This window comes from Rhinoderma darwinii, unplaced genomic scaffold, assembly GCF_050947455.1.
Source record: "Rhinoderma darwinii isolate aRhiDar2 unplaced genomic scaffold, aRhiDar2.hap1 Scaffold_921, whole genome shotgun sequence".
Taxonomy (NCBI): Eukaryota; Metazoa; Chordata; class Amphibia; order Anura; family Rhinodermatidae; genus Rhinoderma; species Rhinoderma darwinii.
The window spans coordinates 40,870-110,576 of NW_027464494.1; the positions used below are offsets into that span (position 1 = coordinate 40,870).

The 69,707-nt window shown below is 42.2% G+C and overlaps 1 long non-coding RNA gene across 2 annotated transcripts; it reads left to right on the plus strand.

Annotated features, from left to right (window-relative positions):
• Positions 1–36,441: 36,441 nt before the first annotated feature.
• LOC142732864 (uncharacterized) lies at positions 36,442–58,743 on the plus strand. 2 transcript variants are annotated; one of them, XR_012879705.1, is made up of 3 exons: positions 36,442–36,559; positions 56,172–56,324; positions 58,549–58,743. It is a non-coding gene; the product is annotated as an uncharacterized LOC142732864 (long non-coding RNA). The 2 variants fall into 2 exon arrangements; XR_012879704.1 differs by lacking the exon at positions 36,442–36,559 and adding an exon at positions 47,846–47,977.
• The last annotated feature ends 10,964 nt before the right edge of the window (positions 58,744–69,707 follow it).

The window sequence follows — 69,707 nt, forward strand, 5'->3', positions numbered from 1 at the left end:
TATGTTTTAATATTGTGTGATTGAATTTGATATGCTTGACTGATGGTACTTGTATGATCAGAAGTAGTAGCTAGATGTTTAAATATCAGATTCAGATGAGTTTTAGTAAAGATACCTAGTTCAACAGATAGAGAGGTCCTATAGGGGAGTACCAAGTCAATGTGAGCTTGAAACTCTGAACAAAAAAATACCAGATCATGCAGATAAAAAGTAAATTTAGATAAAATGTTACTATTAAAATACAAACCAGACAGCTCCCCAAGGTAGAATTTGAGAAACGGCAAACTATACCCTCCTGCTACTTTGCTTAAATGGTAAGCAAATTGATTCTTTTTTGTTTTTTTCTACCTAAAATGGCAGAAAACACACCTATTTTGGAGATGGAAAGGACGGCTAGAGGGGAAATGGAGGAGACCGGTGTTATTTAATTACATTTTTTTCCTAGGTGTCTTTTATTCCATTTGCTAACAATTTAGGCAAAGTAGCCCCTAAAGTAAATGTTTTTATAAGACATGATTTTGTTAAGCATTGTAATAGGACATTTTGGCACACGTCTGCTTTGAGTAAAAAATGTTGCTTTTTAAAACTTTATGCTGTTTTCGCATCTTTTAAAATAGTAAGTCGGGCCCAGCGGGAGAGGGGATCTCCTGCATGACAGATTTAATATCATTTACGCCAGCGTGAATTATAGCGAAAATCTATGCTAGCTCGTAGATTTCAGACTGTAGAGCTCTGAAAGCTCAAGTTGCAAATTTATGCAGAGCCGTGAGCTTCTTGGGATCTGTTCAAATCACGTTTTTTCTTTTCGTCTGATATATACGTCGGGAGGAGTCCCGACGTATACCTCCAACATATGGCACTGACGTACCCTACTGTATAGGCATATATGGACAGTGAAGTTAGGGGCTTGGGAAAGCCCTTGATGTCACTGTAAATATATGAACTGGGATGTTAGGAGTTTTAAAACCCAGAAACCTTCACCAGAGCGTCGGCAACGCTTTGGCCGGGAATTCAAATTCTAGAGGGACTTACTGTCCATATATGGACAGTGATATCAAAGGCTTTAAACTTTTGAGTCCCTGCCCAGAGCATCGCAAGCGCTCTGGCCGGGAACTTCTGTCTTTGGAAAGCCCTCGACGTCACTGTCCATATCTGGACAGTGATGTTAGGAGCTTAAAAACCCATGAAACCACGGCCAGAGTGTCGGCAATGCTCTGGCCAGTGATTGCTCTCCTGGAAAGAGCCACTGACGTCACTGTCCATATATGGACAGTGACGTTAGGGGATTTGAGATGCTGGAATACCCGGCTAAAGTGTCGGGAACGCCCTAGCCAGGGATTCTGCTGCTAAAGGAACCCCTGACATTACTGTCCATGTATCGACAGTGGCGTTAGGGGTTCGTCATGCGAGTGTCGCAGACCAGAGCATTGGTAAAACTGTGGCCTGGATCCCGCTTCTAGAGGGAGCCTCTAACGTCACTCTCCATATAAGGATGGTAACGGCAGGGGCCCCTCTAGTACTGGAATCCCTGGCCAGAGTGCTTCCGATGCTTTAGGCTTGGGATCTGAATTTCTGAATGCCCTTGACATGAACCTATTTTAGCGGGCTACTGTTTAATATTAGCGTATAAAATAGCTAGTCTTACTAAATGCCACCCATTGGCTTCTTGTAGCAGCGAGAGGTAGGGTCCTGCTGCTCGACAGATGTACTATAAGTTACGCTAGGAATTGGAGTAAATTATAGCGGAAATCTATGCCAGATTGTATCTGGCATATCTTTCAGTTTGTGGAGCCTTGATATCTCAAGTTGTGTCAAATTTATTTAGAGCTGTGCGCTTCTTTTTAAACTTATCACAACTTACTACAGCAGGCTTCTGTTTAACACTGGTATATGAAATGCCAGGTTTAATAAATTCCCCTGTTTGTTTTAATGTAACATGCTTTAGGACTTAAAAGTCAATTATCACAACAACTGACTTTGTCCAATTGTTATGGTGATAGTCAGATATGATCTTTAACCCCTTAGTGACCACCAATACGCCTTTTAACGTTGGTCACTAAGGGGCCTTAGGGTAGGCTGACGCCTTTTCACGTTCGCCTAGTCTAAGTCCTGCACGGGTCTCCCGTGCAGGCTGGAGCCGGGGCTCAGTTGTCTGATGACAGCTGAGCTCCTGCTCCAACGCCCGCGATCAAAGTTTACTTCGATCGTGGCCGTTTAACCCGTTAAATACCGCCGTCAATAGCGACCGCGGCATTTAACTTTGTTTACAGAGGGAGTGTGCTCCCTCTGTCCCACATCGGCGGCCCGCGAATGCAATCGCGGGTCTCCGATGGGGTGTCATGGGGGCCTGGGGCTTGATAAAAGCCCCCAGGTCTGCCCTGGACATATGCCTGTTAGGACACACATCACATATGCCTGTTAGGACGCACATATGCCGGAGGCACGTCCTAACAGATTGCCTGTCAGATTTATACTGACAGGCAATAATGCTCTGGTATACGAAGTATACCAGAGCATTATATCAGCGATCTGAAGATCGCACAGTAAAGTCCCCTAGTGGGACTAATGAAATAAATAATAAATTTGAAATAAATATTAATAATAAAAGTTACAGTAAAAAAATAAATAAAACCATTTTTTTTCCATAAAAAGTGGTTTTATTTAGTAAAAGTGTAAAAAATAAATAAAAGTACACATATATGGTATCGCCGCGACCGTAATGACTCCATTAATAAAGTTAATATGTAATTTAAACCGCAAGGTGAACACCGTAAAAAAAAAACGCAAAAAACACTGGCGAAATTGCATTTTTTTTCCATTGCCCCCCAAAAAAGTCATAATAAAAATGAATCAATAAGTTCCATGCACCCCAAAACAGTACCAATCAAAACTACGTCTCGTCCCGCAGAGAACAAGCCCAAAAAATCACTACATTGATGGAAAAATAAAAAAGTTACGGCTCTTGGAAAGCAACGATGCAAAAACAAATAATTGTAGTTCAAAAGTGTTTTTATTGTGCAAAAGTCGTAAAACATAAAAAACCTCTACATATGTGGTATCGCCGTAATCGTACCGACCCATAGAATAAAGGTAGCATGTTATTTACGTCGCATAGTGAACGGCATCAATTTAAAAACGCATAGAACAATGGCGGAATTTCAGTTTTTTTTTTATAATCCCCACAAAAAAAGTTAATAAAAGTTAATAAAAATATTATATGTACCCAAAATTGGTGCTATTAAAAAGTACAACTAATCCCGCAAAAAACAAGTCCTCATACAGCTATGTAGACGAAAAAATAAAAAAGTTATATCTCTTTGAATGCGACTATAGAAAAACGAATAAAATAGCTTGGTCATTAGGGCCTAAAATGGGCTGGTCACTAAGGGGTTAATAAATTGAAACAAATTTTTAAAGCTTTAAAAGCAAGGTTTGACAACGATAAGTTCTTCCCATGTGTATCTAATGCTGATATGTGACCATCCTCCTTACTTATGTTTTAATATTGTGTGATTGAATTTGATATGCTTGACTGATGGTACTGTATGATCAGAAGTAGTAGCTAGAGATTTAAGCCTTGGCCACTGATTGCTCTCCTGGAAGGAGCCACTGACGTGACTGTCCATATAGGGACAGTGACGTTAGGGGATTTGAGATGCTGGAATACCCGGCTAAAGTGTCGGGAACGCCCTAGCCGGGAATTCTGCTGCTAAAGGAACCCCTGACATTACTGTCCATGTATCGACAGTGGCGTTAGGGGTTTGTCATGCGAGTGTCGCAGACCAGAGCGTTGGTAAAACTGTGGCCGGGATCCCGCTTCTAGATGGAGCCTCTAGTGTCACTCTCCATATAAGGACGTTAACGGCAGGGGCCCCTCTAGTACTGGAATCCCTGACCAGAATGCTACCGATGCTCTAGGCTTGGGATGTAAATGTCTGAATGCCCTTGACATCAACTTATTTCAGCGGACTACTGTTTAATATTAGCGTATAAAAAAGCCAGTCTTACTAAATTCCACCCATTGGTTTCATGCAACAGCGGGAGATAGGGTCCTGCTGCTGGACAGATTTACTATAAATTATGCCAGGAATTGGAGTAAATTATAGCGGAAATCTATGCCAGATTGTATCTGGCATAGCTTTCAGTTTGTGGAGCCTTGATATCCAAAGTTGTGTCAAATTTATTTAGAGCCGTGCACTTCTTTTTAAACTTATCACAACTTACTACTGCAGGCTTCTGTTTAACACTGGCATATGAAATGCCAGGTTTAATAAATTCCCCTACTTGTTTTAATGTAACATGCTTTAGGACATAAAAGTGAGATATCACAACAACTGACTTTGTTAATTGTTATGGTAGTAGTCGGATATGATCTTTAATAAATTGAAACAATTTTTTAAAGCTTTAAAAACAAGGTTTGACAACGATAAGTTCTTCCCATGTGTATCTAATGCTGATATGTAACCATCCTCCTTACTTATGTTTTAATATTGTGTGATTGAATTTGATATGCTTGACTGATAGTACTGTATGATCAGAAGTAGTAGCTAGATGTTTAAGCATCAGATTTAGATTACTTTTGGTAATGATACCTAGTTCAACAGATAGAGAGGTCCTATAGGGGAATACCAAGTCAATGTAAGCTTGAAACTCTGAACAAAAAAATACTAGGTCATGAGGAAAAAAAGTAAATTTAGATAAAATGTTACTATTAAAATACAAACCAGACAGCTCCCCAAGGTAGAATTTGAGAAACGGCATACTATACCCTCCTGCTACTTTGCTTAAATGGTAAGCAAATTGATTCTTTTTTGTTTTTTTCTACCTAAAATGGCAGAAAACACACCTATTTTGGAGATGGAAAGGACGGCTAGAGGGGAAATGGAGGAGGCTGGTGTTTTTTAATTCAATTTTTTTCCTAGGTGTCTTTTATTCCATTTGCTAACAATTTAGGCAAAGTAGCCCCTAAAGTAAATGTTTTTATAAGACATGATTTTGTTAAGCATTGTAATAGAACATTTTGGCACACGTCTGCTTTGAGTAAAAAATTTTGCTTTTAAAAACTTTATGCTGTTTTCGCATCTTTTAAAATAGTAAGTTGGGCCCAGCGGGAGAGTGGATTTCCTGTATGACAGATTTAATATAATTTACGCCAGCGTGAATTATAGCGAAAATCTATGCTAGCTCGTAGATTTCAGACTGGAGTTCTGAAAGCCCAAGTTGCACCAAATTTTTTCAGAGCTGTGAGCTTCTTCGGATCTGTTGAAATCACGTTTTTTCTTTTCGTCTGAGATATACGTCGGGAGGAGTCCCGACGTATACCTCCAACATATGGCACTGACGTACCCTACTGTATAGGCATATATGGACAGTGACGTTAGGGGCTTGGGAAAGCCCTTGATGTCACTGTAAATATATGAACTGGGATGTTAGGAGTTTAAAAACCCAGAAACCTTCGCCAGAGCGTCGGCAACACTGTTGCCGGGAATTCAAATTCTAGAGGGACTCACTGTCCATATATGGAGAGTTATATCAAAGGCTTTAAACTTTTGAGTCCCTGGCCAGAACATCGCAAGCGCTCTGGCCGGGAACTTCTGTCTTTGGAAAGCCCTCGACGTCACTGTCCATATCTGGACAGTGATGTAAGGAGCTGAAAATCCAGGAATCCACGGCCAGAATGTCGGCAATGCTCTGGCCAGTCATTGGTCTCCTGGAAGGAGCCACTGACGTCACTGTCCATATATGGACAGTGACGTTAGAGGATTTGAGATCCTGGAATACCCGGCTAAAGTGTCGGCAATGCCCTAGCCGGGGATTCTGCTGCTAAAGGAACCCCTGACATTACTGTCCATGTATCGACAGTGGTGTTAGGGGTTTGTCATGCGAGTGTTGCAGACCAGAGCCTTGGTAAAACTGTGGCCGGGATCCCGCTTCAAGAGGGAGCCTCTAACGTCACTCCCCGTATAAGGGCGGTAACGGCAGGGGGCCCTCTAGTACTGGATTCCCTGGCCAGAGTGCTACTGATGCTCTAGGCTTGGGAAGTAAATTACTGAATACCCTTGACATGAACCTATTTCAGCAGGCTACTGTTTAATATTAGCGTATAAAAAAGCTAGTCTTACTAAATTCCACCTATTGGTTTCATGTAACAGCGTGAGGTAGGGTTCTGCTGCTCAACAGATTTACTATAAATTACGCCAAGAATTGGAGTAAATTATACCGCTTTCTGTTTGTGGAGCCTTGATATCCCAAGTTGTGTCAAATTTATTTAGAGCCGTGCACTTCTTTTTAAACTTATCACAACTTACTACTGCAGGCTTATGTTTAACACTTGCATATGAAATGCCAGGTTTAATAAATTCCCCTATTTGATTTAATGTAACATGCTTTAGGACTTAAAAGTGAGATATCACAACAACTGACTTTGTCAATTGTTATGGTAGTAGTCAGATATGATCTTTAATAAATGGAAACAATTTTTTAAAGATTTAAAAACAAGGTTTGACAACGATAAGTTCTTCCCATGTGTATCTAATGCTTATATGTAACCATGCTCCTTACTTATGTTTTAATATTGTGTGATTGAATTTGATATGCTTGACTGATGGTACTTGTATGATCAGAAGTAGTAGCTAGATGTTTAAGTATCAGATTTAGATTAGTTTTAGTAATGATACCTTGTTCAACAGATAGAGATGTCCTATAGGGGAGTACCAAGTCAATGTGAGCTTGAAACTCTGAACAAAAAAATACCAGGTCATGCAGATAAAAAGTAAATTTAGATAAAATGTTACTATTAAAATACAAACCACACAGCTCCCCAAGGTAGAATTTGAGAAACGGCATACTATACCCTTCTGCTACTTTGCTTAAATGGTAAGCAAATTGTTTAGTTTTTGTTTTTTTCTACCTAAAATGGCAGAAAACACACCTATTTTGGAGATGGAAAGGACGGCTAGAGGGGAAATGGAGGAGGCCGGTGTTTTTTAATTACATTTTTTCTAGGTGTCTTTTATTCCATTTGCTAACAATTTAGGCAAAGTAGCCCCAAAAGTAAATGTTTTTATAATACATGATTTTTAAAGCATTGTAATAGGACATTTTGGCACACGTCTGTTTTGAGTAAAAAATTTTGCTTTTTAAAACTTTATGCTGTTTTCGCACCTTTTAAAATAGTAAGTTGGACCCAGCGGTAGAGGGGATCTCCTGCATGACAGATTTAATATAATTTACGCCAGCGTGAATTATAGCGAAAATATATGCTAGCTCGTAGATTTCAGTCTGTGGAGCTCTGAAAGCCCAAGTTGCACCAAATTTATTCAGAGCCGTGAGCTTCTTGGGATCTGCTCATATCACGTGTTTTTCTTTTCGTCTGAGATATACATCGTGAGGAGTCCTGACATATACCTCCAACATATGGCACTGACGTACCCTACTGTATAGGCATATATGGACAGTGACGTTAGGGGCTTGGCAAAGCCCTTGATGTCACTGTAAATATATGAACTGGGATGTTAGGAGTTTAAAAACCCAGAAACCTACGCCAGAGTGTCGGCAACGCTGTGGCCGGGGATTCAAATTCTAGAGGGACTCACTGTCCATATATGGACAGTGATATCAAAGGCTTTAAACTTTTGAGTCCCTGGCCAGAGCATCGCAAGCGCTCTGGCCGGGAACTTCTGTCTTTGGAAAGCTCTCAACGTCACTGTCCATATCTGGACAGTGATGTTAGGAGCTTAAAAGCCCATGAGTCCACGGCCAGAGTGTCGGCAGTGCTCAGGCTAGTGATTGCTCTCCTGGAAAGAGCCCCTGACGTCACTGTCCATATCTGGACAGTGATGTAAGGAGCTGAAAAACTCAGGAATCCACGGCCAGAATGTAGGCAACGCTCTGGCCAGTGATTGCTCTCCTGGAAGGAGCCACTGACGTCACTGTCCATATAAGGACAGTGACGTTAGGGGATTTGAGATGCTGGAATACCCGGCTAAAGTGTCGGGAACGCCCTAGCCGGGAATTCTTCTTCTAAAGGAACCCCTGACATTACTGTCCATGTATCGACTGTGGTGTTAGGGGTTTGTCATGCGAGTGTCGCAGACCAGAGCGTTGGTAAAACTGTGGCCGGGATCCCGCTTCTAGAAGGAGCCTCTAGTGTCACTTTCCATATAAGGACGGTAACGGCAGGGGCCCCTCTAGTACTGGAATCCCAGGCCAGAGTGCTACCGATGCTCTAGGCTTGGGATCTAAATGTCTGAATGCCCTTGACATCAACCTATTTCAGCGGGCTACTGTTTAATATTAGCGTATAAAAAAGCTAGTCTTACTAAATTCCACCTATTGGTTTCATGTAACAGCGGGAGGTAGGGTTCTGCTGCTCGACAGATTTACTATAAATTACGCCAAGAATTGGAGTAAATTATACCGGAAATCTATGCCAGATTGTATCTGGCATAGCTTTCAGTTTGTGGAGCCTTGATATCCCAAGTTGTGTCAAATTTATTTAGAGCCGTGCACTTCTTTTTAAACTTATAACAACTTACTACTTCAGGCTTCTGTTTTACACTTGCATATGAAATGTCTGGTTTAATAAATTCCCCTATTTGTTTCAATGTAACATTCTTTAGGACATAAAAGTGAGATATCACAACAACTGACTTTGTCAATTGTTATGGTAGTAGTCGGATATGATCTTTAATAAATTGAAACAATTTTTTAAAGATTTAAAAACAAGGTTTGACAACGATAAGTTCTTCCCATGTGTATCTAATGCTGATAAGTAACCATGCTCCTTACTTATGTTTTAATATTGTGTGATTGAATTTGATATGCTTGACTGATGGTACTTCTATGATCAGAAGTAGTAGCTAGATGTTTAAGTATCAGATTTAGATTAGTTTTATTAATGATACCTAGTTCAACAGATAGAGAGGTCCTATAGGGGAGTACCAAGTCAATGTGAGCTTGAAACTCTGAACAAAAAAATACCAGGTCATGCAGATAAAAAGTAAATTTAGAGAAAATGTTACTATTAAAATACAAACCACACAGCTCCCCAAGGTAGAATTTGAGAAACGGCATACTATACCCTTCTGCTACTTTGCTTAAATGGTAAGCAAATTGTTTATTTTTTGTTTTTTTCTACCTAAAATGGCAGAAAACACACCTATTTTGGAGATGGAAAGGACGGCTAGAGGGGAAATGGAGGAGGCCGGTGCTTTTTAATTACATTTTTTCTAGGTGTCTTTTATTCCATTTGCTAACAATTTAGGCAAAGTAGCCCCAAAAGTAAATGTTTTTATAATACATGATTTTTTAAGCATTGTAATAGGACATTTTGGCACACGTCTGTTTTGAGTAAAAAATTTTGCTTTTTAAAACTTTATGCTGTTTTCGCACCTTTTAAAATAGTAAGTTGGACCCAGCGGTAGAGGGGATCTCCTGCATGACAGATTTAATATAATTTACGCCAGCGTGAATTATAGCGAAAATATATGCTAGCTCGTAGATTTCAGTCTGTGGAGCTCTGAAAGCCCAAGTTGCACCAAATTTATTCAGAGCCGTGAGCTTCTTGGGATCTGCTCATATCACGTGTTTTTCTTTTCGTCTGAGATATACATCGTGAGGAGTCCTGACATATACCTCCAACATATGGCACTGACGTACCCTACTGTATAGGCATATATGGACAGTGACGTTAGGGGCTTGGCAAAGCCCTTGATGTCACTGTAAATATATGAACTGGGATGTTAGGAGTTTAAAAACCCAGAAACCTACGCCAGAGTGTCGGCAACGCTGTGGCCGGGGATTCAAATTCTAGAGGGACTCACTGTCCATATATGGACAGTGATATCAAAGGCTTTAAACTTTTGAGTCCCTGGCCAGAGCATCGCAAGCGCTCTGGCCGGGAACTTCTGTCTTTGGAAAGCTCTCAACGTCACTGTCCATATCTGGACAGTGATGTTAGGAGCTTAAAAGCCCATGAGTCCACGGCCAGAGTGTCGGCAGTGCTCAGGCTAGTGATTGCTCTCCTGGAAAGAGCCCCTGACGTCACTGTCCATATCTGGACAGTGATGTAAGGAGCTGAAAAACTCAGGAATCCACGGCCAGAATGTAGGCAACGCTCTGGCCAGTGATTGCTCTCCTGGAAGGAGCCACTGACGTCACTGTCCATATAAGGACAGTGACGTTAGGGGATTTGAGATGCTGGAATACCCGGCTAAAGTGTCGGGAACGCCCTAGCCGGGAATTCTTCTTCTAAAGGAACCCCTGACATTACTGTCCATGTATCGACTGTGGTGTTAGGGGTTTGTCATGCGAGTGTCGCAGACCAGAGCGTTGGTAAAACTGTGGCCGGGATACCGCTTCTAGAAGGAGCCTCTAGTGTCACTCTCCATATAAGGACGGTAACGGCAGGGGCCCCTCTAGTACTGGAATCCCAGGCCAGAGTGCTACCGATGCTCTAGGCTTGGGATCTAAATGTCTGAATGCCCTTGACATCAACCTATTTCAGCGGGCTACTGTTTAATATTAGCGTATAAAAAAGCTAGTCTTACTAAATTCCACCTATTGGTTTCATGTAACAGCGGGAGGTAGGGTTCTGCTGCTCGACAGATTTACTATAAATTACGCCAAGAATTGGAGTAAATTATACCGGAAATCTATGCCAGATTGTATCTGGCATAGCTTTCAGTTTGTGGAGCCTTGATATCCCAAGTTGTGTCAAATTTATTTAGAGCCGTGCACTTCTTTTTAAACTTATCACAACTTACTACTGCAGGCTTCTGTTTTACACTTGCATATGAAATGTCTGGTTTAATAAATTCCCCTATTTGTTTTAATGTAACATTCTTTAGGACATAAAAGTGAGATATCACAACAACTGACTTTGTCAATTGTTATGGTAGTAGTTGGATATGATCTTTAATAAATTGAAACAATTTTTTAAAGATTTAAAAACAAGGTTTGACAACGATAAGTTCTTCCCATGTGTATCTAATGCTGATATGTAACCATGCTCCTTACTTTTTTTTTAATATTGTGTGATTGAATTTGATATGCTTGACTGATGGTACTTCTATGATCAGAAGTAGTAGCTAGATGTTTAAGTATCAGATTTAGATTAGTTTTATTAATGATACCTAGTTCAACAGATAGAGAGGTCCTATAGGGGAGTACCAAGTCAATGTGAGCTTGAAACTCTGAACAAAAAAATACCAGGTCATGCAGATAAAAAGTAAATTTAGATAAAATGTTACTATTAAAATACAAACCACACAGCTCCCCAAGGTAGAATTTGAGAAACGGCATACTATACCCTTCTGCTACTTTGCTTAAATGGTAAGCAAATTGTTTAGTTTTTGTTTTTTTCTACCTAAAATGGCAGAAAACACACCTATTTTGGAGATGGAAAGGACGGCTAGAGGGGAAATGGAGGAGGCCGGTGTTTTTTAATTACATTTTTTCTAGGTGTCTTTTATTCCATTTGCTAACAATTTAGGCAAAGTAGCCCCAAAAGTAAATGTTTTTATAATACATGATTTTTTAAGCATTGTAATAGGACATTTTGGCACACGTCTGTTTTGAGTAAAAAATTTTGCTTTTTAAAACTTTATGCTGTTTTCGCACCTTTTAAAATAGTAAGTTGGACCCAGCGGTAGAGGGGATCTCCTGCATGACAGATTTAATATAATTTACGCCAGCGTGAATTATAGCGAAAATATATGCTAGCTCGTAGATTTCAGTCTGTGGAGCTCTGAAAGCCCAAGTTGCACCAAATTTATTCAGAGCCGTGAGCTTCTTGGGATCTGCTCATATCACGTGTTTTTCTTTTCGTCTGAGATATACATCGTGAGGAGTCCTGACATATACCTCCAACATATGGCACTGACGTACCCTACTGTATAGGCATATATGGACATTGACGTTAGGGGCTTGGCAAAGCCCTTGATGTCACTGTAAATATATGAACTGGGATGTTAGGAGTTTAAAAACCCAGAAACCTACGCCAGAGTGTCGGCAACGCTGTGGCCGGGGATTCAAATTCTAGAGGGACTCACTGTCCATATATGGACAGTGATATCAAAGGCTTTAAACTTTTGAGTCCCTGGCCAGAGCATCGCAAGCGCTCTGGCCGGGAACTTCTGTCTTTGGAAAGCTCTCAACGTCACTGTCCATATCTGGACAGTGATGTTAGGAGCTTAAAAGCCCATGAGTCCACGGCCAGAGTGTCGGCAGTGCTCAGGCTAGTGATTGCTCTCCTGGAAAGAGCCCCTGACGTCACTGTCCATATCTGGACAGTGATGTAAGGAGCTGAAAAACTCAGGAATCCACGGCCAGAATGTAGGCAACGCTCTGGCCAGCGATTGCTCTCCTGGGAGGAGCCACTGACGTCACTGTCCATATAGGGACAGTGACGTTAGGGGATTTGAGATGCTGGAATACACGGCTAAAGTGTCGGGAACGCCCTAGCCAGGAATTCTGCTGCTAAAGGAACCCCTGACATTACTGTCCATGTATCGACAGTGGCGCTAGGGGTTTGTCATGCGAGTGTCGCAGACCAGAGCGTTGGTAAAACTGTGGCCGGGATCCCGCTTCTAGAAGGAGCCTCTAGTGTCACTCTCCATATAAGGACGGTAACGGCAGGGGCCCCTCTAGTACTGGAATCCCAGGCCAGAGTGCTACCGATGCTCTAGGCTTGGGATCTAAATGTCTGAATGCCCTTGACATCAACCTATTTCAGCGGGCTACTGTTTAATATTAGTGTATGAAAAAGCTAGTCTTACTAAATTCCACCTATTGGTTTCATGTAACAGCGGGAGGTAGGGTTCTGCTGCTCGACAGATTTACTATAAATTACGCCAAGAATTGGAGTAAATTATACCGGAAATCTATGCCAGATTGTATCTGGCATAGCTTTCAGTTTGTGGAGCCTTGATATCCCAAGTTGTGTCAAATTTATTTAGAGCCGTGCACTTCTTTTTAAACTTATCACAACTTACTACTGCAGGCTTCTGTTTAACACTTGCATATGAAATGTCTGGTTTAAAAAATTCCCCTATTTGTTTTAATGTAACATTCTTTAGGACATAAAAGTGAGATATCACAACAACTGACTATCAATTGTTATGGTAGTAGTCAGATATGATCTTTAATAAATTGAAACAATTTTTTAAAGATTTAAAAACAAGGTTTGACAACGATAAGTTCTTCCCATGGGTATCTAATGCTGATATGTAACCATGCTCCTTACTTATGTTTTAATATTGTGTGATTGAATCTGATATGCTTGACTGATGGTACTTGTATGATCAGAAGTAGTAGCTAGATGTTTAAGTATCAGATTTATATTAGTTTTATTAATGATACCTAGTTCAACAGATAGAGAGGTCCTATAGGGGAGTACCAAGTCAATGTGAGCTTGAAACTCTGAACAAAAAAATACCAGGTCATGCAGATAAAAAGTAAATTTAGATAAAATGTTACTATTAAAATACAAACCACACAGCTCCCCAAGGTAGAATTTGAGAAACGGCATACTATACCCTTCTGCTACTTTGCTTAAATGGTAAGCAAATTGTTTATTTTTTGTTTTTTTCTACCTAAAATGGCAGAAAACACACCTATTTTGGAGATGGAAAGGACGGCTAGAGGGGAAATGGAGGAGGCCGGTGTTTTTTAATTACATTTTTTCTAGGTGTCTTTTATTCCATTTGCTAACAATTTAGGCAAAGTAGCCCCAAAAGTAAATGTTTTTATAATACATGATTTTTTAAGCATTGTAATAGGACATTTTGGCACACGTCTGTTTTGAGTAAAAAATGTTGCTTTTTAAAACTTTATGCTGTTTTCGCACCTTTTAAAATAGTAAGTCGGACCCAGCGGTAGAGGGGATCTCCTGCATGACAGATTTAATATAATTTACGCCAGCGTGAATTATAGCGAAAATCTATGCTAGCTCGTAGATTTCAGTCTGTGGAGCTCTGAAAGCCCAAGTTGCACCAAATTTATTCAGAGCCGTGAGCTTCTTGGGATCTGCTCATATCACGTGTTTTTCTTTTCGTCTGAGATATACATCGTGAGGAGTCCTGACATATACCTCCAACATATGGCACTGACGTACCCTACTGTATAGGCATATATGGACAGTGACGTTAGGGGCTTGGCAAAGCCATTGATGTCACTGTAAATATATGAACTGGGATGTTAGGAGTTTAAAAACCCAGAAACCTACGCCAGAGTGTCGGCAACGCTGTGGCCGGGGATTCAAATTCTAGAGGGACTCACTGTCCATATATGGACAGTGATATCAAAGGCTTTAAACTTTTGAGTCCCTGGCCAGAGCATCGCAAGCGCTCTGGCCGGGAACTTCTGTCTTTGGAAAGCTCTCAACGTCACTGTCCATATCTGGACAGTGATGTTAGGAGCTTAAAAGCCCATGAGTCCACGGTTAGAGTGTCGGCAGTGCTCTGGCTAGTGATTGCTCTCCTGGAAAGAGCCCCTGACGTCACTGTCCATATCTGGACAGTGATGTAAGGAGCTGAAAAACTCAGGAATCCACGGCCAGAATGTAGGCAACGCTCTGGCCAGTGATTGCTCTCCTGAAAGGAGCCACTGACGTCACTGTCCATATAGGGACAGTGACGTTAGGGGATTTGAGATGCTGGAATACCCGGCTAAAGTGTCGGGAACGCCCTAGCTGGGAATTCTGCTGCTAAAGGAACCCCTGACATTACTGTCCATGTATCGACAGTGGCGCTAGGGGTTTGTCATGCGAGTGTCGTAGACCAGAGCGTTGGTAAAACTGTGGCCGGGATCCCGCTTCTAGAAGTAGCCTCTAGTGTCACTCTCCATATAAGGACGGTAACGGCAGGGGCCCCTCTAGTACTGGAATCCCAGGCCAGAGTGCTACCGATGCTCTAGGCTTGGGATCTAAATGTCTGAATGCCCTTGACATCAACCTATTTCAGCGGGCTACTGTTTAATATTAGCGTATGAAAAAGCTAGTCTTACTAAATTCCACCTATTGGTTTCATGTAACAGCGGGAGGTAGGGTTCTGCTGCTCGACAGATTTACTATAAATTACGCCAAGAATTGGAGTAAATTATACCGGAAATCTATGCCAGATTGTATATGGCATAGCTTTCAGTTTGTGGAGCCTTGATATCCCAAGTTGTGTCAAATTTATTTAGAGCCGTGCACTTCTTTTTAAACTTATCACAACTTACTACTGCAGGCTTCAGTTTAAGGGTATGTGCACACACACTAATTACGTCCGTAATTGACGGACGTATTTCGGCCGCAAGTACCGGACCGAACACAGTGCAGGGAGCTGGGCTCCTAGCATCATACTTATGTACGATGCTAGGAGTCCCTGCTTCGCTGCAGGACAACTCTCTCGTACTGTAATCATGTTTTCAGTACGGGAGAGTTGTCCTGCAGCGAGGCAGGGACTCCTAGCATCGTACATAAGTATGATGCTAGGAGCCCGGCTCCCTGCACTGTGTTCGGTCCAGTACTTGCGGCAGAAATACGTCCGTCAATTACGGACGTAATTAGTGTGTGTGCACATACCCTAACACTTGCATATGAAATGTCTGGTTTAATAAATTCCCCTATTTGTTTTAATGTAACATTCTTTAGGACATAAAAGTGAGATATCACAACAACTGAATTTGTCAATTGTTATGGTAGTAGTCGGATATGATCTTTAATAAATTGAAACAATTTTTTAAAGATTTTAAAACAAGGTTTGACAACGATAAGTTCTTCCCATGTGTATCTAATGCTGATATGTAACCATGCTCCTTACTTATGTTTTAATATTGTGTGATTGAATTTGATATGCTTGACTGATGGTACTTGTATGATCAGAAGTAGTAGCTAGATGTTTAAGTATCAGATTTAGATTAGTTTTATTAATGATACCTAGTTCAACAGATAGAGAGGTCCTATAGGGGAGTACCAAGTCAATGTGAGCTTGAAACTCTGAACAAAAAAATACCAGGTCATGCAGATAAAAAGTAAATTTAGATAAAATGTTACTATTAAAATACAAACCACACAGCTCCCCAAGGTAGAATTTGAGAAACGGCATACTATACCCTTCTGCTACTTTGCTTAACCCCTTGCGTACCTTTGACGTAATAGTACGTCGCTGGCCACTTATTCCAGCGTACCTTCGACGTACTATTACGGCGCAGGAATAAACTGTCACTATGTGAAATCACATAGTGACAGAACAGCGGCGGCAGCTGTCATTGACAGCTAACCGTCTCTGCTACCGGCCTGGGGACCAATTAGCAGTCCCCAATGCCGGCGATTGCTGTGATTGGTCAGTCTCTGAAGACTGACCAATCACAGCCGTCTGTGACGTCGTCTACAGGAGAAAGCTCCTGTCACTTTCTCTGATCTCCTCACTTCTGTGAGATACATGTGGAGATCAGAGAAAGCGGTGTAAAAAAAAAACAACACTTTTTATTAACCCCTTCCCGAAAATGGGCGTATAGTAACGCCCTGAGGATGAAGCGGGCACAGGAGCTGTGCTCGCTCCATCTTCATCGGATGTCGGCTGTAATATACAGCCGACATCCCACTGCAACTACAGCGATCACTGTCCTCTCCGATCGCTGTAGTTTAACCCCTTAAATGCCGCTGTCAATAGCGACAGCGGCATTTAAGTGATTGATACAGAGGGAGGGGGCTCCCTCTGCACCCCATTGCCCCCCCGCGAAAAATCGCGGGGTTCTGATGGTTGCAATGGCAACCAGGAAGCCTAGCAACGGCTTTCTGGTTGCCAGGTACGGGAGCCTATTAGGTCCTGCCCAAGGCAGGACGTAATAGGCTCAACTGTCAGTTGTAAAGTGACAGTTACAATACACTGCACTACACAAGTACATACAGAAGTAGTGCAGTGTATTGTGCAGGGGATCAGAAGATCAGATCTTCCAGTCCCCTAGTATGTGTAAAATAAAAAGTGACAAAAAAGTTAAAAAAAAGTCAAAAAAAAGTTTTAGATAAATAAATAAATACAAGTTTTACGTAATAAAAACAATAATCGCCTTGTTTCCCTGATCAAGCCCTTTATAATTAGAAAAAAAATGAAAAAAAAGACAAAAACTAGACATAATAAGTATCGCCGCGTTCGTATCGGCCTGACCTAAAAAAATATCATATTATTTATCCCGCACGGTGAACACCGTAAAAAAAATACCATAAAAAACAATGGCAGAATTTCCTTTTTTGGTCACGTTGTTTCCAAAAAAATGGAATAAAAAGTGATCAAAAAGTCGTGCGTAGCCAAACCTGGTACCAATAAAAACGACAGTGTGTCACGCAAAAAATGTATGTACTCCGCACAGATTACATATGCCCCCACATTATAAACTGAAACACCAGTAAAACACTAAACAAAACTACTACCAAGCAAAATCTGCGCTCCAAAAGCCAAATTGCGCTCCTTCTGGGCCTGGCAGTGTGCCCAAACAGCGGTTTATGACCACATATGGGGTATTACCGTACTCTGGAGAACTGCTTAACAATTTATGGGGCATATGTCTCCAGTGGTACAAGCTGGGCCCAACGCATTGGGCACTGAAATAGCATATATGTGGAAAATGTCAATTTTCAATCTGCAACATCCACTGTGCACTAATTTCTGCAAAACCTTTGGGGGTCAAAATGCTCACTTACACTACTAGATGAATTCCTTGAGGGGTGTAGTTTCCTAAATGGGGTCACTTCTCGAGGGTTTTCACTGTACTCGTACCTCAGCGCAATGCAACATTGGCGTCAAAAACAAATTTTGTAAAATCTCCACTCCAAAAACGAAATTTCACTTTTTCCGTTTAGACCCTTGCCGTATGTCCAAATAGCCGTTTACAACCACATATGGGGTATTTCCGTAATCAGGAGAAATTGTGTAACACATTTTGGGGTGTCTTTTCTCCTGTATTCCTTGTGGAAATGAAAAATTCTGAGCTAAAGCTACAGGTTATATTTCACGGACCAATTCTAATAAAATCTATAAAACACCTGAGGGCTCAAAATGCTCACTACACCTCTAATTTAATTCTTTCAGGGGTATAGTCTCCAAATTGGGATCACATCTGGGGAATTTCTACTGTACTGGTACTTCAGGGACTCTGCAAATGCGACATGGCCCCCAGAAACCAATTCAGCAAAATCTGAGCTGCATAATCCAAATGGTGCTCCGTCCCTTCTGAGCCCTGCCATGGGTCCAAACAGCAGTTTATTACCACATAATGGGGTATTTCCGTAATCAGGAGAAATTGCTTTACAAATGTTGAGGTGCTTTTTCTCCTTTATTCCTTATAAAAATTAGAAAATTCTGTGTTTTTTCCAAAAAAAAGTCTCTTTTCATCTTCACAGACTAATTCCAATAAATTCAGCAAAAAACCTGTGGGGTCAAAATGATAACTATACCACTAGAAAAATTCCTTGAGGGGTATAGTTTCCAAAATGGGGTCACTTTTGGGGGGATTCCACTGTTTAGGTCCCTCCAGGGCGTTGCAAACGTGACACGGCACTGAAAACCATTCCAGTAAAATCAGAGCTCCAAAATCCAAATGGCGCTCCCTCCCTTCTGAGCCCTGCTGTGGGTCCAAACAGCAGTTTATTACCACATATGGGGTATTTCCGTAATCGCGAGAAATTGCTTTACAAATGTTGGGGTGCTTTCTCTCCTTTATTTCTTGCAAAAATTAGAAATTTTTACGTTTTTCCAGAAAAAAAGTAGATTTTCATTTTCACAGACTAACTCCAGAAAATATAGCAAAATACCTGTGGGGTCAAAATGCTAACTATACCCCTAGATAAATTCCATGAGGGGTGTAGTTTAAAAAATGGGGGTCACTTTTGGGGGTTTCCACTGTTTTGGCACCACAAGACCTCTTCAAACCTGACATGGCGCCTAAAATATATTCTGAAAAAAGGAGGCCCCAAAATCCACCAGGTGCTCCTTTGCTTCTGAGGCCTGTGTTTCAGTCCATTATCACACTAGGGCCACATGTGGGATATTTCTAAAAACTGCAGAATCTGGGCAATAAATATTGAGTTGCACTTCTCAGGTAAAACCTTCTGTGGTACAGAAGAAAATGTATTACATATGAATTTTGTAAAAAAAAATGAAATTTGAAAATTTCAGCTCTACTTTCCTTCAATTCCTGTAAAACGCCTAAAGAGTTGAAACACTTTCTGAATGCTGTTTTGGATACTTTGAGGGGTGCAGTTTTCAAAATGGGGTGTTTTATGGGGGTTTCTAATATATAGGGCACTCAAAACCACTTCAGAACTGAACTCGTCCCTGAAAAAATCGCTTTTTGAAATTTTCTTAAAAATATGAGAAATTGCTGCTAAAGTTCTAAGCCTTGTGAAGTCATAGAAAAATAAAAGGATGTTCAAAAAACGATGCAAACATAAAGTAGACATATGGGAGATGTTAATTGGTAACTATTTTGTGTGGTATTACCATCTGTTTTACAAGCAGATACATTTAAAATGGGAAAAATCATAATTTCTTCATATTTTCGCTAAATGTTGGTGTTTTTCACAAATAAGCAATGAATTTATCGACCAAATTTTTGCACTAAACTAAAGTACAATATGTCACGAGAAAACAATCTCAGAATCAATTGGATAGGTAAAAGCATTCCGGAGTTATTACCACATAAAGTGATACATGTCAGATTTGAAAAAATGGGTCTGGTCCTCAAGGCCAAAATGAGCTGGGTACTCAAGGGGTTAAATGGTAAGCAAATTGTTTATTTTTTGTTTTTTTCTACCTAAAATGGCAGAAAACACACCTATTTTGGAGATGGAAAGGACGGCTAGAGGGGAAATGGAGGAGGCCGGTGTTTTTTAATTACATTTTTTCTAGGTGTCTTTTATTCCATTTGCTAACAATTTAGGCAAAGTAGCCCCAAAAGTAAATGTTTTTATAACACATGATTTTTTAAGCATTGTAATAGGACATTTTGTCACACGTCTGTTTTGAGTAAAAAATTTTGCTTTTTAAAACTTTATGCTGTTTTCGCACCTTTTAAAATAGTAAGTCGGACCCAGCGGTAGAGGGGATCTCCTGCATGACAGATTTAATATAATTTACGCCAGCGTGAATTATAGCGAAAATCTATGCTAGCTCGTAGATTTCAGTCTGTGGAGCTCTGAAAGCCCAAGTTGCACCAAATTTATTCAGGGCCGTGAGCTTCTTGGGATCTGCTCATATCACGTGTTTTTCTTTTCGTCTGAGAAATGCATCGTGAGGAGTCCTGACATATACCTCCAACATATGGCACTGACGTACCCTACTGTATAGGCATATATGGACAGTGACGTTAGGGGCTTTGCAAAGCCCTTGATGTCACTGTAAATATATGAACTGGGATGTTAGGAGTTTAAAAACCCAGAAACCTACGCCAGAGTGTCGGCAACGCTGTGGCCGGGGATTCAAATTCTAGAGGGACTCACTGTCCATATATGGACAGTGATATCAAAGGCTTTAAACTTTTGAGTCCCTGGCCAGAGCATCGCAAGCGCTCTGGCCGGGAACTTCTGTCTTTGGAAAGCTCTCAACGTCACTGTCCATATCTGGACAGTGATGTTAGGAGCTTAAAAGCCCATGAGTCCACGGCCAGAGTGTCGGCAGTGCTCTGGCTAGTGATTGCTCTCCTGGAAAGAGCCCCTGACGTCACTGTCCATATCTGGACAGTGATGTAAGGAGCTGAAAAACTCAGGAATCCACAGCCAGAATGTAGGCAACGCTCTGGCCAGTGATTGCTCTCCTGGGAGGAGCCACTGACGTCACTGTCCATATAGGGACAGTGACATTAGGGGATTTGAGATGCTGGAATACCCGGCTAAAGTGTCGGGAATGCCGTAGCCGGGAATTCTGCTGCTAAAGGAACCCCTGACATTACTGTCCATGTATCGACAGTGGCGCTAGGGGTTTGTCATGCGAGTGTCGCAGACCAGAGCGTTGGTAAAACTGTGGCCGGGATCCCGCTTTTAGAAGGAGCCTCTAGTGTCACTCTCCATATAAGGACGGTAACGGCAGGGGCCCCTCTAGTACTGGAATCCCAGGCCAGAGTGCTACCGATGCTTTAGGCTTGGGATCTAAATGTCAGAATGCCCTTGACATCAACCTATTTCAGCGGGCTACTGTTTAATATTAGCGTATAAAAAAGCTAGTCTTACTAAATTCCAACTATTGGTTTCATGTAACAGCGGGAGGTAGGGTTCTGCTGCTCGACAGATTTACTATAAATTACGCCAAGAATTGGAGTAAATTATACCGGAAATCTATGCCAGATACATATCTGGACAGTGATGGAAGGAGCTGAAAAACCCAGGAATCCACGGGCAGAATGTCGGCAACGCTCTGGCCAGTCATTGCTCTCCTGGAAGGAGCCACTGACGCCACTGTCCATATATGGACAGTGACGTTAGGGGATTTGATATGCTAGAATACCCGGCTAATGTGTTGGCAACGCCCTAGCCGGGGATTCTGCTGCTAAAGGAACCCCTGACATTACTGTCCATGTATCGACAGTGGTGTTAGGGGTTTGTCATGCGAGTGTTGCAGACCAGAGCGTTGGTAAAACTGTGGCCAGGATCCCGCTTCTAGAGGGAGCCTCTAACGTCACTCCCCGTATAAGGATGGTAACGGCAGGGTTCCCTCTAGTTTTGGATTCCCTGGTCAGAGTGCTACTGATGCTCCTGCATGACAGATTTAATATAATTTACGCCAGCGTGAATTATAGCGAAAATCTATGCTAGCTCGTAGATTTCAGTCTGTGGAGCTCTGAAAGCCCAAGTTGCACCAAATTTATTCAGAGCCGTGAGCTTCTTGGGATCTGCTCATATCACGTGTTTTTCTTTTCGTCTGAGATATACATCGTGAGGAGTCCTGACATATACCTCCAACATATGGCACTGACGTACCCTACTGTATAGGCATATATGAACAGTGACGTTAGGGGCTTGGCAAAGCCCTTGATGTCACTGTAAATATATGAACTGGGATGTTAGGAGTTTAAAAACCCAGAAACCTACGCCAGAGTGTCGGCAACGCTGTGGCCGGGCATTTAAATTCTACAGGGACTCACTGTCCATATATGGACAGTGATATCAAAGGCTTTAAACTTTTGAGTCCCTTGCCAGAGCATCGCAAGCTCTCTGGCCGGGAACTTCTGTCTTTGGAAAGCTCTCAACGTCACTGTCCATATCTGGACAGTGATGTTAGGAGCTTAAAAGCCCATGAGTCCACGGCCAGAGTGTCGGAAGTGCTCTAGCTAGTGATTGCTCTCCTGAAAAGAGCCCCTGACGTCACTGTCCATATCTGGACAGTGATGGAAGGAGCTGAAAAACTCAGGAATCCACAGCCAGAATGTAGGCAACGCTCTGGCCAGTGATTGCTCTCCTGGAAGGAGCCACTGACGTCACTGTCCATATAGGGACAGTGACGTTAGAAGATTTGAGATGCTGGAATACCCGGCTAAAGTGTCGGGAACTCCCTAGCCAGGAATTCTGCTGCTAAAGGAACCCCTGACATTACTTTCCATGTATCGACAGTGGCTTTAGGGGTTTCTCATGCGAGTGTCGCAGACCAGAGCGTTGGTAAAACTGTGGCCGGGATCCCGCTTCTAGAGGGAGCCTCTTGTGTCACTCTCCATATAAGGACGGTAACGGCAGGGGCCCCTCTAGTACTGGAATCCCTGGCCAGAGTGCTACCGATGCTCTAGGCTTGGGATCTAAAAGTCTGAATGCCCTTGACATCAACTTATTTCAGCGCGCTACTGTTTAATATTAGCGTATAAAAAAGCCAGTCTTACTAAATTCCACCTATTGGTTTCATGTAACAGCGGGAGGTATGGTCCTGCTGCTCGACAGATTTACTATAAATTACGCCAAGAAATGGAGAAAATGATACCGGAAATCTATGCCAGATTGTATCTGGCATAGCTTTCAGTTTGTGGAGCCTTGATATCCCAAGTTGTGTCAAATTTATTTAGAGCCGTGCACTTCTTTATAAACTTATCACAACTTACTACGGCAGGCTTCTGTTTAACATTTGCATATGAAATGCCAGGTTTAATAAATTCCCCTATTAGTTTTAATGTAATATGCTTTAGGACTTAAAAGTAAGATATCACAACAACTGACTTTGTCAATTGTTATGGTAGTAGTCGGATATGATCTTTAATAAATTGAAACAATTTTTTAAAGATTTAAAAACAAGGTTTGACAACGATAAGTTCTTCCCATGTGTATCTAATGCTGATATGTAACATGCTCCTTACTTATGTTTTAATATTGTGTGATTGAATTTGATATGCTTGACTGATGGTACTTGTATGATCAGAAGTAGTAGCTAGATGTTTAAGTATCAGAATTAGATTAGTTTTAGTAATGATACCTTGTTCAACAGATAGAGAGGTCCTATAGGGGAGTACCAAGTCAATGTGAGCTTGAAACTCTGAACAAAAAAATACCAGGTCATGCAGATAAAAAGTAAATTTAGATAAAATGTTACTATTAAAATACAAACCACACAGCTCCCCAAGGTAGAATTTGAGAAACGGCATACTATACCCTCCTGCTATTTTGCTTAAATGGTAAGCAAATTGTTTATTTTTTGTTTTTTTCTACCTAAAATGGCAGAAAACACACCTATTTTGGAGATGGAAAGGACGGCTAGAGGGGAAATGGAGGAGGCCGGTGTTTTTTAATTAAATTTTTTCTAGGTGTCTTTTATTCCATTTGCTAACAATTTAGGCAAAGTAGCCCCAAAAGTAAATGGTTTTTATAATACATGATTTTTTAAGCATTGTAATAGGACATTTTGGCACACGTCTGTTTTGAGTAAATATTTTGCTTTTTAAAACTTTATGCTGTTTTCGCACCTTTTAAAATAGTAAGTCGGACCCAGCGGTAGAGGGGATCTCCTGCATGACAGATTTAATATAATTTACGCCAGCGTGAATTATAGCGAAAATCTATGCTAGCTCGTAGATTTCAGTCTGTGGAGCTCTGAAAGCTCAAGTTGCACCAAATTTATTCAGAGCCGTGAGCTTCTTGGGATCTGCTTATTTCATGTGTTTTTCTTTTCGTCTGAGATATACATCGTGAGGAGTCCTGACGTATACCTCCAACATATGGCACTGACGTACCCTACTGTATAGGCATATATGGACAGTGACGTTAGGGGCTTGGGAAAGCCCTTGATGTCACTGTAAATATATGAACTGGGATGTTAGGAGTTTAAAAACCCAGAAACCTACGCCAGAGTGTCGGCAACGCTGTGGCCGGGAATTCAAATTCTAGAGGGACTCACTGTCCATATATGGACAGTGATATCAAAGGCTTTAAACTTTTGAGTCCCTGGCCAGAGCATCACAAGCGCTCTGGCCGGGAACTACTGTCTTTGGAAAGCTCTCAACGTCACTGTCCATATCTGGACAGTGATGTTAGGAGCTTAAAAGCCCATGAGTACACGGCCAGAGTGTCAGCAGTGCTCTGGCTAGTGATTGCTCTCCTGGAAAGAGCCCATGACGTCACTGTCCATATCTGGACAGTGATGTAAGGAGCTGAAAAACTCAGGAATCCACGGCCAGAATGTAGGCAATGCTCTGGCCAGTGATTGCTTTCCTGGAAGGAGCCACTGACGTCACTGTCCATATAGGGACAGTGACGTTAGGGGATTTGAGATGCTGGAATACCCGGCTAAAGTGTCGGGAACGCACTAGCCTGGAATTCTGCTGCTAAAGGAACCCCTGACATTACTTTCCATGTATCGACAGTGGCTTTAGGGGTTTGTCATGCGAGTGTCGCAGACCAGAGCGTTGGTAAAACTGTGGCCGGGATCCCGCTTCTAGAGGGAGCCTCTTGTGTCACTCTCCATATAAGGACGGTAACGGCAGGGGCCCCTCTAGTACTGGAATCCCTGGCCAGAGTGCTACCGATGCTCTAGGCTTGGGATCTAAAAGTCTGAATGCCCTTGACATCAACTTATTTCAGCGCGCTACTGTTTAATATTAGCGTATAAAAAAGCCAGTCTTACTAAATTCCACCTATTGGTTTCATGTAACAGCGGGAGGTAGGGTCCTGCTGCTCGACAGATTTACTATAAATTACGCCAAGAAATGGAGAAAATGATACCGGAAATCTATGCCAGATTGTATCTGGCATAGCTTTCAGTTTGTGGAGCCTTGATATTCCAAGTTGTGTCAAATTTATTTAGAGCCGTGCACTTCTTTATAAACTTATCACAACTTACTACGGCAGGCTTCTGTTTAACATTTGCATATGAAATGCCAGGTTTAATAAATTCCCCTATTAGTTTTAATGTAATATGCTTTAGGACTTAAAAGTAAGATATCACAACAACTGACTTTGTCAATTGTTATGGTAGTAGTCGGATATGATCTTTAATAAATTGAAACAATTTTTTAAAGATTTAAAAACAAGGTTTAACAACGATAAGTTCTTCCCATGTGTATCTAATGCTGATATGTAACATGCTCCTTACTTATGTTTTAATATTGTGTGATTGAATTTGATATGCTTGACTGATGGTACTTGTATGATCAGAAGTAGTAATGATACCTTGTTCAACAGATAGAGAGGTCCTATAGGGGAGTACCAAGTCAATGTGAGCTTGAAACTCTGAACAAAAAAATACCAGGTCATGCAGATAAAAAGTAAATTTAGATAAAATGTTACTATTAAAATACAAACCACACAGCTCCCCAAGGTAGAATTTGAGAAACGGCATACTATACCCTCGTGCTACTTTGCTTAACCCCTTAAGGGGACACGGCCAATTTTAGCCTTGAGGACAGAGCAATTTTTTTTACATTTCCCTCTTTGCATCCCGACGCTCATAACGCTTTTATTTTTTGTACGACATAGTTGTATGAGACTTTGTTTTTTGCGGGACGAGTTGTACTTTATGTACGTACCATTTTTTGGTACAAATACATTATCGTTTAATTTCTATAAATTTTTAATTAGATTAAAATGAAGAAAAAAAGCAGTTGCGCAGCAGTTTTAATATTTATTTTTTTACACCATACACCGATCATCATAAATAATGGTATACATTTGTTGTACACGTTGTTACGGTCGTGGCGATACCAAATATGTCTATATTATTTCATGTTTTTGGACTTATATTTTAAAAAGTTTATTTATTATAAAAAATGTGTGTTTCTGTGTATTTTTTTTACTTATTTATTTATTTACCATTATTTTTTTTTTACATTTATTTAACTTTTTTTGTTAATCCCATAAAGGGATTTATCATTTTGATTTTTATTTTGTAACTGCAATGTACTGGCATAGATCTATATGCCAGTACATTAGCCTGTTACTGATCTATATGCCCTAACAACAGGAAATATGTTCAGACAGCCCTGGGGTCCTTCACTGGACCCTGGGCTGTCTGGCCATACGAGTTGTGGGCTTTGATCGCGTCACAGTTATATTCTGTGACGCGATCAATGTGCAGTCCCCTCTCTTTGAACGCCGCGATCAGCTGTCATCGCGGCGTTCAAAGGGTTAACAGCGGAGAGAAGATGTTTCTCTCCTCTCCGCTGTCAGAGCGGGGCCGTGGCTGTGTATTACAGCCGTTGCCCCGCTCTCGATCGCACACACAGAGACGGCAGAGACTGCTGTCACACAGGACGAGTATGCTCGTCCTAATGCGCGAAGTGCTCGCCGCTCAGGACGAGCATACTCGTCCTGTGTCGGCAACCAGTTAAATGGTAAGCAAATTGTTTATTTTTTGTTTTTTTCTACCTAAAATGGCAGAAAACACACCTATTTTGGAGATGGAAAGGACGGCTAGAGGGGAAATGGAGGAGGCCGGTGTTTTTTAATTACATTTTTTCTAGGTGTCTTTTATTCCATTTGCTAACAATTTAGGCAAAGTAGCCCCAAAAGTAAATGGTTTTTATAATACATGATTTTTTAAGCATTGTAATAGGACATTTTGGCACACGTCTGTTTTGAGTAAAAAATGTTGCTTTTTAAAACTTTATGCTGTTTTCGCACCTTTTAAAATAGTAAGTCGGACCCAGCAGGAGAGGGGATCTCCTGCATGACAGATTTAATATAATTTACGCCAGCGTGAATTATAGCGAAAATCTATGCTAGCTCGTAGATTTCAGTCTGTGGAGCTCTGAAAGCCCTAGTTGCACCAAATTTATTCAGAGCCGTGAGCTTCTTGGGATCTGCTCATATCACGTGTTTTTCTTTTCGTCTGAGATATACATCATGAGGAGTCCTGACGTATACCTCCAACATATGGCACTGACGTACCCTACTGTATAGGCATATATGGACAGTGACATTAGGGGCTTGGGAAAGCCCTTGGTGTCACTGTAAATATATGAACTGGGATGTTAGGAGTTTAAAAACCCTGAAACCTACGCCAGAGTGTCGGCAACGCTGTGGCCAGGGATTCAAATTCTAGAGGGACTCACTGTCCATATATGGAGAGTGATATCAAAGGCTTTAAACTTTTTGAGTCCCTGGCCAGAGCATCGCAAGCGCTCTGACCGGGAACTTCTGTCTTTGGAAAGCCCTCGACGTCACTGTCCATTACTGGACAGTGATGTTAGGAGCTTAAAAACTCATGAATCCTCGGCCAGTGTGTCAGCAATGCTCTGGCCAGTGATTGCTCTCCTGGAAAGAGCCCCTTACGTCACTGTCCATATCTGGACAGTGATGTAAGGAGCTGAAAAACCCAGGAATCCACGGCCAGAATGTAGGCAACGCTCTGGCCAGTGATATTGTTATGGTAGTAGTCGGATATGATCGTTAATAAATTGAATTTTTTTTTTAAAGATTTAAAAACAAGGTTTGACAACGATAAGTTCTTCCCATGTGTATCTAATGCTTATATGTAACCATGCTCCTTACTTATGTTTTAATATTGTGTGATTGAATTTGATATGCTTGACTGATGGTACTTGTATGATCAGAAGTAGTAGCTAGATGTTTAAGTATCAGATTTAGATTAGTTTTAGTAATGATACCTTGTTCAACAGATAGAGATGTCCTATAGGGGAGTACCAAGTCAATGTGAGCTTGAAACTCTGAACAAAAAAATACCAGGTCATGCAGATAAAAAGTAAATTTAGATAAAATGTTACTATTAAAATACAAACCACACAGCTTCTCAAGGTAGAATTTGAGAAACGCCATACTATACCCTCCTGCTACTTTGCTTAAATGGTAAGCAAATTTTTTATTTTTTGTTTTTTTCTACCTAAAATGGCAGAAAACACACCTATTTTGGAGATGGAAAGGACGGCTAGAAGGGAAATGGAGGAGGCCGGTGTTTTTTAATTACATTTTTTCTAGGTGTCTTTTATTCCATTTGCTAACAATTTAGGCAAAGTAGCCCCAAAAGTAAATGTTTTTATAATACATGATTTTTTAAGCATTTTTACACACGTCTGTTTTGAGTAAAAAATTTTGCTTTTTAAAACTTTATGCTGTTTTCACACCTTTTAAAATAGTAAGTCGGACCCAGCGAGAGAGGGGATCTCCTGCATGACAGATTTAATATAATTTACGCCAGCGTGAATTATAGCGAAAATCTATGCTAGCTCGTAGATTTCAGTCTGTGGAGCTCTGAAAGCCCAAGTTGCACCAAATTTATTCAGAGCCGTGAGCTTCTTGGCATCTGGTCATATCATGTGTTTTTCTTTTCATCTGAGATATACATCGTGAGGAGTCCTGACGTATACCTCCAACATATGGCACTGACGTACCGTACTGTATAGGCATATATGGACAGTGACGTTAGGGGCTTGGGAAAGCCCTTGATGTCACTGTAAATATATGAACTGGGATGTTAGGAGTTTGAAAAGCCAGAAACCTATGCCAGAGTGTCGGCAACGTTGTGGCCGGGGATTCAAATTCTAGAGGGACTCACTGTCCATATAATGGAGAGTGATATCAAAGGCTTTAAACTTTTGAGTCCCTGGCTAGAGCATCGCAAGCGCTCTGGCCGGGAACTTCTGTCTTTGGAAAGCCCTCGACGTCACTGTCCATAACTGGACAGTGATGTTAGGAGCTTAAAAACCCATGAATCCACGGCCAGTGTGTCGGCAATGCTCTGGCCGGTGATTGCTCTCCTGGAAAGAGCCCCTTACGTCACTGTCCATATCTGGACAGTGATGGAAGGAGCTGAAAAACCCAGGAATCCACGGGCAGAATGTCGGCAACGCTCTGGCCAGTCATTGCTCTCCTGGAAGGAGCCACTGACGCCACTGTCCATATATGGACAGTGACGTTAGGGGATTTGATATGCTAGAATACCCGGCTAATGTGTTGGCAACGCCCTAGCCGGGGATTCTGCTGCTAAAGGAACCCCTGACATTACTGTCCATGTATCGACAGTGGTGTTAGGGGTTTGTCATGCGAGTGTTGCAGACCAGAGCGTTGGTAAAACTGTGGCCAGGATCCCGCTTCTAGAGGGAGCCTCTAACGTCACTCCCCGTATAAGGATGGTAACGGCAGGGTTCCCTCTAGTTTTGGATTCCCTGGTCAGAGTGCTACTGATGCTCTAGGCTCGGGATCTAAATGTCTGAATGCCCTTGACATCAACTTATTTCAGCGGCCTACTGTTTAATATTAGCGTATAACAAAGCCAGTCTTACTAAATTCCACCCATTGGTTTCATGTATCAGCGGGAGGTAGGGTTCTGCTGCTCGACAGATTTACTATAAATTACGCCAAGAATTGGAGTAAATTATACCGGAAATCTATGCCAGATTGTATCTGGCATAGCTTTCAGTTTGTGGAGCCTTGATATCCCAAGTTGTGTCAAATTTATTTAGAGCCGTGCACTTCTTTTTAAACTTATCACAACTTACTACTGCAGGCTTCTGTTTAACACTTGCATATGAAATGCCAGGTTTAATAAATTCCCCTATTTGTTTTAATGTAACATGCTTTAGGACTTAAAAGTGAGATATCACAACAACTGACTTTGTCAATTGTTATGGTAGTAGTCGGATATGATCGTTAATAAATTGAAACAATTTTTTAAAGATTTAAAAACAAGGTTTGACAACGTTAAGTTCTTCCCATGTGTATCTAATGCTGATATGTAACCATGCTCCTTACTTATGTTTTAATATTGTGTGATTGAATTTGATATGCTTGACTGATGGTACTTGTATGATCAGAAGTAGTAGCTAGATGTTTAAGTATCAGATTTAGATTAGTTTTGGTAATGATACCTAGTTCAATAGATAGAGAGGTCCTATAGGGCAGTACCAAGTCAATGTGAGCTTGAAACTCTGAACAAAAAAATACCAGGTCATGCAGATAAAAAGTAAATTTAGATAAAATATTACTATTAAAATACAAACCAGACAGCTCCCCAAGGTAGATTTTGAGAAACGGCATACTATACCCTCCTGCTACTTTGCTTAAATGGTAAGCAAATTGTTTATTTTTTGTTTTTTTCTACCTAAAATGGCAGAAAACACACCTATTTTGCAGATGGAAAGGACGGCTAGAGGGGAAATGGAGGAGGCCGGTGTTTTTTAATTACATTTTTTCTAGGTGTCTTTTATTCCATTTGCTAACAATTTAGGCAAAGTAGCCCCAAAAGTAAATGTTTTTATAATACATGATTTTTTAAGCATTTTGACACACGTCTGTTTTGAGTAAAAAATTTTGCTTTTTAAAACTTTATGCTGTTTTCACACCTTTTAAAATAGTAAGTCGGACCCAGCGAGAGAGGGGATCTCCTGCATGACAGATTTAATATAATTTACGCCAGCGTGAATTATAGCGAAAATCTATGCTAGCTCGTAGATTTCAGTCTGTGGAGCTCTGAAAGCCCAAGTTGCACCAAATTTATTCAGAGCCGTGAGCTTCTTGGGATCTGCTCATATCACGTGTTTTTCTTTTCATCTGAGATATACATCGTGAGGAGTCCTGACGTATACCTCCAACATATGGCACTGACGTACCGTACTGTATAGGCATATATGGACAGTGACTTTAGGGGATTTGAGATGAGGGATTTGAGATGCTGGAATACCCGGCTAAAGTGTCGTCAACGCCCTAGCCGGGGATTCTGCTGCTAAAGGAACCCCTGACATTACTGTCGACCGTGGCGTTAGGTGTTTGTCATCCTATCTCGGATACACACACTGGGGCCGGTTTTATAGGAAGCATATGTTTTTAAAGTGTGGGAGGAAACCGGAATACCCGGAAGAAAATCCACGCAAACACAGGAAGAACATACAAGCTCACATTTGAATCCAGGACCCCAGCACTGCTGCTGTTTCTGATACTGTTTTTTTTTAATAAACAATTGACGCTGCTTGCCCTGATCTGTGTTCTGAACATATGCGCATGTTTCGAAAGTCTTCAGATAGGGTACTAACATTGTATAGTTAACTCGTTAGTGACCGCCAATACATGGCCACTAACAGGCTTTATTCTGATTCATGTGCCTTACTTATTATGGCACTGCATCAGAATAAATCTGAGCCGCCGGGAGCAGTGAAATTACTTTGCTCTCAGCTACCGTAGGTAACTGAGGTTTGGGAGGAGACAAGCTTGAGCGGGCGGGATCAAAATCAGCATCGATCCCGCCCTTTTAACCCCTCCGATGTGGCGGTCAATAACGACAGCCGCATCTGAGTGGTTTTAGAGGGAGGGGGCTCCCTCTCTCACCCCACCAGTACACCCGCGATGCGATCGGTGGATAAAAGAGGCCCCCCAGGTCTGCCTCTAATGAATGCCAGAGGTATGGCCTAACAGATGCCTGTCAGTGTAAAACTGACAGGCAATAATATACTGCAGTACAGAAGTATTGCAATGTATTATGAAAGGAACCAAATGATCGCATAGTAAAGCCCCCTAGTAGGACTAATAAAAAGAAAAATAAAGCTTAATAAAGTTAATAAATAAATATAAATCTCAAGTAAAAAACAATTAAAAACCCACTTTTTCCCCTTACAAAATGCCCCAACTATAAATCTATTACATTATTTAACCCTGTACGGGCAGCGCCATAAAAAATAAAGTAAAAAAACAATGCTAGAATTGCTGTTTTCTGTTCATCCTGACTTCAACAAAATCTGATACAAAGTGATCAAAAAGTCGCATGTACTCCAAAATGGTACCAATAAAAACTACAAGTCATCCCGCCAAAAAAATCCCTCATACAGCTGCATCAGCAGAAAAAAATAAAAAGTTATGGCTCTTAAAATATGGCAACACAAAAATGAATAATTTAGAAAAATAATGTGTAAGGCCCCATGCACATGACCGTACATTTCATCTGTAATTACAGACCAATTTATATATTTTGCCAACGGACACCGTCCCATATATTTATGGGAAGGTGCTCGGGCCATAGGAAGCTTCCGTAAAAAATACATGTCTTATTTTTTTATTTTACAGACCATTCTCCCATATTTTATAATGGGAGCATGGCCCGCAAATGGGGACGACTGTCCGTGGCCGGCCGTAACCGTAATCACGGACTGGGATTACAGCTACAGTCGTTTGCAGCGGGCCTAAGGCTGGGTTCACACGTGGCGGAATTTCACTTGAATTCCGCTGCGGACACTCCGCAGCGTTAATCCGCAGCGGAGCCGTTTCTCCATTGACTTCCACTTAAATTTAGAAGTGTTAGTTTAGACGATGCGTAAAATTCCGCTGCGGAGCATAGGCTGCGGAGCGGAATTTGGTGTCTGCAGCATGCTCTGTCTGTTGCGGAGCAGTGGCGGACTGGTTGCGGACTCATGGCGGAATTTCTCCATTGACTTCAATGGAGATTCTAAATTCCGCAATGAAGTCCGCAGCTGTCATGCACATGTTATGTGTGCTGCGGATGCGTCTTGCTTTTTTGACATGACATTTCTTCATTCTGGCTGGACCTATGTATTTCTAGGTCTACAGCCAGACTGAGGAAGTCAATGGGGCTCCCGTAATTACGGGAGCGTTGCTAGGAGACGTCAGTAAATAGTCACTGTCCAGGGTGCTGAAAGAGTTAAGCGATCGGCAGTAACTGTTTCTGCACCCTGGACAGTGACTACCGATCCCAATATACAGCAACCTGTAAAAAAATAGAAGTTCATACTTACCGAGAACTCCCTGCTTCTGTCTCCAGTCCAGCTTCCCAGGATGACGTTTCAGTCTAAGTGACGGCTGCAGCCAATCACAGGCTGCAGCGGTTACATGGACTGCCGCGTCATCCAGGGAGGTAGGGCTGGATGCCGAAAGAGGGACGCGTCACCAAGACAACGGCCGGTAAGTATGAAATTCGTTTACTTTCACTAGGGAAAGTGCTGTCCCTTCTCTCTATCCTGCACTGATAGAGAGAAGGGAAGCACTTTTTCCGCAGTCCGCAGCAGCTAGTCCGCATCAATTTACTGCACATTTTGGGCAGATCCGCAGCCGTAATCCGCTACCCGAATTAGGTGCGGCATTGATGCGGACAGTTGCGGAGGAAATCCGCCACGTGGGGGCATGCCCTTAAAGTAGTAAAACATAAGAAAACTTTTATAATTCTATTCCCCCCAAAAAAAGTTAATAAAAGTTAATCAATAAATTATATGTACCCAAAAATAGTGCTATTAAAAAATACAACTTGTCTCGCAAAAAACAAGTCCCTATGTGTCACGTTGGGTTCGTGGACCCACTGGGTCATACCGCCTTACCGGTATGGCAGCTAGCCAACAGGGCGCAGGTCACAGTCTATAGTTCGTATAGTTAACCATGGATTTGTCATGAAAAGGGTGAAATACAAATTCTTCCACCTTTCCGCAGCAGAACAGAACATGCTGCGGATTTTCAAATCTGCAAGCCCGAACAACCCTGCTGATTTTTTCTGCAATGTGTGAATGAGGTTCGGAAAACTTGCAATGCAGGTTGCTGCAGATCTTTGGTGAAGGATCCATGCAGAAAATCTGGAACAAATACACCCCCGCGTGAACATAGTTTTTCTGAACAAAGAACAAAAACCATAGAAAGGAATATTCTAATCTACTGTATGCCATCTGTTGCTGCACAATAATTACACGTTATGACAAATTGATAAATAAACATTTTTAAACATCCTGGCATGGACTGCGACCATTTCTTAGGCCCAGGCATCGCCATGTTCTGGCTTGTTCAGGACCCAGTAGTAAAAGATTGAGAAGCCGTGGTCTAGATCACTGGGAATGAGACTCAATTTGGCATTAAAAACTGCAACATACAGTTGTTGAAAATGAATACACTGGGAACATTTTCATTATGGGATTTCCCTTCCTTACACATTATAATATCTGCATTGTTTGATTTGCGTGAAATTATTGTCCAAAAAGATTATTGATAAAAATTATATTTGTCCAGTTTTAAACATAATTCCTGAAAGACAATTGGCTGCAGTGAAGAGGTCATGTGACAGACCATGTCTGGTAGTGTGAATGGTTGTACGCCCTGTTATGATTTGAACTAGTTGGTAAGACCGTTTATCAACTGCCGTGATCAATTGTATTATAACGGCTCTTCCAGTGACTCGTGATCTCTGAGGAGCAATGTCCTGCACATTATCTCCTTTCATATGTACCTGGTTTTGACTGCACAGATCTCCTGTACATCTATCGGTAAGCACTACTCTTAACACACTACACACAGGACAATATAGTTACACTATGCAGTGTATTACAACAGATGGGGCTGAACTGTTCAGTTGTTGCTTTAATGTTAAGCAGCCATGTGACTAACTGACAGTTATGGTGCCCATGCACCCTGCAGCTGAACAATGGTAGCTGCTGGGTGGCAAAACCCACGCGGTTTTATTTTCGGATTTACTAAGCAGTTCTTGGCTATGCGACATCTAATGCTGTTTGGCCGCAGCGTGTACCCCTTGTACCTTATCTGTACATGACATGGATAACACTTCTTTGACAATGATAAATGTCTTAATAACAAAATAAATCCCATGTTTTTATGTATTCTTGTTAATGACAGATTTACAAATATATGCTTCCCCCTCTATTTAAATTGACCTGTGCAAAAGCAAACAGCATGCATATTAGAAAGTGTAATCATTGTATTTTTAATGGTACCATGTTGGGGTACACATGTTGTTTTTTTTTCATCTCCACATTTCCATAGTTTTTTTTACTTTTTTCATCGACACAGCCTTATAAATGCCTATTTGTTGCAGGATGAGTTGTATTTTTTAATCTTACCATTTTGGGGTACATAAATGTATTGAACAACTTTTAGTCTTGTTTAATGTGCAGTACAAATGACATAACTTTGTTCTGCAGGTCGTTACAATTAGGGTATGTTCACACGGCAGCGTCCGTAACGGCTGAAATTACGGGGCTGTTTTCAGGAGAAATCAGCTCCGTAATTTCAACCGTAGTGGCATGTTGAGGTGCTTTTTCGCTGCGTCCATTACGGACGTAATTTGAGCTGCTTTTCCATCAAGTCAATGTTAAACGGCTCCAATTACGTCTGAAGAAGTGACAGGCACTTCTTTGATGCGGGCGTCTTTTTTACGCTCCGCCTTTTGACAGCGGCGCGTAACAAAAATGACCGTGTGCACAGAACATCGTAACACCCATTCTAATGAATGGGCAGATGTTTGCCAACGCTATCGAGGTGCATTTTCGGACGTAAATCGAGGCGTAAAACGCCCGAATTACGTCCGTAAATAAGCCGTGTGAACATACCCTTATGGCGATAGCAAACATATAAAGTTATTTTGTGTTTATTCGTTTTGCACAATAAAAACTTTTAAAAACACAGCATTCTGAGAATGAAACTTATTTTTCACCATTGTTGTTTGATTAGTTGTTTTTGCTGTTTTGGGAGGCAAGATTATAGCAATTCTGACATTGTTTTTTACGTTATTCCCTGTGCAGGATAAATAATGTTTTCTTTTTATAGTTCGGGTCGCTACAGATGCCAAGATACCAATCTTGTAGTTTTTACATATTTTTTTTGTACTGTGAGGCATTTTGTAAGGGAAACTAGTTTCTTTTTTCATTTTTCTATAAACTTCATTAAACTTTTTTTTTACGTTTTTATTTAAGTCCTACTGCGGGATTTGAACATCCAATATCCTGATTGCTAATATAATACATTGCAATACTTCTGAATTAAATTTGCTGCCTGAAACTTAGTGCAAGTTTTCTAACTCCAGGAAACCACTAAACATGTAAAACTCATAAAGGTGTCCATCGCTATCCTGACACTATAGGGCCCATATAGCTGCATTTAGGTGAATGGAACAGGCATTATAGCATCGCAGAGCCTTGTTCCGTTGACCTATACGTTGAAACTATACGGATTCCAAGCAACAGCCAGTGCCCGCCCCCACTCATACTAGCCCCTCCAACTCTGTCTTTTCCCTCCTTACAGTGACACGGGTGTCTGTGTATGTTTGAGGAGGCAGAGCTTTGTTTGAGGCAGGAGTCTTGAGTGCCTGCCACCAGTCTGAAGCAAGCCCTGTACAGCAGTGCCAGCCCAGCCAGAAGAAGAAGCTGAAGAGAGTCTGCTGAGGTAGGCAGTGCCTGCTTGTCACCCTGTGCTCCCCTGCTACCCCACAGAGCCTGTGGCTACCTTTCATGCCCTCTTTCCTCACAGAGCCCCACTGTAAGGAAGTGGCTCCGGGCAGGTGGTGTAGTAAGGGTTAATGCAGGTGTTTCGCAACATTGATGGTATGAAGACAGGAGAATTCTTGCAAACTCAACTTTACTAAGCCGGTGTTCACAGTACACCCAACCACAGCAGGAACTACAAAACTTCTCAATATTAGAGGCATAGCTCTTAGACGCGGTTTACTCATTCGGATGACTGCTGGCTGGCTCACATTTTGTCTCAGAAAGAACCAAGGGCACTCTTCCCTGGTTGGTCCGTCAGTCACAGGCCGCAACTGGCTGCACTATACTTGATGCATGCTGTACACATGGGCAGGATCACGTGTACAGTCATAACGTTACAATGCAATAACAGCAGCACAACAAAACATGTCTTAAAATGATATCACCTTCTGAGGGGAAAAACACAGTCAAAGACATATATACAAAAATGATTTAACTGGCCTCAAATAAATACACAGGCCAAAGTGGCCACCCTTTCTATGTAATGGCACCTGGGGGAGGGGACAGCAGCAATAGCACATAAACAGCTTTATTAAAAGGCACAGTGCACCAATGAATAACCAATACTTGCATTTATACAAATTAGGCAGCAAAGTTTTCTTTAAGGGTTAGAAATCCTCCTCCACACCCTTATACCGCCATCTATTGTACCCCCGTCTCCTCCCCTAACAGAGCCCATGCCATTTCCCATAACTAAGCACATGCCACCGTCTGCCTTCTCCACCCCACCCCAACATAGCTCCTGTCACTTTCTGTCTCCGCACAGAACTGATGCCAACCTGTTCCCTTTGCCCTCCCCAATACAAACGCCACTGGACACATACATCAAACGCCACTTACCCACTGGACACACTGACACCAATGATACAGTGAAGGAAATAAGTATTTTATCCCTTGCTGATTTTGTAAGTTTGCCCACTGTCAAAGACATGAACAGTCTAGAATTTTTAGGCTGGGTTAATTTTACCAGTGAGAGATAGATTATATTAAAAAAACAGAAAATCACATAGTCAAAATTATATATATTTATTTGCATTGTGCACAGAGAAATAAGTATTTGATCCCTTAGGCAAACAAGACTTAATACTTGGTGGCAAAACCCTTGTTGGCAAGCACAGCAGTCAGACGTTTTTTTGTAATTGATGATGAGGTTTGCACACATGTTAGATGGAATTTTGGCCCACTCTTCTTTGCAGATCATCTGTAAATCATTAAGATTTCGAGGCTGTCGCTTGGCAACTCGGATCTTCAGCTCCCTCCATAAGTTTTCGATGGGATTAAGGTCTGGAGACTGGCTAGGCCACTCCATGACCTTAATGTGCTTCTTTTTGAGCCACTCCTTTGTTGCCTTGGCTGTATGTTTCGGGTCATTGTCGTGCTGGAAGACCCAGCCACGAGCCATTTTTAATGTCCTGGTGGAGGGAAGGAGGTTGTCACTCAGGATTTGACGGTACATGGCTCCATCCATTCTCCCATTGATGCGGTGAAGTAGTCCTGTGCCCTTAGCAGAGAAACACCCCCAAAACATAATGTTTCCACCTCCATGCTTGACAGTGGGGACGGTGTTCTTTGGGTCATAGGCAGCATTTCTCTTCCTCCAAACACGGCGAGTGGAGTTAATGCCAAAGAGCTCAATTTTAGTCTCATCTGACCACAGCACCTTCTCCAAATCACTCTCAGAATCATCCAGATGTTCATTTGCAAACTTCAGATGGGCCTGTACATGTGCCTTCTTGAGCAGGGGGACCTTGCGGGCACTGCAGGATTTGAATCCATTACGGCATAATGTGTTACCAATGGTTTTCTTGGTGACTGTGGTCCCAGCTGCCTTGAGATCATTAACAAGTTCCCCCCGTGTAGTTTTCGGCTGAGCTCTCACCTTCCTCAGGATAAAGGATACCCCACGAGGTGAGATTTTGCAAGGAGCCCCAGATCGATGTCGATTGACAGTCATTTTGTATGTCTTCCATTTTCTTACTATTGCACCAACAGTTGTCTCCTTCTCACCCAGCGTCTTACTTATGGTAGACCATTCCAGCCTTTTGCAGGTCTATGATCTTGTCCCTGACATCCTTAGAAAGCTCTTTGGTTTTGCCCATGTTGTAGAGGTTAGAGTCAGACTGATTAATTGAGTCTGTGGACAGGAGTCTTTTATACAGGTGACCATTTAAGACAGCTGTCTTTAATGCAGGCACCAAGTTGATTTGGAGCGTGTAACTGGTCTGGAGGAGGCTGAACTCTTAATGGTTGGTAGGGGATCAAATACTTATTTCTCTGTGCAGTAAAAATTTTCTCTATAAATAATTTTGTCTGTCTGCTACACGGAGACTTTGGCCACGCACGAGACAGGTCGACCGGCCAAAGATTGCTATGTAGCCTACATTGAATGTAATAAAAGTCAATGTGGTTGTGTCGCAACGTGCAAGTTGCCACGACATGGCAGTTGCAAGAAATCCAGTCGTGACGCAGTTACTTGCAGGTTGCGACGCAACCACATTGACTTTCATTACTTGTGGTGTAGGCTATGGGACATAGCGATCTTTGGTCCATGTAACTCACACGGAGTATTTTGCAGGCTGTAAAAAAGGAATTTTGAGGTAGATTTTGACCTGCCTGCACTTTTTTGCTGTTTTTTTTGCCTGAGGCCATTGAGGACCGTGGGCGTAAAATGCTTTTTCTGCCTCCCAGTTGCCCGGGGAAAAACAACAATTTCGCCCTTTTCCACGTCAAAATCAGCACCAAAAAACTCTGTGAACTGGGCCTTAGGGTGACATTAGATGTGGCGGATTCACTACAAATTTTACCTTCGACTTTGCGCAGGCATAGTCTGCAGCGGATTACAGTACAAGGCAAGTAGATGTGATTTTACAAAACTCATCTGCATGCTTTTACACGATATGATATGACATTAAACCTTGTGGTCTACTTTCCATAAAATAATAATTTTTGGGGTGTCAAAGGGGTTTTCCAGTCCACAAAAATTGATGGTCAATCCTCAAAATAAGCCATCAATATCAGGGCAACAGCGAGTATACTACATGCTCAGGTTGGTCTTTAGCATATTTGGTTGTTTGTTACCCAGCTTTCCAATGTTCCTGAAAGCCTAATTATACAGCGAGATTGGAAAGTCAATTAGATAATGAAAAAGAATTATCAAGGCATAAAAATGCAGATTTGCCTTTTAGGAACTTTGGAAAGCACTCCTTGTAGAACTATAATGGAGGCCACAATTGGCTGAGTAAACACTGCCACATTGATGCTATACGTTTGTATATATAATATTTTGCTACTATGATTGCGTCTGCTATAAAAATGCCTCCTATTATGCGACTGAATGTCAGTGAGGTAGAGCCAGCTATGTGTAATACTGCTCTAAGACCCTGTTTACATAACGTGGGTTATGTAAGGTGGGTTTGAAGGCAAGACTATTCGGGATAGCGGCACCACCCCATCAACCCTTAATGAGTAATTAGCATATAGGGTGCACCGTTTTAAAAGATTTTACAGATTTTGTTGCATCTAAAAAAAACATGTTTGAAAATATTGTCAGGTCATGTATTACTGCATGGTGGTGGTTCAAGGGGTTAAAACTACCTGACAGGTTCCCCTTTAAATATACAATGAAAACAATTCCATCTGCCCTGCAATTTTGTTATTATACATGTATTCTATATAATTACTGCTCCAGAACCAATCTCATACATATATACAGTACCAGAACCAAGCTCAATACATAAATACAGAACCAGAACTAAGCCCAGTACATAAATACAGCACAAGAACAAAGCTCAGTACATAAATACAGTACCAGAACCAAGCTCAGTACATATATACTGTACTAGCACAAAGCTCAGTACATATATACAGCACTAGAACCGTCAACGTCCTCACGCCGCTTGCGTCATTCCATTCAGCAATTATGCATGTAATTGTATCTGTGTCCTAAAGACGCAGGTACAATTATAGTGCAGGAGGAGGTGGCGGTGGCAGATTTTAGTGGCACCGCTGCCCCCTCAGAGAGGCAGCAGGCTGCCACCTGATGCGAGAAGCTCATCTCGCCTCATGGACGATGAAGGCTAAAACACATACGACTGTAGAGGTATACAGTGGGATACGCCTCCTGTACTTCCCAGACAGAGCGCTACTTGAAGCACTGTGCCTGGGAAAGTTCCTGACATCACTGTCCTTATATGTCAGGAGCTACAATGACAAAATGCTTGGCCCTGTCTTCCATGGTGAGTTAGCTGTTCATATGGGGTTCCTGTTTAGTAAATTGAATGTACCTGGAGTACATATGAACAGTCATGTCAGGAGCTTCCCCAGGGCCGGAATCCCTGGGCTGAGCGCTACCTGATGATCTTCCCGGGGATTCTGGTCCTGGGGAAGCTCCCCGAGGTATATGTTTAACGTATACTTGTGTTGGATGACATACAGTGGCATCCGTCACACATAGGCTCCCATGTTAAAAAAAATGTATACCCCGCAGTATACGTTTTTTTTGCAAGAACCTTCAGCATGAAATAGCATAGTCTACTACGCTATTCCATTCTACAAAAAAAGGGATTACCAGCCTGACAAAGGACAAAACGACTCTTTTTTAGCTCAGTGTCAGGCTAATGGAGCCCTAAAGACACGTTTAGCATGTACATTGGAAACTTTCCTGACATACACGCTAAACGTAGGGCATAAACGCGATGTGAATGAGGCCTTACTGTTAATATTACTGGTAACTAGAAGATTCCTACCAACTTAATGGCCGCGCTATCTGTGTTGCCAAAAGTATACCGCCTAAACCCAGCCCCCTCCACCTAAACGTCCTGGCTCACTTGCACTAGCATTAGAGTGGGGAGAGGGGGAGAAAACATAACAGCCTCCTAAGAGAATAATACACTGGCTTTCTATTTTATTTTTCAAGTTTTTAAATTGTAATATAGGATAAAGCAGCAACAAAAATAAGGTGAATATGTGATATTTAATTTGTAGTTTTTGTTGTTGTTTTCTTTTCTTGGCTTGGATTTTATATTTAGGGTATGTTCACACTTAGTTTTTTGCAGGCTGAAAATTCTGTCTCAAAATTCCATCTGGAATTTTGAGACAGATTTTGATCTGCCTGCACACAGTTTGCCGTGTTTTTTGCAGCGTTTTTCGTGGCACTTTCTCTACCTCCCATTGATGTGGGAGGTCAGAGACGTAAACACCTGAAGATAGGGCATGTCGCCTCCGCCTCCCATTAAAATCAATGGGAAGCGTTTTCTGACGTTTTTTGGCGCTTTCCGACGCGTCTTCCGTGTCAAATAAAGTGTCAAAAAACTCTGTGGGAACAGGGCATTAGTGGTCCTTTAATGTGTTTTCATGGTGACATTGTCATAGCTGCCAACACAATTTGCCGGGACTGTCCCGAATTTACAGAGCCAGTCCCGGCAAATTACTGCCCGGGACATGTCCTGGCAACTGCCACATTCAATTGTAGTTGCGTCCTCAGGACGCAGATACAATTAAATACTATGGCAGAGCAGGAAACTATCCGCTTCCTGCTCTGCCATTCACTCCTCCTGGAGCGGAATCCCAGGCCAGATCGTAGGCAATTCTCTGGCCGGGGATTCCACTCTTAGGTGGAATTCACACAAACGTTTTGTTTTGCGCGCGCAAAAAACACAGTGTTTTTTGCGTGTTGCAGTTCCGTGTGTCATAAGTGTTTGGTGCGGGGCTGCGTCATTTTCGCGCATATGCCATCCTTATGACATGTGGTTTTGAGGTTTAGAAAAAGAAATGACGGAGGTGGTTTTATTTGTCCCTTCATTTCTTGATCTACTGTTGCGCGAATCACGCGCAGCACACGGAAGTGGGTCCGTGTGCTGCGCGTGATTTTCACGCACCCATTGACTTCAATGGGTGCGTGATGCGTAAAAAACGCTCAAGCATAGGACATGATGTGAGTTTCACGCAGCGGACACATGTCACCATTGCCTCACATAGGTCCGTGCAACGCGCGTGATTTTCACACCCGTATCACGGACGTGAACTACGCTCGTGTAAATAAGGCCTTAGAGGGAGCCCCTGACGTCACTGCATATATGGACAGTGAAGTCAGGGGCTCCTCCTGGAGCACCGGAATCCCAGGCAAGAGCATTGACAATGCTCTTGCCGGGGATTCCGCTTCTGGAGGAGCCCCTGGCGTCACTGTCGACATATGGACAGTGATGTCATGGGCTCCTCCAGGAGACCATAATGTCTCTATCTACAGGGGCGGGGCGTGGCAGCATCTACAGGGGAGGTGGTGTGGCATCATCTACAGGGGAGGGGTGGTGTAGCACAATCTACAGGGAGGGGAGTGTGTGGCACCAGCTACAGGTGGGCTGTGTGGCATGAGCTACAGGTTGGCTGTGTGGCATCAGCTACAGGGGGACTGTGTGGCATCAGCTACAGGGGGCTGTGTGGCACCAGCTTCAGGGAGGCTGTGTGGCATCAGCTACAGGGGGGCTGTGTGGCACCAGCCACAGTGGGGCTGTGTGGCACCAGCTAACGAGCTACAGAGGAGGCTGTGTGGCACCAGCTAAAGAGGTGGCTGTGTGGCACCAGCTACAGAACGGGCTGCGTGGTACCAGCTACAAAGGGGGCTGTGTGGCACCAGTTACAGAGGTCACTGTGGCACTATTTACAGAGGGAACTGTGGCACTATCTACAGAGGGCACTGTGGCACTATCTACAGGGGGGCCATGTGGCATTATCTACAGAAAGCAGTGCGTGGCAATATCTACACGGAGCAGTGTGGAGCACCATCTACAAGGGGCACTGAGTGTGGCTCTATCTACACTGGTTTTTAAGCTACCAGTAGTCGCCAGCACATATTACCTAGCCCTAGTGATAAAGGGAGACATTACCTGCTTGTAAACAACCAGATACCCAGAGAGATATACTGGCCACCATAGTAGTTGTGAGCCAAACTAGTGCAGATATTTTTGTTTGTTTATTTGTATGCAGAAATTCTGGAAAGAATGCCAATCCCAACTAGCCACACCCACCAGATAAGCCATGCTTCCATAAGACACATCCATCAAAGATGGAACACCCTAAGTGTCCCTGTGAGCAAAAATTCAAATGTTGGCAACTATGCAATGTTCATTTTTCATGAAAATCTGCCCCCAGCAGTTCCCTGCCTGTTTGTTCAAAATCCCTGCTCTCCCATAGTTCCTCTCTCATCCCTGTTCTCGCTCCCGAGTCCTGCACCAACACTATACAGTACATATTTAATTGTTTGGCTTGAAAGCATTGTGCAGCAGAACTGCAGTCTGCATTTTCCCTGTGAGGGTATGTTCACACAACCTATTTTCATACGTAATGGAGGCGTTTTACGCCTCGAATTACACCTGAAAAGACGGCTCCAATACGTCGGCAAACATCTGCCCATTGCCTGCAATGGGTCTTACGATGTTCTGTGCAGACGAGCTGTGATTTTACGCGTCGCTGTCAAAATAAATGGCTTCTTCAAAAGAAGTGCAGGACATTTCCTGGGACGTTTTTGGAGCCGTTTTCTCATAGACTCTATTGAAAACAGCTCCAAAAACGTCCGAAAAACGCAGCGAAAAACGCGAGTTGCTCATAAAACGTCTGAAAATCAGGAGCTAAAAAACAGCTCCGAAAAGTCTGAAAATCAGGAGCAGTTTTCCCTTGAATACAGTTCCGTATTTTCAGACGTATTTTATTAATCGTGTGAACATACCCTTACAGTTTATCTGCAGGAAAATATCCCCCTAGGTCAGGGCAGTGTTACTGAAGAGGTAGCTTCTACACTGGAGGCTGAAACTCTGGCTAGAATGCGGCTTTATAAGGCTATGTTCACACGCAAATTCAAAAATGTCTGAAAATACGGAACTGTTTTCAAGGGAAAACTGCTCCTTATTTTCAGACTTTTTTATGCCACTCGCGATTTTTGCAGTGTTTTTCGCTGCGTTTTTTACGACTGTTTTTGGAGCTGTTTTCTATAGAGTCTATGAAAAACAGCTCCAAAAACGTCCCAAGAAGTGACATGCACTTCTTTTTCGCAGCCGTTTTTTTACGTGGCCGTTTTTCAAAATGGCCCGTCGGAGCAGAACGCCGTTTTTTCCATTGAAATCAATGGGCAGATGTTTGGAGGCATTCTTCTGATTCTTCGGCCGTTTTTCGGGTGTTTACAGTGTTTACTCTATGCACGATCTAGCCTGAGCTATAGCAGGTTGAAGTGGGAGCTGCATATACTGTACTTGCAGCTTTTAATTGGGCCTGTGTGGAGGAGAAGAGAGGGAACCATCGGGGGACGTGTTGACAACCTGCAGAAAGAGGAGGAGGATCTGTGATCATTGACTTCAGATGATCCCAGGGAAGGGGTGACATGGATGTTCATGATATCACTTCTCCTTGTCAATGAAAGATCCCACTTGCTCTCTGATTGTCACACATGTTTTTTTTACTCCATGACGGAGGAACCTAAAGCTCTGTTCACATCTGTGTCGGAGGCTCCGTCAGATCTGGCAGGGTTTACCGGTGACAGTAGAGCACCATGCTGCGGAACCTATAAAACCTATTAAAGTCCATGGGTTCCGTCGGCAATCGGCGGCTTCCGTTGTGCAACGGAACAGTTGATTCCGTTATTCCCTTGTTCTGCTCTTCTGACGGAGCAGAACAACGGAATGTTTCAACGCAGGCGTGAATCCAGCCTAGGTGGTTTTGCAAAATAATAATTAAAAATGTCCCCAATGCAATGATTTATTGTTGAAAAAAAAAAAACTACACATGATTGGTATTGCCACATCTGTAACAACCCGTACTATAAAATAAATACATTATTTATCCCGCACTGTAAACTCCATAAAAAACAGACAATGGCAGAATAGCTGTTTTCTATGCATCTCGCAAAAATAACGCTCTTAAGTGTTGCCACTTGAGGGGGAAGAAGTTCAGAAGACTCGGAATTACTTTATTTTTATAATGTTGCAAAACCTAAATATTACAAGAGAATTTATGGCATTTAAAAAAAATAAAAAATAATTCAATCAGCCTGAAATGCTGCACCCGTCCATTTTGCATGAAAATATTCTTTACTTGTGAACAAATGTATTCTTCTCACAAATACTATATTGGGTAAAAGCTGCTGCAAAGCTACAACTGTCAGTATGCCCTGAAAATATAGTAAAATACTTTAATTTATGCTAAAATGATAAAACATAGACGGATTGTCTGACATGAACTACTAGAGGCCTCCTTTGGGGCACATGAACGACTACATAATAATGTCATCCCTCCGTTCATTCTTTGCTTCTACTTCAATAGCAGCACGATTTTCTTTGCCTGCATTCTATTCCTCAATTTTTGGGGCAGGCAGCGCATGAGCACTGAGGAATAGCATGCACGCAAAGAAAATGGTGGGGCTATTGAAGTAGAAGGAATGGAGTGGACATTGAGGAGCCTGTGGACCAATAGGATGCCTCAAACCCGAGACTTTTGACGTATACCCGGGTTCGAGGCTTCCTATTGGTCCACAGTCTCCTCAATGCCCGCCCCGTTGAATTCTTTCCTTACTTAATGCCCGCCCTGTTTTCTTCTCATTAATGAAACTACTCTGTGCTCGTGCGCTGCCCCGCATGGAAAAAAAATAGTTTCCCTCGAAAACCCCTTTAACCTGTTAGTGACCGGCCCATCGTGTTTCTACGTCGGTCACTAACGGGCCTTATTCCGATGCCATAGACTTTTACGTCGCGGCATCGGAATAAATAAACAGAGTTGGGAGCTGTCAAATCTCCCTGCTCTCAGCTGCTAGAGGCAGCTGAGGGCTGGGAGTGTCCCTGCTCTGCCGTGTGAGATCGATATTAGTATCGATCTCACACGTTTAACCCCTCAGATGCGGTGCTCAATAGGGAGCACCGCATCTGAGTGGTTTTGGAGAGAGGGAGGGAGCTCCCCCACCGACACCCGGCGATACGATCCCCGAGTGTCTGTGTCTCTAATGGCAGCCGGGGGTCTAATAAAGGCCCCCAGGTCTGCCTGGAGTGAATGCCTGCTAGATCATGCCGCAGGCATGACCTAGCAGATGCCTGTCCGTGTTAAACGGACAGGCAGTAATACACTGCAATACAAAAGTATTGCAGTGTATTATAAATGCGATCGCAGAATCGCATATTATAGTCCCCTAATGGGACTAGTAAAAAAGTGAAAAAAAAGTTTAATAAAGTTAATTAAAAAAAAAATTTGAAAAAAAATGAAAAACCCAGCTTTTCCCCTTACAAAATGCTTTACTATTAAAAAAACAAAATAAAGTAAAAAAGTTACACATATTTGGTATCGCCGCGTTCGTAACGACCCCGACTATAAATCTATTACATTATTTAACCTGCACGGTGAACGCCGTAGAAAAATTAATAAAAAACTATGGAAAAATTGCTGTTTTCTGTGAATACTAACTTTAAAAAAATGTGATAAAAAGTGATCAAAAAGTCGCATCTACTCCAAAATGGTACCAATAAAAACTACAAGTCGTCCCGCAAAAAAAAGCCCTCATACAACCGCATCGGCGAAAAAATAAAAACGTTACGGCTCTTCAAATATGGAGACACAAAAACAAATAATTTTGAAAAAAAAGCGTTTTTACTGTGTAAAAGTAGTAAAACATACAAAAACTATACAAATTTGGTATCGTTGCAATCGTAACAACCCGCTGAATAAAGTTATTGTGTTATTTATACCACACGGTAAACGGCGTAGATTTAGGACGCAAAAAAGTGTGGCGAAATTTCAGATTTTTTTCTATTCCCCCCCAAAAAAAAGTTAATAAAAGTTAATCAATAAATAATATGTACCTAAAAATGGTGCTATTAAAAAATACAACTTGTCCCGCAAAAAACAAGACCTTATACAGCTATGTCGACGCAAAAATAAAAAGGTTATAGCTCTTGGAATGCGACGATTGAAAAACGTAAAAAATAGCTTGGTCATTAAGGTCCAAAATAGGCTGGTCATTAAGGGGTTAATGTATGCTCCAATATGTGGTCAGAATATCTAATAAAATACATTTTACACAGATCTGCCATTTATTTAGGGCCCTAAGCAGGGTTGCCAACTTGGCAAATTGGGCTGCTTTCTTTGCAGCCTGGCGGTTTTTCATCTTATCAACCTGCCCAAACCTAGTTCGGCAGGTGGTCTTTGGGCAAGTTGTGAAATATTTACTTGTTATATAGAAGACAAAGAACAAGTACAGCCAGCAGGTGGCAGCATCTCCAACAAAGAGTCTCTGCTCTGCAAGTGATGCTTCCTCTTGCTTAGACAGGATTCACCATAAGACAAGGAGGTGAATTATGCTGGGCGACAGAGGGGCTGTCACTATATTTGGAGCACTGTGATTGTCAGTGTCTGGGGGCATTGTGGATGTCACTGTATTTAGGGCACTGTGACTGTTAGTATATTTGGAGACACTGGCTGTCTCTGTAATCGGGGACACTGTGCCTTTCACTGTATTTGGGGACACTGTGGCTGTTACTGTATTTGGGGACACTGTGGCTGTTACTGTATTTGGGGACACTGGCTGTCTCTGTACTCGGGTGCACTGTAGCTGTCACTGTAATCGGGGCCACCGTGCCTGTCACTGTAGTGGAAGACACTGGCTGTCATTGGATTTGGATACACTGTGGCTACTACTGTATTTGAGGATGTCTTGCAGTCACTTTTTATGCTAAAACCACATCCTATGTATATGTAATAAAATAGATAATGTATTTTTTACTATAATTTGTGAAGTGTATGTTTGTGATGTAAACATTGGACTACTTTAGATTTTAGTTTTGATTTTCAGACCTTGCAACTTTATGATGCTAAGGGCATCACCCCAGTTTTCTGGCATTAAAAAGCCAAAAATTATGGCGCACGCCCTATTGCGGAATAATTTGCGATTTATTTGTTGTTTTGAAATGCTATTGCCACTTTAAAAAAAATGGGAGTGGCTTGGCAGGAGGGACAGCGCCACCCACGGTCCAAAAGATTTACTACAATTTACGTCACAAACTGGATTTTACTCTGTGGGACATGGCCAGCCAAAGATGCAACAAATTTATTAAAGGGGTTGTCCAGTTTTTATTTGTTTAATTTCTTTATAGAATAGGAAATCATACAGTTTTCTACTATACATGTATTAGAAATTCTGCTCACATATCTTTCTCATATCAGTGCAGTTGCCACTGTAAAAATAAGTAAATAATAATAATAGTATAGTCCATAGTAATGCATCCATGGGCTAACTGAATTGACTAAATACGGGGAGAGTCATGTGATACATTCACGCACGCGCGCACACTCCATGTGACCCCTGGCATTCAGGTAACACTGTCCAGGTATCTAACCCGTGAATAGCATTTTACTAAGGAACAGAAGTTAGGCCTCATGCACACGACCATCATTTTTATCCGCAATTACGGATCCATAATTGCAGGTAAAAATACTGACTCATTGACCCCTTAATGACTGGGCCTGAAAAGACCTTAAAGAGGCTCTGTCACCAGATTATCAAATCCCTATCTCCTATTGCATGTGATCGGCGCTGCAATGTAGATAACAGTAACGTTTATTTATTTTTTTAAACGATCATTTTTGGCCAAGTTATGAGCAATTTTATATTTATACAAATGAGCCTTTCTAATGGACAACTGGGCGTGTATTGTGTTTGTAACATCTGGGCGTGTTTACTTGTGTTTGATGCTGACATACACTTCTATTCACAACGCCCAGCTAGTAAAACAAGTAAACACGCCCAGATGTTACAAACACAATACACGCCCAGTTGGTAATACGAGAAAACACGCCCAGATGTCCATTAGAAAGGCTCATTTGTATAAATATAAAATTGCTCATAACTTGGCCAAAAATGATCGTTTAAAAAAAAAATAAACGTTACTGTTATCTACATTGCAGCGCCGATCACATGCAATAGGAGATAGGGATTTGATAATCTGGTGACAGAGCCTCTTTAATGACCAGCTCAATTTTTCTGTTTTTGCCTCTGCGTTTCAGCAGCCATAACTTTTTTATTTTTTCATTGACGTGGCTGTATGAGGCCTTGTTTTATGCGAGAGAAATAGTATTTTTTTTCCCCACAGTATTTTACGGCGTGAATATAGGAAAAAGTGATTCTCGGAATAGTTTTTTTTGTTTATTTTTTATCCCGTTCACGTTTCACGCTAAATAACCCATTAGATTAATTCTTCAGGTTATTACGGTCGTGTAGATACCTAATATGTGTAGGTTTTTTGTTTTTATTTAGTGTAGGGGCAATAAAATATATTTTATGCAAAATAAAGACTCTTTTTGGGACCTTTTTTATTTATTTATTTGTTTTGTTACTTTTTTTTTTTAATCCCATCAAGGGATAACTTTATTTGTAACTTTTATTTTTTTTTTACTTGTAATGTATTAGCATACTCCTGTACGCTAATACATTACACCGTGTCACTATGACACAGGCTGCTGATCGGGAAGCACAGTGGCAGCATAGTGTGCCCGAACAGCAGGCAAATGGAACAGACAGCCCTGGGGTCCTTTGTAGGTCCGCAGGGCTGACTGCAGAGGGATTCCCCGGTGTTTGATCGCATCACCGGAATCCCGGTGATGCAATCAAAGAGGGGAATTCCCTTTCATCATGCCGCGGTCACGGGCCATGGCGATCAAAGTGTTAAACAGCTGGGGTCTGAATGTTTGCCAACCCCAGCTGTGTTCAAGAGGCTTCTCTAGGATCAGGAGCTGTTAGTTACAGCTCCTGCTTAGAGGACGAGCGCTCACAGGAGAACTCATCAGCCTCCTCTACAGCGACGCCAAAAGACGTCACTGTAGACTAAGCACCTGCACCGCCTGACGTCAAAAGACAGTGGGCGGTCGGGAAGGTGTTAATGTCTATGGCCCGCGGACACCTTCCCGTATATTTACAGGAAGGTGTAAGGGCCGTAGAAATGAACTGCAAAATATAGGACATGACCTATTTTTTTAATTTACGGGCCGTGCTCCTATACTTTATAAAGGGAGCACGACCCGCAAACGTGGGTGACAGTCCGTGGCCATCCGTGCCCGTAACTACGGACCGTGCACATGGCTACGGCCGTGTGCATGAGACTTTATAAGTATTCCCTCCTCCAGCAGCCTCTCATCATGTCTGTCAGTGTCTGTGTAGAAGCAGCTCTTACATAATACTATCTGTCTCCTCTATGTGTTTTTTTTTATTTTTTAAAACAGTTAACTTTATTAACAACACGATAACATTACCTAGAGACAGGCAGACATTTTAAATATCACCTAGAGACAGGCGGCCATTTTAGTAAATACATGAACAGTGATGTGGTTGGTCATCATTATTCTACCATTAGTCCTATTCACTTAGCCCATGGATGTGTCCTCTATGTGGTCCCAATACATGTATGTCATGTTAATGCTAGGTGTCACATGATGTATGTGTGTGTATGTAGAGGGGATGGTCACATGACTGGCACCATGTTTAGTCATATTCAGTTAGCCCGTGGATACATTACATAGGATCTGTGGCTCTACCATTCTACTGTGAGACTGCAAGGACATTCACCAACTTAAAACCAACTTGCCATGGACCTATTACACCATTATTTTACCTTAAATCAAACCAAAGACACCTTGTGTGGTAAAGTGGAAGTGGCCACAGCTTTATTATGTAAATATTTCTCTATTTAACCCCTTCCCGACATTTGCCGTATGGATACGTCATGGACAGCTAGTGCTTCCCGCATTTTGCCGTATCCTGAGTCGGTGCGGTGTATTACAGCTGACATCCGGCTGTATTGGCGGGGACCGAAATTAGCTTCGATCCCCGCTATTAACCCCTTAAATGCAGCGGTCAAAAACGATCGCTGCATGTAAGTTGTTTGCAGCTCATCGGAGCCCCAGCAATGAAATTGCAGGGGTTCCGGTGGCGGTCTGCCTAGCACGGAAAACTTCCATTATTATTGAAATAAAAAAGAAACCATACATATTTGGTATCGCCGCGTCCGTAACGGCCAAAACTATAAAAATATTATTTTATTTATTCCACGCAGTGAACGGTGTAAAAAAATAAATGTAAGAAACCATACCAGAATATCTTTTTCGGTCACTTTGCCCTACAAATATTGGAATAAAAAGTGATCAAAAAGTAGCATGTATCCAAAAATGGTACCTATATAAACTATAGCTCGTCTCGCAGAAAACAAGCCCTCATACAGCTCCGTCAACGAAAAAATGAAAATGTTATGACATTTTCTGCCATTTTACTGCCGCTCTAAGATCCCCCGCAAAGGGGCCTACTAAGTCTGTGTCGCCCAATGGCCCACATAAACCTGGAGCATGGCCTGTATATATATATATATATATATATATATATATATCTAGAACGACTAGTCACTCAGCTCTCATAGAACAGCAACACTGTGGAGCTGCAATGGTGACCACAAGCCATATTGCCCTGATACTATGTGATGGATATACACAACGTACCAGAGCAGTATTGTGTGTATTTTATATGACCAATATGTCATCCATCACAGCAGCCCCACAGAGTTTGTTACCCATCTTTCCCAGGCGGTAGAATGCCAGATCTGCCTAGTCCTGCATTGATAAATCTCCAACTCCTATATCGTAGCATTACTAGTCAGATTTGCTAATCAGGAGCCAAGAATCCCTGTGAAGCTGCGATTAACACACCTGCCTTTTATGCAGTGATACATTTTACATACTGTACCTTAGCTAGCCAGATTTGTCTTTCAGGATCCCAGGAAAGCTGGGTAACAAACCATGTGAAGCTGTAATAGAGACTGTAGAATACTAAATCCCCATAAATAAATGCCCCTCCTCTCTACCAAATTGCGCCATAGATAAGGCAAAGCCTTTCAGGGTACTGGGAAAGCTGGGTAACAAACCATGTGAATCTGTAATAGAGACTGCTAAACATTAAACCGAACGAAATAAATCCCGCTCTTATCTCTCAAATTGTGTCATATTTAGACAGATTTGCCCTTGAGGGTTCCAGAAAAGCTGGGTAACAAACCATATGGAACTGTAATAGAGATCTGATGAATACTTAATCCCCCTAAATAAATGCCCCTCATCGCTACCAAATTGCACTATATCTAGGCAGATTTGTCTTTCAGGAACCTGGGTAACCTGTATTCCGTAGGGGGACTTAGCGGACAATTTCCCTGCAGATTTTGATGTGAATTCTTGGAAAATCCACATATGTTACATACAGATTTAGTTGCGGATTTAGCAGCAGATTTGATGTAGGTTTCAGCCTATGCATTGCAAAGGCTGAAATCCGCAGTGAAAATCCGCTGCTTCTCCGCAACAGAATGAACACGCTGCAGATTTGAAAATATGCAGAATGCTCCGCTGTTATTGCGGTCGTCTTCTGCTACATGTGGATGGGGTTTTGAAAACCCCATCCACTTTTGATGTACTGTAAACTGCTGCGGATTTGCGATGCAGAACCCACGCCGCAAATTGGCAGCAAAACTGCCACATCTGGACACACCCTTAGGGCATGAACAGACGTGGCGGAGATTGCTCTGGAATTCCGCTGCGGACTTATTTTCCATTGCTTTCCACTGCTTTTTAGTTAGGTTCGTGCACACGTTGCGGAAAACTCCGCTGTGGACCATAGGCTGCAGTGCGGAATTTGGTGTCCGCAGCATACACTGGTTGTTGCGGACGTGGAGCGGACTTGTTGCGGACTCATTGCGGAATTTCTCCATTGGCTTCAATGGAGAGTCAAAATTCCACAATTAAGTCCGCAGATGTTACGTGTGTTGCGTAGCGTATTTGCTTTACGAACATGACATTTCTTCATTCTGAACGCCCGTAATCACGGCCCGTTATTAGGGCACGGGCTGGCCCATAGAAGTCTATGGGGCTCCCGTAATTACGGGTGACTACGTGTGTGCCGTCAGGAGATAGTCACTGTCCAGGGTGCTGAAAGAGTTAAGCGATCGGCAGTAACTGTTTCAGCACCCTGGACAGTGACTACCGATATAGATCGACGTGTAAAAAAAAAGAAGTTCATACTTACCGAGAACTCCCTGCTTCTTCCTCCAGTCCGGCCTCCCGGGATGACGTTTCAGTCCAAGTGACGGCTGCAGCCAATCACAGGCTGCAGCGGTCACATGGACTGCCGCGTCATCCAGGGAGGTCGGGCTGGATGTTGAAAGAGGGACGCGTCACCAAGACAACGGCCGGGTAAGTAGGAATTTATTTTACTAGGGAAGGACTGTCTCTTCTCTCTATCCTGCACTGATAGAGAGAAGGGAAGTACTTTCACCTCAATACGCAACGGCTAATCCGCATCAATTTAATGCCCATTTTAGGCAAAGACGCAACAGAATCTGCAACGCAGATTATGTGCGGCATTGATGCGGACAGTGGCGGAAGAAATACGCCACGTCTGGTCATGCCCTTAGACTGGGTTTCCACAGTGCAGATTTGCTGCAGATTTTGTCAGCATTTTGTAAGCCAAAGCCAGAATTGGATCAAGGAGAGCGGACCTATAAGGCCTTCCCTTATATTCTCAATTCTTATATTTCTTCTATTTAGGTAACGTTCCTAGTTTTGGGTTAAAAAATACTTGCAAAATCTGCACAGTGAGTACCCAGCTTTAGGCCTCTTGCACCGCAGAAAGAACGGGCAAACTTTATTATGGCCGTGTTCTGTGGTCCGGGCTCATTGAAAATAATGGCCGCGGCCATGTGCATGGCCCGCGGTTTGCGGGCGGCTCGCGGCTGACAGTCTGCTGCCGGCCAACACGAAAATCACAGCCGTGCACATGGCTACGGTCGTGTGCATGAGGCTTTAGGCTACACAGCATATCCAACCTTGAACCTGCAGGGAATTCCGCCTGCAAAAGTGCACATGGTGCAGATTTTCGGTCGGAATCTCCGCTGCAGAAACACTGCTTGAAAAAAAATAAAAAAAGCTGATAGTTACCCCTGGCTGTTGTCATAGCAACGCCTTCTTCCGTTTCAGTGCAGCCTGGCCTCCTGGAATGATGCTGCAGCCCAATTGACCACCACAGCCTGTGATTGGCTGCAGCAGTCACATGGGTTGAAACGTCATCCCAGGAGGCCAGGTGTCACTCAGAACAGAGAAACGCGTCACTATGACAACGGCCGGAGGTAAGCATTAGCGTTTTTGTGAATTTTGAAGCGGAATCGCAGCGTTTCCACCACAAAAGTCGCAACATTTGCTATTTGTTCTAGGTTTCACTTCTGCAGCAAAAAAATTCATAAATTGACTTGCGGTGCAGAGTTTAAATCTGCAGCTTGTCAATTTATGCTGCGGATTTGTTGCTATTTTGTTGCGGGTTTTACCCATTGAATTGAATCAATGTGGAAAACCCGCAACAAAATAGCAACGGATTTGCAGCATAAATTAACATGCTGCGGATTTAAAATCCGCATCGCAGGTCAATTTATGAACGTTTTTGCTGCAGATTTTTACTGTAGCGTCTGCATGAGATTTGTTCAAATCTCATTCACTGTGCTGCTACTGTAAATGCTGCGTAATTTCCTTAGGCCTAGTTCACACTAAGATTGTTTGGCCCTGTTTTTGGCACGGAAACCACGCTGGAAACTACGCCAAAAAACTGAAGAAATCGCCTACCATTGATTTCAATGGGAGGTAGAGGAGTTTTTTCCTGCGAGATGAAAAAAAACACTTGCAGGAAAAAGAAGCGTCATGCTCTTTCTTCAGGCGTTTCCATCTCTGACCTCCCATTGACATCACAGCCGTCGTTTTTCCCATTGACATTTATGGGCATATGTTCGGAGGCGTTCAGGCCATGTATTTTCAGCCGTTTTTCAAGGCGTTTACAGCCCGAAAAAGAGCTGAAAATAGGGTGAACATACCCTTAGTGTCACTTTTAACATGAGATGAGGAAGTGAGGATTGTTCCTGGGAATACTCCTGAAGGGCAGCATATTATAGGTAGACATCCGCTCAGCTATTATGTTAATACAGCACAAAAAATATTATAAAAAGAATACACATGTAAAGCTCTAAAGTGCTAATCAAAAGTGCAAGTTTTCTAGCGGGGACGTGATGCACAAAAAAGTTACACCTTGTCCTGCAAAAATAAAACAAGGCCTCAAATAGAAACGTAGACATTAAAATAAAAAAACGTTTATGGCTAGAAGGCAAAAAAATAAAAATGGCCAAGCATGCTGCAACCTTAATAAGTTCACAATTGTTCCAGTGATTCTGAATTCTATTGCCAACGTGTAAAATGGTATACGATGTGTTGTTTTTTTCTACTAACAGAGCTTTAAAATGTACATTTGTTTATAAAGCATAATGATCTGCTTTCAGTGCTCTATAAATAATGAATTCTTCATGGATATTCATCTATAGCACTCACAGGCTTCTCCCTACAGATGACATCATAGTCTTCTCCCTTCAGTTGATGACATCACAGCTGATGGAATACTAAGGCATTGTGATGTGTCTTTTTTACAGACAAGCACCTGATGCAGCAGCACATATGTGTAGAGCAGTCTTCGTCCCATCAGATCTGTTCAGTTCTCAGACAAGACCACCATTTTCTTCATGCTACAAGATCTTCACATCATAATCACAGGCTCTGCAGGAAAGTTCACCGCAGGGAAGCAGGTAAAGACCATTCCAGTTTTGTATGCCAGGGCAGGGAGTCACATTCAGACTTTCTCTAGGCCATTTTTACATGTTTCTTACATGTTTCAAGAGTTGCAGCAGTTTTCAAAACCATGTCCCCCTTTTCATATCTAATTATTGTATGGCCAATCAAGCTGCAGGACGTTCTTCCTCCTGAGCACTGCAGCAGCTTTCAATATACAATAAGCTAATGTTGATTTCTTTCCATGAATGCTGCTATATGTCAGAAACCTCCAGCATTTCCTGGAGGTCATAAGAACTTACTTAACAGCCTGGTGCACCCCTGATTGTAGTTATATAGCTACATGCATGACAAAAAGAAAAATTTAGACTATGGAAGAATACCAAATACAGCATTTTATGGGTAGAGATGCCCTCTAAGGCTGTGTTCACATCAGCGTTGTCTTTCCTTTGAGGGTTTCCGTCGGGGAAACCCCTCAACGGAAAGGCAAACGGAAACCTTAGCTTCCGTTTGCATCACCATTGATCTCAAGTGACGGAAACGTTGCTAATGGTTTCCGAATGTCACCGTTGTTTCAGGGTTCCATCGTTGTTTTGACAGAATCAATAGCGCAGTCGACTTCTGAGGGCCTGATACTGAAAGCCAAAGATTTGTCAGAGGCAGTCATAAAAACCCTACAAAAAAGTAGTAAAAATGTCACTAACGCCATCTATGGGAACGTCTGGAAGAAATTCTTATCCTGGTGTGGCGACTCCTTTCCCGATGTTCATCATCCTAATATTGCACAGATATTGGACTTTCTGCAATCAGGCCTGGAAAAAGGACTAAAACCTAGCACCTTAAAAGTTCAAGTATCCGCTATGAGTCAATTTTTTTTAATCAAGATCTGGCCTCCCATAGATGGATAAAAAGATTCTTTGTGGCAGCATCTAGATTATCTCCCAGACCTTGTGTAGTTCTTCCTCCTTGGGATTTAAACGTAGTATTGAGAGGTTTGATGTTATATCCCTTTGAATGTATATCTTCCTGTAAGATAAATCATCTCTCTTAGAAGGCAGCTCTTTTGATAGCTATACCCACAGCTAGAAGGGTAGGAGAAATTCAAGTCCTCACTATTGGGGATCCCTTTCTCAGAATCCTAAATGATAAGCTTATTTTCCATCCAGATCCCACCTTCTTTCCCAAGGTAATGTCAAACTTCCACATGTCCCAATATATAGTTGTGCCTTAATTTTGTCAAAATCCAACAAACAAAAAGGAAGAAGAGTTTCACACCCTAGATGTCCGCAGGATAATCCTACAATACATTGAGTCCACAAACTTGTGGGGGAAAGATCTTAATCTTTTCATTCAATTCAATGATCCTATAAGGGAAAGAAGGTGGCAAAAAATACATTGGCAAAATGCATTAAAATGGCGATCTGTGTATTTTATGAAAACCTCCACATGTCTCCCTCAGATCATCTGAAGGCCCACTCTACAGGCTTTATGTCAGTATTCTGGGCAGAAAGAGCGGATGCATCCATTGAACAGATCTGCAAAGCAGCAACCTGCTCATCCGTTCACACTTTTACAAAACATTACAGATTAAATCTGTTTTCAGCAAGGATCTTTCCGTTGGAATGAAAGTTCTCCAAGCTGTAGTCCCCCCCCCCCCCCCACAACCAATTATTTAATATGGGAATTCTCCTGTGGTGCTGTCATGGAGGGTGCCTTGAGAAAATAGAATTAGATTTACCGTTAATTTGGTTTCTAGTAAACCCTCCATGACAGCACCCTTATATTGCCCCCCCTTTTATTTATGTTAATTAAACATTATTTACACGTATTTTTCAACAAGTAATAGATATATACAAAGCCCAGCAGCACTGGCTGTGTGTGGGTGCAAGCTCTGAGGAACAGACCAAAATTCCAAATACACAGAAATCGAAAAAATGAGCAGCAACTCCAAGGATTCAGGTGAAAAAAATCGGTACTTTATTGCCTGTGCAACGTTTCAGCTCCGTCCACTAGAGCCTTTCTCAAGCTTGATAAAGGCTCTAGTGGACAGAGCTGAAACGTTCCACGGGCAATAAAGTACCCATTTTTCAACTGAATCCTTGGAGTTGCTGCTCATTTTTTCGATTTCCATGACAAGTAATAGATATGTAAAGTTACCAGAAATGGTTAGTGGACATACACTGAGGAGAAACGGTGGGGTGGGACTATTTAACCTCTTGTGTTTTTTCCTGTCGATATTAGAGGCGGAGTCTTACCTCCTGTGGTGCTGTCATGGAGGTTTTACAAAAAAAACAAATTACCGGTAAGTCTAATTCTATTTTCTCCCACTGCTGGCCACTTCCACACACACCACTGTCCATTAAAATATGCTATGTACCCATATGAACGCATCTGTGAACAGTCTTAGCTTCTGATTCGATGCCGGCTACTTCAACCTTACTGCCACTCCAATAAAGTCCTCAAAAAATCTACCCCACACCTCAAAATCCTCTTTTGGGTACTTTGTTAACTAATTTTGTGAAAATATTTTTTACTCACACTGAACTACGCTCAATACTCTTACAGAAAATCCTCCCTGTTGGTGTGACTGTGCATGCAAAGTTCAATTACCCTATCAGTGATTGCAACTCCTTCAACCTGACTCGCTCCTTGCCCTTCATGATTTGAAACGCTTGCTTCAGCACCTACACCTTATAATACCTTATCCACTGGCAATCTACACACTCCCTCCACCAAGTCAGTGCCAACTGCGGGTAGAAAAATGGAGTCTGGCCCAGAGGAAGAAGGGATCTGCTGTATGACGGATTTATTACAATTTACGCTGAGTGTAAATTATAGCGGAAATCTATGCTAGCTCATAGCTGGTGCAGATTTTGGAGCACTGACAGCCCATGTTGTGCTAAATATATTCATAGCCGTGGGCTTCTTGGGGTCTGTTCACATCAAAGTTTTTATTTTCGTAGGAAGGTATACTTCGGGTGGAGTCCTGACATATACCTTCAACAGAAGTGAATGACGTATCCCACTGTATAGGCATACAATAGGATACGTCACCTGAACTCCACGGACACAGCGATACTTTAAGTACTAAGCTCAGGAAAGCCGGCAACGCTCTGGACAGGGATTCTGCTTTTGGAGGGAGCCCCTGACATCACTGTCCATATATGGACAGTGACGTTAAAGGCTTTGACATGCTGGAATCCCTGGCCAGAGCGTCGGCAATGCTGTGGTCGCGGATTCTGCTTCTAGAGGGAGCCTCTGATGTCACTTTTCATATATAGACAGTGATGTCCGGGGCTTTCAATTACGGAGTCACCAGCCAGAGCATCGAAAAGCGCTCTGGCCGGGTACTCCAGTCTTGGAAAAGCTCTTGACATCACTGTCCATATATGGACAGTGATGTTAGGAGCTTAAAAACTCAGAATCCAAAGCCAGAGCTATGCTCTGGCTGGGGATTTTGCTCCTGGAGGAGCCTCTGACAACACTGTTCAAAAATGGACAGTTAGGTCAGGAGCTTTAAGATGCCTTAATCCTAAACCAAAACATCGGCATTGCTCTAGCTGGATTTCTCTCCTGGAGGGAGTTTCTAACGTCACCGTCCAAATATGGACAGTGACGTTAGAGGCTTTGAGATGTTGGAATCCACGACCAGAGTGTTGGCAATGCTCTGGCCAGGGATTCTGCTCCTGGATGAACACTTGACGTTACTGTCCGTACATGGACACTGATGTTTGGGGCTTTGTCATGCGAGAATTTCAGGCCAGAGCGTCGGTTCATCTCCTTGAAGGATCCCTTGATGTCAATGTCCAGATATGGATAGTGACGTTACGGGCTTTGAGATGCTGGACTACCCGGCCAAAGCGTCTGCAACGCTCTAGCCGGGGATTCTGCTGCTGTAGGATCCCCTGACATTACTGTCCATGTATCGACAGTGACATGAGGGGCTTTGTAATGCAGTGTCCAGGACCAGAGCATTGGCAAAGCTGTGCCTGGGGACTCGACTTCTAGAGGGAGCCCTTGACGTCACTGTCCATATAAGGATGGTAATGTCAGGGGCCCCACTAGTGCTGGATTCCCTGGCAAGAGTGCTACCGATGCTCTAGGCCGGGGTCTGAATAGTTGAAAGCTTATTTCAGCGGGCTTCTATTTAATATTGGCGTATAAAGACGCCAGTCTAACTAAATTCCACTCATTGGTTTCATGCAACAGCGGGAGGTGGGGTCCTGCTGCTCGACAGATTAACTATAAATTACATCAGGCATTGGCGTAAATTATAGCGGAAATCTATGCCGGATCATATCTGGCGTAGCTTTCAGTTTGTGGAGCCTTGACAGCCCAAGTTGCGTCAAATTTATTAAGAGCCAAGCTGATATGTAACCATGCTTCTTACGTATGTTTTAATATTGTGTGATTGAACGTCATATGCTAGACTTGATAAAAAGTTACTATTAAAATACAAACCAGACAGCTCCCTACCAAGTTAGAGTTTGAGAAGCTGAATACTATACTCTCCTGCTACTTTGCTTAAATGGTAAGCAAATAGATTATTTTCTTTCTCTACCTAAAATGTCAGAAAAAAACACCTATATTGGAGATGGAAAGGACGGTTAGAGGGGAAAAGGAGGAGGCCGGTGTTTTTAAATTGCATTTTTTTCCTAGGTGTTTTTTATTCTATTTGCTGATAGTTTTGGCAAAGTAGCTCAAAAGTAGATGTGTTTATAATACGTGATTTTGTAAAGCAATGTAATGGGTCAAAATAAAGACATTATGGGAGACTTATTAAGCATCTTGCGGTAGTTACCTGACAGAAGAAAAGATGCAAATTATGTTGCATGCCTGTTTTGAGTAAAAATTATTTTTTAGGGAAAATTATGCTGCTTTCGCTTCTTTCCAAACAGGAAGTGGGTCCCAGCGGTAGGGGGTTCTGATGCACAACAGATTCAATATAAACACAACAGAAACTGGTTTCAATTCTAGCGGAAATATATGCAAGCTTGTATCTGGCATATCTTTGAGTTTGTGGAGCCCTGACAGCTGATGTTGCTGCAAATTTATTAAGAGCCGTGCGCTTCTTAATAATTGTATCGCAACTTACTTCTGCAGACTTCTGTTTAACAATGACATATGAAATGACAGTCTTAATAAATTCCCCCATTGTATTCATGTGACCAGCTTTAGGACTTAAAAGTCAAGTATCACAACAAGTGACATTGTTAGTTGTTAAGATAGGGTAAATGAATTAACCCTTTCAGGACCAAGGGTCATTGATGCCTCAATGACCAAGCCCCATTTTTTCAAATCTGACATGTGTCACTTTATGTGGTAATAAATCTGGAATGCTTTTGCCTATCCATTGACAACCCAAGTTGCGCCAAATTTATTCAGAACTTTGGGCTTCTTGGAGTATGTTCACATTACATTTTTTCTTTTCATCAGAGGTATACGTCGGGCGAAGTCTCTACGTATACCTCCAATGGAAGGCACTGACATATCTCACTGTATAGGCATGCAGTGGGATATGTCACCCGAACTACCCGGACACAGCGCTAATGTAAGCACTAGGCTCAAGAAAGCCCTTGACGTTAGCAACGCTCTGGCTGGGGATTCTGCTCCTAGGGTAGCCCCTGACAACACTGTCCATAAATGTACAGTGACGTCAGGAGCTTTAAGATGCCAAAATCCTAGGCCAGAACACCGGCATTGCTCTGGCTGGGGATTCCGCTCCTGGAGGGAGCCCCTGACGTCACTGTCCATATATGGATAGTGGCGTTAAAGACTTTAAGATGCTCTAATCCCCGGCCAGAGCCTCGGCAATGCTGTGACCGGGAAATCTGCTTCTAGAGGGAGGCTCTAATGTCACTTTCCAAATATGGACAGTGATGTCAGGGGTTTTCAACTATGGAGTCCCCAGCCAGAGCATCGAAAGTGCTATGGCCGGGGACTCCTGTCTTGGGAAAACCCTCTACGTCACTGTCCATATATGGACACTGTTGTTAAGAGCTTAAAAATTCAGAATCCACAGGCAGAGCTTTGGCAGCGCTCTGGCTGGGAATTCCGCTCATTGAGGAGCCCCTGACAACACTATTCACAAATGGACTGTGAGTTCAGGAGCTTTAAGATGCCTAAATCCTAGGCCAAAACGTCGGCATTGCTCTAGCTGGGGATTCCGCTCCTGGAGGGAGTTTCTGACGTCACCGTCCGAATATGGACAGTGACATTAGAGGATTTGAGATGTTGTAATCCCCGATGAGAGCGTTGGCAATTCTGCTCCTGGAGGAACCCTTGACGTTACTGTCCGTACATGGACAGTGACATTAGGGGCTTTGTAAAGCGAGAATTTCAGGCTAGACCGTCGGCAACGCTCTGGCCAGTGGTTCCTCTGCTGGAAGGAGCCCTTGACATCAATGTCCAGATGTGGACAGTGACTTTAGGGGCTTTGAAATGCTGGAATTCCAGGCCAAAGCGTCCGCAACGCTCTAGCCGGGGATTCTGCTGCTGTAGGATCCCCTGACATTACTGTCCATGTATCGACAGTGACGTGAGGGGCTTTGTAATGCGAGTTTCCCAGACCAGAGCATTGGCAAAGCTGTGCCTGGTTACTCGGCTTCTAGAAGGAGCCCCTGACGTCACTGTCAATATAAGGACGGTAACGTCAGGCGCCCCACTAGTACTGGATTCCCTGGCCATAGTGCCACCGATGCTCTAGGTACTGAATAGTTGACTGCTTATTACAGTGGGCTTCTGTCTAATATTGGCGTATAAAAACGCCAGTCTTACTAAATTCCACCCATTGGTTTTATGGAACAGTGGGAGGTGGGGTCCTACTGCTCGATAGATTTACTATAAGTTACACCAGGTATTGGCGTAAATTATAGCGGAAATCTATGCCAGATCGTATCTAGCGTAGTTTTCAGTTTGTGGAGCCTTAACAGCCCAAGTTGTGTCAAATTTATTTAGCGCCATGCGCTTCTTAATAAATTTATCACAACTTACTCCTACAGGCTTCTGTTTAACACTGGCATATGAAATGCCAGTTTTAATAAATTCCCCTATTTGTTTTAATGTAACATGCTTTAGGACTTAAAAGTCAATTATCACAACAAGTGACTTTGTCAATTGTTATGGTAGTAGTCAGATATAATCTTTAATAAATTGAAACAATTTTTTAAAGCTTTAAAAAGAAGGTTTGACAGCGATAAGTTCTTCCCATCTAATGCTGATATGTAACCATGCTCCTTACTTATGTTTTAATATTGTGTGATTGAATTTGATATGCTTGACTGATGGTACTTGTATGATCAGAAGTAGTAGCTAGATGTTTAAATATCAGATTCAGATGAGTTTTAGTAAAGATACCTAGTTCAACAGATAGAGAGGTCCTATAGGGGAGTACCAAGTCAATGTGAGCTTGAAACTCTGAACAAAAAAATACCAGGTCATGCAGAGAAAAAGTAAATTTAGATAAAATGTTACTATTAAAATACAAACCAGACAGCTCCCCAAGGTAGAATTTGAGAAACGGCAAACTATACCCTCCTGCTACTTTGCTTAAATGGTAAGCAAATTGATTCTTTTTTGTTTTTTTCTACCTAAAATGGCAGAAAACACACCTATTTTGGAGATGGAAAGGATGGCTAGAGGGGAAATGGAGGAGACCGGTGTTATTTAATTACATTTTTTTCCTAGGTGTCTTTTATTCCATTTGCTAACAATTTAGGCAAAGTAGCCCCTAAAGTAAATGTTTTTATAAGACATGATTTTGTTAAGCATTGTAATAGGACATTTTGGCACACGTCTGCTTTGAGTAAAAAATGTTGCTTTTTAAAACTTTATGCTGTTTTCGCATCTTTTAAAATAGTAAGTCGGGCCCAGCGGTAGAGGGGATCTCCTGCATGACAGATTTAATATCATTTACGCCAGCGTGAATTATAGCGAAAATCTATGCTAGCTCGTAGATTTCAGACTGTAGAGCTCTGAAAGCCCAAGTTGCAAATTTATGCAGAGCCGTGAGCTTCTTGGGATCTGTTCAAATCACGTTTTTTCTTTTCGTCTGATATATACGTCGCAAGGAGTCCCGACGTATACCTCCAACATATGGCACTGACGTACCCTACTGTATAGGCATATATGGACAGTGAAGTTAGGGGCTTGGGAAAGCCCTTGATGTCACTGTAAATATATGAACTGGGATGTTAGGAGTTTTAAAACCCAGAAACCTTCACCAGAGCGTCGGCAACGCTTTGGCCGGGAATTCAAATTCTAGAGGGACTCACTGTCCATATATGGACAGTGATATCAAAGGCTTTAAACTTTTGAGTCCCTGCCCAGAGCATCGCAAGCGCTCTGGCCGGGAACTTCTGTCTTTGGAAAGCCCTCGACGTCACTGTCCATATCTGGACAGTGATGTTAGGAGCTTAAAAACCCATGAAACCACGGCCAGAGTGTCGGCAATGCTCTGGCCAGTGATTGCTCTCCTGGAAAGAGCCACTGACGTCACTGTCCATATATGGACAGTGACGTTAGGGGATTTGAGATGCTGGAATACCCGGCTAAAGTGTCGGGAACGCCCTAGCCAGGGATTCTGCTGCTAAAGGAACCCCTGACATTACTGTCCATGTATCGACAGTGGCGTTAGGGGTTCGTCATGCGAGTGTCGCAGACCAGAGCGTTGGTAAAACTGTGGCCTGGATCCCGCTTCTAGAGGGAGCCTCTAACGTCACTCTCCATATAAGGATGGTAATGGCAGGGGCCCCTCTAGTACTGGAATCCCTGGCCAGAGTGCTTCCGATGCTTTAGGCTTGGGATCTGAATTTCTGAATGCCCTTGACATGAACCTATTTTAGCGGGCTACTGTTTAATATTAGCGTATAAAATAGCTAGTCTTACTAAATGCCACCCATTGGCTTCTTGTAGCAGCGAGAGGTAGGGTCCTGCTGCTCGACAGATGTACTATAAGTTACGCTAGGAATTGGAGTAAATTATACCGGAAATCTATGCCAGATTGTATCTGGCATAGCTTTCAGTTTGTGGAGCCTTGATATCCCAAGTTGTGTCAAATTTATTTAGAGCCGTGCGCTTCTTTTTAAACTTATCACAACTTACTACAGCAGGCTTCTGTTTAACACTGGTATATGAAATGCCAGGTTTAATAAATTCCCCTATTTGTTTTAATGTAACATGCTTTAGGACTTAAAAGTCAATTATCACAACAACTGACTTTGTCAATTGTTATGGTGGTAGTCAGATATGATCTTTAACCCCTTAGTGACCACCAATACGCCTTTTAACGTTGGTCACTAAGGGGCCTTAGGCTAGGCTGACGCCTTTTCACGTTCGCCTAGTCTAAGTCCTGCACGGGTCTCCCGTGCAGGCTGGAGCCGGGGCTCAGTTGTCTGATGACAGCTGAGCTCCTGCTCAAACGCCCGCGATCAAAGTTTACTTCGATCGTGGCCGTTTAACCCGTTAAATACCGCCGTCAATAGCGACCGCGGCATTTAACTTTGTTTACAGAGGGAGTGTGCTCCCTCTGTCACACATCGGCGGCCCGCGAATGCAATCGCGGGTCTCCGATGGGGTGTCATGGGGGCCTGGGGCTTGATAAAAGCCCCCAGGTCTGCCCTGGACATATGCCTGTTAGGACACACGTCACATATGCCTGTTAGGACGCACATATGCCGGAGGCACGTCCTAACAGATTGCCTGTCAGATTTATACTGACAGGCAATAATGCTCTGGTATACGAAGTATACCAGAGCATTATATCAGCGATCTGAAGATCGCACAGTAAAGTCCCCTAGTGGGACTAATGAAATAAATAATAAATTTGAAATAAATATTAATAATAAAAGTTACAGTAAAAAAATAAATAAAACCATTTTTTTTCCATAAAAAGTGGTTTTATTTAGTAAAAGTGTAAAAAATAAATAAAAGTACACATATATGGTATCGCCGTGACCGTAATGACTCCATTAATAAAGTTAATATGTAATTTAAACCGCAAGGTGAACACCGTAAAAAAAAAACGCAAAAAACACTGGCGAAATTGCAATTTTTTTCCATTGCCCCCCAAAAAAGTCATAATAAAAATGAATCAATAAGTTCCATGCACCCCAAAACAGTACCAATCAAAACTACGTCTCGTCCCGCAGAGAACAAGCCCAAACAATCACTACATTGATGGAAAAATAAAAAAGTTACGGCTCTTGGAAAGCAACGATGCAAAAACAAATAATTGTAGTTCAAAAGTGTTTTTATTGTGCAAAAGTTGTAAAACATAAAAAACCTCTACATATGTGGTATCGCCGTAATCGTACCGACCCATAGAATAAAGGTAGCATGTTATTTACGTCGCATAGTGAACGGCATCAATTTAAAAACGCATAGAACAATGGCGGAATTTCAGTTTTTTTTTTATAATCCCCACAAAAAAAGTTAATAAAAGTTAATAAAAATATTATATGTACCCAAAAATGGTGCTATTAAAAAGTACAACTAATCCCGCAAAAAACAAGTCCTCATACAGCTATGTAGGCGAAAAAATAAAAAAGTTATATCTCTTTGAATGCGACTATAGAAAAACGAATAAAATAGCTTGGTCATTAGGGCCTAAAATGGGCTGGTCACTAAGGGGTTAATAAATTGAAACAAATTTTTAAAGCTTTAAAAGCAAGGTTTGACAACGATAAGTTCTTCCCATGTGTATCTAATGCTGATATGTGACCATCCTCCTTACTTATGTTTTAATATTGTGTGATTGAATTTGATATGCTTGACTGATGGTACTGTATGATCAGAAGTAGTAGCTAGAGGTTTAAGCTCTGGCCACTGATTGCTCTCCTGGAAGGAGCCACTGACGTCACTGTCCATATAGGGACAGTGACGTTAGGGGATTTGAGATGCTGGAATACCCGGCTAAATGCCAGGTTTAATAAATTCCCCTATTTGTTTTAATGTAACATGCTTTAGGACATAAAAGTGAGATATCACAACAACTGACTTTGTTAATTGTTATGGTAGTAGTCGGATATGATCTTTAATAAATTGAAACAATTTTTTAAAGCTTTAAAAACAATGTTTGACAACGATAAGTTCTTCCCATGTGCATCTAATGCTGATATGTAACCATCCTCCTTACTTATGTTTTAATATTGTGTGATTGAATTTGATATGCTTGACTGATGGTACTGTATGATCAGAAGTAGTAGCTAGATGTTTAAAGAGGCTATGTCACCAGATTTTGCAACCCCTATATGCTATTGCAGCAGATAGGCGCTGCAATGTAGATTACAGTAACGTTTTTATTTTTTTTTAAACGAGCATTTTTGGCCAAGTTATGACCATTTTTGTATTTATGCAAATGAGGCTTGCAAAAGTCCAACTGGGCGTGTATTGTGTGTGTTACATCTGGGCGTGTTTACTTCTTTTACTAGCTGGGCGTTGAGAAGAGAAGTATCATCCACTTCTCTTCAGAACGCCCAGCTTCTGGCAGTGCAGACACACAGCGTGTTCTCGAGAGATCACGCTGTGACGTCACTCACTTCCTGCCCCAGGTCCTGCATCGTGTCGGCCACATCGGCACCAGAGGCTACATTTGATTCTGCAGCAGCATCAGCGTTTGCAGTTAAGTAGCTACATCGACTTACCTGCAAACGCCGATGCTGCTGCAGAATCAACTGTAGCCTCTGGTGCCGATGTGTCCTCGCTCGTCCGACACGATGCAGGACCTGGGGCAGGAAGTGAGTGACGACACAGCGTGATCTCTCGAGAACACGCTGAGTCTGCACTGCCAGAAGCTGGGCGTTCTGAAGAGAAGTGGATAATACTTCTCATCAGGACGCCCAGCTAGTAAAATAAGTAAACACGCCCAAATGTACGCACATAATACACGCCCAGTTGGACTTTAGCAAGCCTCATTTGCATAAATACAAAAATGGTCAGAACTTGGCCAAAAATGCTAGTTTTTTAAAAATAAAAACGTTACTCTTATCTACATTGCAGCGCCGATTTGCTGCAATAGCAGATAGGGGTTGCAAAATCTGGTGACAGAGCCTCTTTAAGCATCAGATTTAGATTACTTTTGGTAATGATACCTAGTTCAACAGATAGAGAGGTCCTATAGGGGAATACCAAGTCAATGTAAGCTTGAAACTCTGAACAAAAAAATACTAGGTCATTCAGATAAAAAGTAAATTTAGATAAAATGTTACTATTAAAATACAAACCAGACAGCTCCCCAAAGTAGAATTTGAGAAACGGCAGACTATACCCTCCTGCTACTTTGCTTAAATGGTAAGCAAATTGATTCTTTTTTGTTTTTTTCTACCTAAAATGGCAGAAAACACACCTATTTTGGAGATGGAAAGGACGGCTAGAGGGGAAATGGAGGAGGCCGGTGTTTTTTAATTACATTTTTTCTAGGTGTCTTTTATTCCATTTGCTAACAATTTAGGCAAAGTAGCCCCGAAAGTAAATGTTTTTATAATACATGATTTTTTTAAGCATTGTAATAGGACATTTTGGCACACGTCTGTTTTGAGTAAAAAATTTTGCTTTTTAAAACTTTATGCTGTTTTCGCACCTTTTAAAATAGTAAGTTGGACCCAGCGGTAGAGGGGATCTCCTGCATGACAGATTTAATATAATTTACGCCAGCGTGAATTATAGCGAAAATATATGCTAGCTCGTAGATTTCAGTCTGTGGAGCTCTGAAAGCCCAAGTTGCACCAAATTTATTCAGAGCCGTGAGCTTCTTGGGATCTGCTCATATCACGTGTTTTTCTTTTCGTCTGAGATATACATCGTGAGGAGTCCTGACGTATACCTCTAACATATGGCACTGACGTACCCTACTGTATAGGCATATATGGACAGTGACGTTAGGGGCTTGGGAAAGCCCTTGATGTCACTGTAAATATATGAACTGGGATGTTAGGAGTTTAAAAACCCAGAAACCTACGCCAGAGTTTCGGCAACGCTGTGGCCGGGGATTCAAATTCTAGAGGGACTCACTGTCCATATATGGACAGTGATATCAAAAGCTTTAACCCCTTAACGCTCCAGGACATACTATTATGTCATGGTAAGTGCATCGTTCGCGCTCCATGACATAATAGTATGTCATGGAGTAAACACGGCGCCGTTCGCGCGGGGCGCGTTCATGAGCTGTGATAGCTGCTGTTTCCGACAGCAGACTATCACTGCTCAATGTGCCGGGACCGATCGCGGAGCTCCCCCGCCGATTAACCTCTCAGAAGCCGCGTTCAATAGCGATCGCGGCTTCTTAGGGGTTAATCCGCCATCGCCGGCCTGCTACACGATAGCGGCCGGCGATGGTGACTATGGCAACCGGACACCAAACAATGGCGTCCGGCTATGCCATAGACGGAAGCCTAGTGGGTCCT